Source organism: Amphiura filiformis, chromosome 14 (genome assembly GCF_039555335.1).
Source record: "Amphiura filiformis chromosome 14, Afil_fr2py, whole genome shotgun sequence".
Taxonomy (NCBI): Eukaryota; Metazoa; Echinodermata; class Ophiuroidea; order Amphilepidida; family Amphiuridae; genus Amphiura; species Amphiura filiformis.
In genome coordinates, this window is record NC_092641.1 from 22,397,618 (window position 1) to 22,458,565 (window position 60,948).

Genomic DNA, 60,948 nt, shown 5'->3' on the forward strand with positions numbered 1-60,948 from the left:
TTTCTGTCCCTCCTATCTCCAGGTGAATTTTGAATTACCCCCCCCCCCCCCATTGCGGGTTTGCATTTTCATTACACCCTTCAGACTTGCGTTCGGGTTTGTGTAGGCCTATTTGTCATAATTTAGCGCTATAGGACCTACTTTCTAAATGTATAGCCGTGCTATATATTATATTATAAGGTACCGGTATGTAATATTATGTAGGCCTATGGGGGTGGGGTGGGTACTCAACACATTTTAACCATGACTTACAATGCAAGGCTCATTGTTGCCATAAATGATTTTTCCTTTAGGTCATTATAATAGGTTGTTATAAACTGCCATGTTTAACCTTGTATTGTTTTGGCTGCTTCATTATGACTTTCGGTGGGTTCAAGCAATTTCAAACAAACACAAACAATAGGCACTATACCCAGTCACCTTCATGACAATTGAAACACTAGGTAATTTCTTTGCTATATTGAAGTTCTGTCAACACTGTATCCAGGCCGGGCACCCAGAGATATCGATCTACAATGCTAGTATTAGCCTAAGATTTCACGCGTGGATTTGAAATTTTTTCAGCTGGTAGTCAAAAATTATAGAATCAAAACGGAAATTCTGACAAAACTATGATATATCGCTCATGGTGATGTGCGCTAGAAAGTTGGGGAAAATCCTTCTTTAGCGAATTATATTACTTTGAAAAGCTAAAAGGTTGATCCAAAAAAAGGCTCGCGGGCAGAGTTGAAGCCTATCAAAATCAAAAATCTTACACTAAATGACTGAATTTCACGACTAAGTTTAACACTAAGATTTGAAAAAAAAATACAGCATTACAGTTTTTCCTGACATTTACTGAAAAAATGAAAATTATTGCTTTTCATTTGGCCGAGAAAAAAAAATTTTACACTGAAAAGGTGTAACTCAAAATTTTGTTCATTTGAATACCAAATTCGATCGTTTGTATGGATGACTGAGTGAGCCTTGCAGAACAATAACAATCGGTTGTTCAGCGTCCAAACTGAAAAAGCATGTACTACATGTATCTTTGTCAAGCATGATACTTGGAACATGAAAAAAATATAAGAGGGCCTACCGCTCACTAATTAGTTAAAAACAAAATAGAGCAAAATCATAAAAATGTGAAATGTGCATGATGTACACAAAAATAAAGAAATACTTGATGAGCGAATTAAATAAAAGGCATAATATGAGCTATCTTATTTTGTCAAGAATTATATTGCGTATTAAATGGTACATGTAATGTTTATTAAGAATATGTAAATATTAAGAATGTGTACTTGGGCGAACTGGTTGTCAGTGGTATTGCGAAATGTCCTGGCAGTTTCCATCAGGACATGCACTTAACGGGAATATGGCACTTGGCACAGAGTGATGTTTCGGGATGCCAGACTAGAATGCTGTTCATGCGTACTAACGTATTGGCTTGCCAAATTATTCACATTTATGTTGAAAATTTCCCATTTTCTCACACAGATGCATAAAGGGGACGATATTGGACATTGTATGGAAGTTTGATTACAATCCATATCCTATACATAGTTGTGATTTTAAAGAAAAATACCTGAATTTAAAAGTTGCAGTTTACAGCGATCAATGGTTAATATTGCGCACTGGCACGTTAAAACCCTCCCATTATCTTCGTGCTGACTTCAAATCAATACAAATTGCTGCAACTTTTAAATTTGCGTATTTTTCTTTAAAAACACTGCTGTGTTGTTAATATTGAACGAAATTGGACACATGGGGTATCAAAATGCCCGTAAATAAATCATCCTTCTTTCCATGTTGAAATATTGTGAACACAATTATTCTGACGCTATAGGCGTTTTTATAACAGCTGCGTTACTTTTTCAATGCATTTAATTTTGAGAATTACAATTATATAAAAGCTCTTATAAAGGAACACGTTTAGCCCATTCATCTAAGATCCAGGTGCTTGTATAGAATATTCAATCACACATCTAACACAATACATATGTAAACTTTCTTTATCTGTGTCAATAATAGAATATTGATTTCAATAGAATTGAATACATTTTGAGTTTGTACTTTACCACTGAGCGATCTAGCGATCAAGTTCTAGCCAATCAGATAGGAATGCTTTTCTTGCGTTCTGTGAAATACCAATCGCCTGTCGCTCACCAACGGAGTATGGAGCTGTATGGAAAAAATATTTATAATATAGGGTGTTGACACTGTGCGACGGGCGATTGGTATTTCACCGAACGCAAGGAAAGGAGTCCTACCGTATTGTTTATAATAAACGCCCCGGGGGCGTTGCATTTTTCCAAAAGGGGGCGTTTATTGGAAGTGAATTGTCAGTGAAAAAAGCTTAAAAATCGGGTTCAATTTCCCGATGGTGCTCCTATTAAAAGGAGGGATTCACGACTATACATGATGGCGGCGCCCACGGAAAATGATATTTTCGTGGGAAATACAACAAAATTACTCCTGTAAGTGCATGGAATTAGTGAAATTCTACCATAATTAGGCAATGAAATGGATGGGAGTTAAGTCATAATATGTTTTGTCCATTCAATATAGCGATCGTAACTGACATGACTGATGCAAGTTTTAAGCTTACCTACACGATATGGCATGGAAATGTTTGCATTTTTGTCAATTTTTCACAGCAAAATTGGAGGGGGGCGTTTATTAGAGGGGGAGCGTTTATTACAAACAATACGGTATCTGATTGGCTAGAGTAGAAATCGATCGCTAGATCGCTCAGTGGTGGGAGTACAAACTCAAAATGGAGAGATGTATTCAATTCGATTGAAATCAAGATTCTATTATTGACGCAGATAAAGAAAGTTGCACAGTGTGTCGATAATGTACATTGTATTATAGATACAGCACCTGGATCTTACACATGTTCCTTTATATAATTGTAATTCTCACACAGTTGAATATATCACAATTTTGATGAACGATTTCAAAATCGTTACAGATAAAATGCAGTAAAATAAATCCACAGCAAACAGCAATCCCCGCTAATTAGTGTATTGTATTTCGAGTTAGTGTATTGGAAACAAAACTTGGGTTTTACCTGCCAACAAATCGAATTTTCTTGTAATGGCAACACCATATGGGCTACTGATCATGCGCAAATCGTAGAATAGAAACTCTGCGGCAGGCTCTGTAGTATCTCATATCGTGTAAATGGCATGCTTAGCCTGAGTCGCTCGGCCTATCTCGAACAAAATCGCCATGCGTAGTTGTTGAAAAACGCGAGGATTCGCCATACTATCACGGCAATTTTTGACACAATGATATATGATGACGCTGTGTGACGTGGCCCCGACTGAGAGAATATGCCAAATTTTTTCGCTCGCTTTGCGCGAATTTGTACCATAAAACTTGTCGCCAAAAGGTGCTGGTTCACTATACTTTAAGACAATTTTTCCAACCTCATCCCTGCCATGTCAAAAAGAAATCTACACCACTGTCCCGGGGACACATTCCAAGGAGATCCCAAGACTTGGTAGGGATGTTCATAAAATTTTGAAGTTTAATATTTTTAGCTGAAAGTTCTTTCATTTGAAAGAGAATCAAATTACCTAAACAATAAGGGGTCAATCATGTTTCTAGTGCATATACTTTTGAAGTTACAGACAAAAATAATGTCACCAAATTGCCCAAAATTTGTGTGTGAAATTGTGACAGTAGCAGTAGGCACATGCACAACTGTATGTGACCCCAGATGACCTCCTATTCTTTACTGTAAGAAAGCTGTTTTGGATGGTCTTGATTTACACACAAATTGCTTTTGCGCTTTAATGAGTGTCGAGTTGGTGGATCGTAGATTGCACTATGTGATAGTTTATGAATCCAGTATTATGCCAGTACCAACGTAAGTCAACATCATTTAGGTTTTGGTTGTCAAAATTGATTTTTAGTGATTTTTTCCATTCATGTGAGCCTGCCTACGGCCAAGATGCCTCAGACCCCCCCTCCCCTGTGTCGCCTAGTGTGACAAGGGTGTTGACGCGCTTACAAACTCAAACAGCACGAACGATGCCTGCCCCATCATTTATTATATTTGCCCCCTCAAATGAAAATGTCTAGTTACGCCACAGGGATTAGCCAAAGAAAACAAAGACTATCAGAGATATTTTTAAGCTTAATTATATCCTCTTCAACAATATAGGATTATTGATTGGCTTTTAGGTGTTTGACTAGGGCTATCAAAATGAGATACATGTAGCACTAACTTGAGGTACATGAATACAACCTTCGTGCATATTTTATACCGGGATTTTATACTGTAACTCAGAATACAATTTTTACGGCTCACTCGTGGTGTACATTCACAAATAAGATAAGGCCTTTCTAAGATTTCCTGCAGTTAAGGGGGTACTACACCCCTCGATAATTTTGTGTCAATTTTTTAATTTTTCTCAAAAACTAATAACACAGTGGTAACAAAAGTTACGTATATAATAGGGGCAAGGAATCCAATTACTACACTTGAATTTCCGTGACCCAAGATATGCGGTTCGTTATTTATGATAAGAAAAGAGGTACCGCTACAATGTACCTCATTTCCTATCATATATACTGAACCGCTTGTCTCGAGTCACTGAAATTTTAGTGTAGTAATTGGATTTCTTGCGGCCCAATAATATACATAAATTTTGTTACCAGTGTGTTATTATTTTATGAGAAAAATGCAAAAATAGTCACAAATTTACCACAGGGGTGTAGTACCCCCTTAAGAGCAGGGTCTTAGCTAGAAATTGAGGGTTGCCCGTCATATGAATAGAATTGCCTGTCCTAATTTGACCTTTAAAACATTTACCAGACCGTCTATAGCCCATTGGGGGTTCAAAGAGTTCAAATATGTGCTGATATGGCCTTGTTCTACAAATTGGGTCTACTAAAAAGGTCAATTAGCTTCTCAAAACATACAATTTATAATATAGCATCTGTCAAAGGCATTAACTTTGCCTGTCCCAGGAGCAAACTGGCCGTCTAAAATAATGGCCAGACGGGCGGCTAGCTAAGACCCTGATTCAGAGGTCACAGACCACACAGATGCTGCCCAGTACCAACCCAAAGGTGCTGAATATCCCCGGGGGGATCACTCACATAAATGGTCTGTACGCATGCGTGACCAAAAAAAACAAGTAAAAGGGGTGTTTTTTTTTAGGCAAGGCAAGTTACGCAAGCGTGACGCGTTTAGGGTCTAAAAACAGTGATTTTCAAGAATAAGGGTAGTTTTCTGAAACTGGACAACTTGTTTAGGGTACCTTTTCAAATTTTTGGTAAATTATGAGTCCAAAAAGGGTACATTTGTTGCATTTTCACCAGCCAAAAACTCATTAGGGGGTAAATTCTACACTAAATTACCTTATTAAGGGGCTAAATTTGCTGGTAGGGCAAAACTCGTTCAGGGGTGTTTGAATAAAATTTGGTCACGCATGCGTACACTGTCATATTTGAGTGGCCCCCCCGGGTGAATATCCCAATATTTTCATAATTCACAACATACAATAACTATAATACAAATACAAATAACTCAGTCATCATATATTATTTGGCTTATTTAAATTTAAAATATTTGTAAATAGCGCCCTCAATTTGCACCAAAATTAACATATAAGAATTAACACAACAAGGCGAAAAAATAATTTGATACGGTACATAACAAAAATCTATATGTTAAAAATAGCTAAAAAATATATGTGGATATGATATCTGCATGTTGGTATAGGTCTAGAATTGAACTTATATTTTGTTAGAAAAAATAAATGATCACATCAAACAACTGTGATGGGGAAAGGGGCATGTGCTCTATGCCCCATCTTAGGGGCACTGACTAGACCAATGCAGCGGCCCCAGATTGTTTCTGCGCCCCTCCAAGCGGTGAAAGTAAAAACTTGCACACATTCACGCATTTCAACATAAGTAGTCATTTGATCAAGACCATTTTAAGACTGAAATTCAACTTGATTTTAACAAGATTGGCAGTATTTGTGCAAATTTGTGTGTGTTTTGCATGTAATTGTTTGAGGAATGGTAGCACTATTCTGTATTTTGGTCCCAGCTAGGATGCCACAACCTCTAGCGATGCCACTGCCTGTACGTCACTGCTTATCAAAGGTGCCGTGCATTCATTATACCCCCTGGGCCCATAATGGCTCTCAGCTGCCCTGTGGAAGATATAAAAAGTAAAGTTGTAGACTATAATAACAAATATTAATTAATATTGTAACCTTTCAGATAATTCGGTCCACTGGGAACCTAGTAAAAAGTAGAACCAGGACTTAGACGGAAGCCAGTGAGGGTTGTGGACTTGTATTGCTTGCTGCTTCCCCGGGCTGCTTCAGTCAAGGACATCTTTACAAGTCTAGCATTCCATGGTATGTTTCAGGTGCACAGCGTAATTTGATCAACATCTTTTAACATTGCTGAGTGCTTCTTAAGATGGCATCAAAACTTTTAAAACCGTTTTCTTGTGCGTTTTGCAAACTCAAGCATTATTCTTTGGACAAATACAAAACCCATGTTAACAGACATCTGATTAAATATGTGCGGGCTCGCAGATGCAAAAGGATGTTTTGTCAGCAAAGTTTGTCAAAAAATGGTGAGCTGGAAAGACATTTGAATACCTACAGGCAATGGTACCAATGTAATAACTTCTTGAATATTCAAGAGAAACCCTATCAGTGTGAGTACTGTCAGAAATGTTTTGCCCTAAGAACTAGCCTAGTGAACCATATCAGGATACACACTAGGAATTCATATCGATGTGAATATTGTCAGAAATGTTTTGCACAGAATACCTATTTGACAAAACACATCAGAACTCATACCAAAGAAAAACCCTATCAGTAAGTGCGAGTATTGTCAGAAATGTTTTGCACAGAATACTGATTTGACAAAACACATCAGAACTCATACCAAAGAGAAACCCTATCAGTGCGAGTATTGCCAGAAATATTTTGCACAGAAGAGTAATCTGACAACACACATTAGAACTCATACCAAAGAGAAACCCTATCAGTGTGAGGATTGCCAGAAATGTTTTGCACAGAAAAGTAGTCTGACAACACACATTAGAACTCATATCAAAGGGAAATTCTATCAGTGCGAGTATTGTCAGAAATGTTTCACACAGAATAGTAGTCTGACAACACACATTAGAACTCATACCAAAGAGAAACCCTATCAGTGCGAGGATTGCCAGAAATGTTTTAACCACAAAAGTAGTCTGACAACACACATTAGAACTCATATCAAAGGGAAATTCTATCAGTGCGAGTATTGTCAGAAATGTTTCACACACAAAAGTAGTCTGACAACACACATTAGAACTCATATCAAAGGGAAACTCTATCAGTGTGCGTATTGCCAGAAATGTTTTACAGTAAATTGCCTTCTGACAGCACACATCAGAACTCATATCAAAGAGAATCCACACATCATAACTCATACCAAAGAGACACCATATCAGTGCATGTACTGCCAGAAATTTTTTACAATGAAACAACATCTGATAAAACACATCAGAACTCATACCAAAGAGAAACCCTATCAGTGTGGTTATTGCCAGAAAACGTTTTCACAGAATGGTAATCTAACAGAACACATCCGAATTCATACCAAAGAGAAACCCTATCAGTGTAAGTATTGCCAGAGATATTTTACACATAGTAGTACTCTGTCAAAACACATTGCCAGAACTCATACCAAAGAGAAACGTTAGGCTTGACAAAATGTGTGTTTGTGAATATATTTTGAGTGCTGGAGCAAAATATAGACCTGACTCAAAACATTGAACCTCTAAAAAAGGTTACTACTTGCTAGTACTGCAGGAGAATTTTTGTAGTTCCAACATTTAATAATGTATTTAGCATTTTGAGTCACCAGCCCTTAATAATTCTATAACCCCCTATTTTGGGTGTTAAAAAATTATAACCCCCTATTTTTGGTCTGAAAATTCTATGACCCCCCAGTATTTTTTGTGACCCCCACTTCCAAAGAAAATGCCAGCCCCCTTATATTTTGTTAGAAAAAATAAATGATCACATCAAACAACTGTGATGGGGAAAGGGGCATGTGCTCTATGCCCCATCTTAGGGGCACTGACTAGACCAATGCAGCTGCCCCAGATTGTTTCTGCGCCCCTCCAAGCGGTGAAAGTAAAAACTTGCACGCATTCACGCATTTCAACATAAATAGTCATTTGATCAAGACCATTTTAAGACTGAAATTCAACTTGATTTTAACAAGATTGGTAGTATTTGTGCAAATTTGTGTGTGTTTTGCATGTAATTGTTTGAGGAATGGTAGCACTATTCTGTATTTTGGTTCCAGGGTGCCACAACCTCTAGCTAGCAATGCCACTGCCTGCACATCATTGCTGATCAAAGGTGCCGTGCATTCATTATACCCCCTGGGCCCATAATGGCTCTCAGCTGCCCTGTGGAAGATATAAAAAGTAAAGTTGTAGACTATAATAACAAATATTAATTAATATTGTAACCTTTCAGATAATTCGGTCCACTGGGAACTAGTAAAAAGTAGAACCAGGACTTAGACGGAAGCCAGTGAGGGTTGTGGACTTGTATTGCTTGCTGCTTCCCCGGGCTGCTTCAGTCAAGGACATCTTTACAAGTCGAGTATTCCATGGTATGTTTCAGGTGCACAGCGTAATTTGATCAACATCTTTTAACATTGTTGAGTTCTTCTTAAGATGGCATCAAAACTTTTAAAACCGTTTTCTTGTGCGTTTTGCAAACTCAAGTATTATTCTTTGGACAAATACAAAACCCATGTTAACAGACATCTGATTAAATATGTGCGGGCTCGCAGATGCAAAAGGATGTTTTGTCAGCAAAGTTTGTCAAAAAATGGTGAGCTGGAAAGACATTTGAATACCTACAGGCAATGGTACCAATGTAATAACTTCTTGAATATTCAAGAGAAACCCTATCAGTGTGAGTACTGTCAGAAATGTTTTGCCCTAAGAACTAGCCTAGTGAACCATATCAGGATACACACTAGGAATTCATATCGATGTGAATATTGTCAGAAATGTTTTGCACAGAATACCTATTTGACAAAACACATCAGAACTCATACCAAAGAAAAACCCTATCAGTGCGAGTATTGTCAGAAATGTTTTGCACAGAATACTGATTTGACAAAACACATCAGAACTCATACCAAAGAGAAACCCTATCAGTGCGAGTATTGCCAGAAATATTTTGCACAGAAGAGTAATCTGACAACACACATTAGAACTCATACCAAAGAGAAACCCTATCAGTGTGAGGATTGCCAGAAATGTTTTGCACAGAAAAGTAGTCTGACAACACACATTAGAACTCATATCAAAGGGAAATTCTATCAGTGCGAGTATTGTCAGAAATGTTTCACACAGAATAGTAGTCTGACAACACACATTAGAACTCATACCAAAGAGAAACCCTATCAGTGCGAGGATTGCCAGAAATGTTTTAACCACAAAAGTAGTCTGACAACACACATTAGAACTCATATCAAAGGGAAATTCTATCAGTGCGAGTATTGTCAGAAATGTTTCACACACAAAAGTAGTCTGACAACACACATTAGAACTCATATCAAAGGGAAACTCTATCAGTGTGCGTATTGCAGAAATGTTTTACAGTAAATTGCCTTCTGACAGCACACATCAGAACTCATATCAAAGAGAATCCACACATCATAACTCATACCAAAGAGACACCATATCAGTGCATGTACTGCCAGAAATTTTTTACAATGAAACAACATCTGATAAAACACATCAGAACTCATACCAAAGAGAAACCCTATCAGTGTGGTTATTGCCAGAAAACGTTTTCACAGAATGGTAATCTAACAGAACACATCCGAATTCATACCAAAGAGAAACCCTATCAGTGTAAGTATTGCCAGAGATATTTTACACATAGTAGTACTCTGTCAAAACACATTGCCAGAACTCATACCAAAGAGAAACGTTAGGCTTGACAAAATGTGTGTTTGTGAATATATTTTGAGTGCTGGAGCAAAATATAGACCTGACTCAAAACATTGAACCTCTAAAAAAGGTTACTACTTGCTAGTACTGCAGGAGAATTTTTGTAGTTCCAACATTTAATAATGTATTTAGCATTTTGTAACTTCATTTTCCTTCATAAATATTTTGAATGCATTGTGATCGCTACACCAGAGTATAATTGCACCTAAAAGTGTTACATGTATTAATTGTATTTTGGGGAAGGGGGGAAGGGCAAAGTGAATTTCAGAGAGGGCAAAATCTCTACACTAGAGCATATAAAATTCAGAGAGGGCAACATCTCAGAGAGTGCAAAATCTCAGAGGGCAAAATTTCAGAGAAGGCAAAATTTCTGAGAGGGCAGTTTCTCTACACCAGAGCATAATTGCACCTAAAAGTGTTATTAATTGTACAACTCCAAAACAGTGGTGGCACTTGGGGACAGGGGTAGGGGGAAAAGTGAATTCAGAGAGGGCAAAATCAACCAATTTTCCGTAAAATTGCAGCAAAAATGTTTGTAATTTTGGGTTTTTAAGGCTGGCAAGGCCTTAAAAAGGAGGGGGGCACCCATAAGTGGCCACCTAAAAGTGGTGTCACTCCGAAATAAGAATGGGCCTTTCTAAGATTTCTTGCAGTTCAGAGGTCACAGACCACACAGATGCTGCCCAGTACCAACCCAAAGGTGCTTAATATCCCAATATTTTCATAAATATGCTGATTCATTACAATCCATGGGAAAAGTAGAGGCAGCTACAAACTATTTGATGTAGAATATAATTACTGGAAATGAATTAGATAATGTAGATATGTTACATTAAATATTCTACATCCACTCTAACGTCATTTAATTGAATAGTGTCTGTCTGATCCTAAGTGTTTGTAAACACTGTTATAATGAAAGACAGATAAAAAGACTAGTTCCCGTCTGACGTCAGGGCAAATGCACGCTGTGATTGGTTTTCTGTCTTGTTGTTAGAATGTCAGACGGGAAGTGCGCGAACTAGTCTTTTTATCTGTCTTTCATTATAATAATTTCTCTGTAACCCACATTTGCACAGTATTTTTTGTAGGGCCCGAGAGCACATATGCAGGTCCATCCCTAAAGGCATACTACTCCTTTTTATTACCTAAATCCCCAGGCCTAAATCATGCAGGGGTCGAGTTTTGAAAATAATGCAGACGTAGACGTGCTACAAATCACACTTCTGTTATGTTAAGTTGGTATGCAGGGGTGAAAATAAGGAATGATGGAGCAGGAGCTATTTTTACATAAAAATGGCACCTTGTTCAACAAATTTAAGGTTGGTCTGAACCCTGGAATAATGGAAACTTTCGGGCCTCATAACTTCTAAATTGTTGGTCTAAGTATATAAAAGTATACATATTTAGAATGGCAAAGACTTGATAAGTTCATCTGTGAGGTCAAATTTGGGCCAAAATGGCACTTTTGGCCCAAAATCCCCAAAATAACGTTTTTGGCCCACTTCTTTTTTGTGCACCGTAACAAAAAAATTCTTGGGCCAAAATTTTGTTCTTATTAATTTTTAAAAACTAGATCAAAAATTTTTTTTGAATTTTGACCAATTTCACTAAAAATATTTGAAATTTGTGCCAAAATCTGGCTTTTTCATGATTTTTTTGAAAAATCAGCATTTTTTGCCCATTTTTGGCGCAAATTTCTGTAAGTTAGTCGAAATTTGAAAAAATGGGTCCTAGATATTTTGATCTAGTTTTTGAAAATTAATACAAAAAATTTGGCTCAAGAATTTTTTGTTACGGTGCACAAAAAGAAGTGGGCCAAAACTGTTATTTTTGATTTTAAATAAAAGTGCCATTTTGGCCCAAATTTGACCTCACAGATGAACTTATCAAGTCTTTGCCATTCTAAATATGTATACTTTTATATACTTTAGACCAACAATTTAGAAGTTATGAGGTCCAAAGTTTCCATAATTCCAGGGTTCAGACCAGGAACCAGGGTCATTTCCAATCATCAAATGGCCAATAAAAATAAAGATGTGCTGGATGAGTTTTAAGTAACATGAATAAGTACTAGTTGAATTATATTTTTGGTTCAGTATCCAGGGGGCCAGTTTTGGTGAGAAAAGTATCCCCTGGTCCACTAAAATTGGGTTGGAACCAGGGGCCATTTCAGAGTTTCTGGGTGCCAAACGGCTCCCATCTTATTTTGACCCGTGGTGATATGTCAGACGTGCTGTTAAAGGGGCATTTCGTGATCCGCAGTCTTATAGCCCCACTTTTCCCAGAAAAAGTTGAGCTTTTTCCACCACTGGATACCTCTGGCTACATAATGTTTATGTACCAAATATTTCTTGCAGATTAATTCGCTTACCAAAAATATCGCTAAATTTGAATTTCGTTCTGGTATACCAGAACGAAATTACAACACATTGTCTATGGAGCAGTGTAATACACATAATCATGCATAACTCACAAACGCAAAATCGGAATCAACTGAAATTTTGGAAATAAGCTTTTTTCGTGGATATCTACTGAAAAATGTCATCAAAAGAGGATGCTAGGATCACGAAATACTCCTTTAAATTGCATACGGTATATATCACAGAGACATCACTTTTCAGGACATTTCCTGATTTCAGGAAATTTTGAAGAAAATTGACCAATTTCAGTAAATTTTTGCTTACCCTTCCTGTGCAAAAGGATAGGGGGAAAGTGCATTTTCAGGATTGTCCATGTTTTTCTGGAAATTTTGACAAGAAGTAGCATCTCTGATATTATATTTTTCTCATTACCATAGTGAAATTTGACACTTCAAATTGATGCATTTCCAAAGAAAAAACCCAATTTGAGTGAAATTGGAATGAATTTGAGACATTTCACCCTGATACCGCAAAAAAGAAAAGAAAAAGAAATACAAAAGGGGCAAAATAAATAAAACAGTTAGGACGCTGGACAACCAATTCTTTAGAAATGCATAGTCGCGCTAAAAGTCGATCGATACATGTTAAAATCAGCACAATTCAGAGATACACCTTTTTGCTATGAAATTTATTTTCTCGGTCAAATATAAAGCAATTTTTTTTTTCTTCAGTAATGTCAGTTAAAGACATACATTGTAGTGCTTGGATATACATTTTTTTTTAAATCCTGGTGTTAAAATTCAAGCATCATATTTTGTCTTTTAGTGTGATATTTTTTATTTTATAGGCCTTTAGTTCGCCTCGAGCTTTTTACGGAATTAATTTTTTAGCGTCTCAAACTAATATAGTTTGCTAAAGAAAGATATTTCCCACCTCTGTAAAGCACATCGTGTGGGTCTATATATTGTAGTTTTGTCAGAATTTCCGCTTTTATTTTACCCTTTTTCCCTTCATGTCTCGAAAATGTGAAACTAAGTACTTTATCTCGAGAGCAACCAGCAGAAATAATCGATATTTCAATTGTGGTCAACCAGATCACTTTTCCATTGAAAACCAGGCCGACCAGCGATTTGGTAGCCCAAATCCCCAATTCTGGTAAATGAGGTGAATTTTGGAAATTTGCTCCTGTGATAGCCTGCAATTTCAATTTATAGGGGCTATGGATTCCATGATTATGAAACCATTTTGTCTGTTTGTTTATTTACCTAGGATGAGGTCCATGGGAAAATCCACTGTCCAAACCTAGAAAAATTTGCGTGTTATTAGAGGGGATTTTAATTTTCTGTCCCTCCTATCTCCAGGTGAATTTTGAATTACCCCCCCCCCCCCCCTTGGGGGTTTGCATTTTCAACACCCTTCAGACTTGCGTTCGGGTTTGTGTAGGCCTATTTGTCATAATTTAGCGCTATAGGACCTACTTTCTAAATGTATAGCTGGGCAATTCCAAGCAAAAGTGGACATGACTCAAAAAAATGAAATTGCCAATATATATTTCTTTTAACTTTTATATTATTCCAAACAGATGTAAGGTTCAAGTTATAAACTTTTTTCAGCATTTTTCTAACATTTTGGTGGTTTTTTAAAGTTTCTTTGGAGAGTGTATTTTAAGTGAAAAACTCCTGTTCAACTTAGATATTTTCCAAGTGGGCCTATTTTATTAAACATGGGCACTTTTCTTTTAAATTTGATACATTTTATATCTCTGAAATATGGTCTTCAAGAAACATCCAACACATTTTAAATAATCCCCACTAATTTTTTTTTTTCTTTCATTGCATTTTCATAGCACTAAATATGGCGTAGCACGAGTTACCGAAAGATGCATTTTTTTATATATTTTCAAAATGTTGGCAATTTAATTGATGCCACTTATTATTTTCCTTCTACTAGTAGTGCCTTGAGTAAAAATAAGAAATTAATATACAAAACACTATCCATCACATAATAATGACCCATTTAAAACTGTAGCACGAGAGTTACCAGTAGCACGAGTTACCGATGTAGTCTGAGTTACCATAGCCCACTTCCCCTGTACCAGCAAAGGTCATGCAAAATCTACCACTTGGCAGCAATAGAGGATCTCCCAACTTCATGAATATGCATTTATATGTGACCATGATATTGGTAACAGCTTTCTAGCAGCAGTGTAGCCAGTGTGGGGGAAGGGGCAGCCTGCCCCATGACAAACTAGAATTATGCAGTTCAGTAATTAAGGTGCCCATACACACACACACAAAAGTGTGTAAATAACAAAGGTATGAAAATAAAAAATAATATGCAATATGGAAATAAGCTCATTAATATTCATAAATATGCAAATAACATGACAAAAAATTATACAGCACATCAGGCCACCATATCCAACCAAACCAAGTTTGAAGTTGATTGGTTATTGTGTTTATAATGCTGCAAAGTGGATTAATGAAAATGTAGGCAAAATTTGTAAATAAGCTCATTAATATTCATAAATATGCAAATAACATAACACAAAACTACACAGCACATCAAGCCACCATTATTCTATCACCATACGGTACCAAGTTTGTAGTTATTGTGTTGGAGCTGTACAGTGGATTAATGAATTTGCTTCCGCCGACAGCCAAACAAAGAAAGAAACAAACAAACAACCAGGCAACCACACGTGTGGGGGCCAAAAATTAAAGAGAAAAGTGACCTCCTGTCGCAGGAAAATTAAAGTAAAAATATGGAAGGCAAAGATAGAGATAAGATTCAAGGAGCCAGTTTCCACCCGATCATGTGCCAAAATAGTGTAAATTTATTTATACCAAATGTTTGCACACACCAATAAAGTCCTTTTTTTTTTTTGAAAAGCTCAAAGACTTTACATTGTACAGTCTCTCTAAAAAAACATGCTGTTTAGCATATATCCCACTATCAATACCTGGTCAAAATGATGCAACCAAAATTTTTAGCCCTCCACCCCCTAGGATCTAGCCTAAGAACCAATCAATTAATATGGGCCTCATGGAAGAACAGAGGATACCTTAAAACATCCACTGAATGAGTAACCGAGGCAAAAGAAGAAATAAAACAAACAAAATAGATACTGGAAATCCTGAGATTAACAGCCACAGTGACATTGTTGATACTGAGATTTGTATAGTTCTGAGATTTGTTTTGGAAATTGGTTTGTTGTTGAGTGTAATGAGGCTCATTTTCCAGCTTAGTGAAGTGATTGAAATCGGGCAAACTAGAGTATTTGCACCAAGCAGGAAATGGTCTCAACCAAAAGATGACCAAACATTCTGTAACTCAGAAAGCAATTTTTAAAAAACTTACAGAGCAAATAACCATGAACATTACAAGTTTTGTGAGGGAATTTAGAGTCAAATAACATGGAAGTAAAAGTTTTATCAATTGTTGACTGTTCAATTTAACTGTTTAAATTTAAGCCCTAGAATAAAATATCCAAACAGGATCAAGCAAGGCGTATGTAAGGCTGGGATGTTTGTATGTAATGTGTGTGGTACATTGTATGCTGGTACATACACTGAATAGTGTTATTTGTACATAGATGGGTTATTTGGGGGTTATTTGTACATAGATTGAGTTATTTGATCATTACACCAGTTGTTGAGGAATTGTTATCAAAAAAAATTGACATTTAGATGAACAATACCATTTTATATATGGCGGACAAACTGTAGCACGAGTTACCGTAGTACGAGTTACCATGTTTTTTGCCAGTCAATGTAAAACTATGAGGGGCACAACTTTTTAAGGTATACCAAAACAAACCTTATTATAGCAATTACTTATCATATAATCAATAAGGCTTTAGTGTTTTTTGTTTTAGCACACCATCAAAATAAAAATGAGTGATTTTTAAGCATGTCCTCTGCTCGTAGCACGAGTTACCGATTTTTACAGCTGTCCCATACATACAAAAGTTGATATCCTGAATTAGCAATACTATGAGGATCTAGCCTTGAATGTTGGGTATTAAAATACAAAAAATACAGATTCCAATCGAATCAATTTAAAAGCTGGAGCACAAAGTATGTAAAAGGACGCCATAAAGTGTAGCACGAGTTACCGTGGAATTGCCCAGCTATATAGCCGTGCTATATAAATATTATAAGGTACCGGTATGTAATATTATGTAGGCCTATATGGGGGTGGGGTGGGTACTCAACACATTTTAACCATGACTTACAATGCAAGGCTCATTGTTGCCATAAATGATTTTTCCTTTAGGTCATTATAATAGGTTGTTATAAACTTCCATGTTTAACCTTGTATTGTTTTGGCTGCTTCATTATGACTTTCGGTGGGTTCAAGCAATTTCAAACAAACACAAACAAAAGGCACTATACCCAGTCACCTTCATGACAATTGAAACACTAGGTAATTTCTTTGCTATATTGAAGTTCTGTCAACACTGTATCCAGGCCGGGCACCCAGAGATATCGATCTACAATGCTAGTATTAGCCTAAGATTTCACGCGTGGATTTGAAATTTTTTCAGCTGGTAGTCAAAAATTATAGAATCAAAACGGAAATTCTGACAAAACTATGATATATCGCTCACGGTGATGTGCGCTAGAAAGTTGGGGAAAATCCTTCTTTTAGCGAACTATATTACTTTGAAAAGCTAAAAGGTTGATCAAAAAAAAGGCTCGCGGGCAGAGTTGAATGCCAAGCCTATCAAAATCAAAAATCTTACACTAAATGACTGAATTTCACGACTAAGTTTAACACTAATGCACTTATCAAATGCAACCCCGGCCCCTGGGGACCCGGGGATGGGCGGGTCGTGAGCCGTGGATTTTGGGTTTAAAAGTTAAAGTCCCGGGTAAACACCTGGCCAGTCCCGGACCCACCCGGGCAAAACTCTCAGCCACTCCCCGGCCCCCCGGGGCGAATATCCGATGCAAACCGATACAAACCCCGGGTATTCCTCGGCCCAAGTTCCCGGCCCTGAGCATCGGATATAGGCCTGGATCTTAATATGGTTTTAATATCGCGGCAATCTTGTCATGCGGGCTCAAAATTCGGCAGGTATGTCTTCAATGGACTGCCAAGCTCTGGACATGCTGGGTGGATTCAAACGCTTCACATATAGGCCGACATGTGTGTTCCATTGCAAATACGTCAGAGGGGGATCCCTGTGTGCCATCACTATATTTAATATGCATGCTTGTTTTAAATATTAGGAGGCATGAAAGGCGGGCCGGAAAATGCCGGGAATAAACCAGGAATGTTGTATTGATGTAGGGCCTACATGTAGGTCTATGATTAAAACATTAAAGATATGAAAGAAACAGATCACAACATTTACATCTGTCCAGGATACGAGAGTGGCGAATGTTCGATCTTCGCATTAACATTTTATGCACATAATATTTATGATTTTTTGATGTCAATACAAAAACTTCAATTATAATGCGGCTATTCTGTAAAGGCCCATAACCCCATTCAAATAGGCCTGTCTTGTATCTTGTTTAAAATCAAATGACCATCTATCAAACTTTTGGAGCACAAGTTATTAATATTTTGTTTCACCAGGTTGTCATTTTGGATAATATAAAAAAAATCCTTTCAACATCCTTCCAACATGAAAATATAATATAGGTTTGAAAATCTGTATAATAACACAAGACATTGGATTCAATTTTTATATCATACACCTATAATTATTTTTTTAAAGAAGAAAAAATACAGCTCTTTACTCTGGGCGGGTGGTTTAAAACTTGTCCATGATACGGGAGTGGCGAATGTTCGATCTTCGATCTTTGCATAAACATTTTAAGCACATAATATTATAATAAATAAAATACATTTGGCATAAAAAAGCATACATAGGCCTATAGCAGGCTCTCGTTTGGACGTGCATGTCATGAAGCCAGTGTGGTCTGGTTAAACATGTTAACTTTAGAGGCCCGCTAAATAAAAATTTGGAAACAACAGCCAAGATTTTGTTTTTGAAATGGATTTATAATATGAACAGTAACATTAATGTGGCGACTCAGTTGATTATTAATATACACCCACGGCTCAAGTACGGCAAAAGTGATAGGATTACCCGGCCCATAAATGCGGGCATCCTTACAAAAAAACATGTACTAGCAAACCACGGCCATGTTCACGGCCCATTTTACTGGTTGGAAAACCCCGGGTAAGGTACGACATAATCCCGGCCCTCGCCCTGGTAAAGTCCCGGCCCAATTTCCCGGGGTTTTGGCCGACGTCAATTCTTCTACCAGTCCCGGCCAACACCCGGCTCCCCCCGGGACACATTTTGAGTCAATCCCGGGTCACATGATGTCAAGTCCCGGACCATCCCCGGGTCCCCAGGGGCCGGGGTTGCATTTGATATGTGCATAAGATTTGAAAAAAAAAATACAGCATTACAGTTTTTCCTGACATTTACTGAAAAATGAAAATTATTGCTTTTCATTTGGCCGAGAAAAAAAATTTACACTGAAAAGGTGTAACTCAAAATTTTGTTCATTTGAATACCAAATTCGATCGTTTGTATTGCCTTATTAAATGACTGAGTGAGCCTTGCAGAACAATAACAATCGGTTGTCCAGCGTCCTAACTGAAAAAGCATGTACTACATGTATCTTTGTCAAGCATGATACTTGGAACATGAAAAAAATATAAGAGGGCCTACCGCTCACTAATTAGTTAAAAACAAAATAGAGCAAAATCATAAAAATGTGAAATGTGCATGATGTACAGTTTTTTTTTGTACACAAAAATAAAGAAATACTTGACGAGCGAATTAAATAAAAGGCATAATATGAGCTATCTTATTTTGTCAAGAATTATATTGCGTATTAATGGTATGTAATGTTTATTAAGAATATGTAAATATTAAGAATGTGTACTTGGGCGAACTGGTTGTCAGTGGTATTGCGAAATGTCCTGGCAGTTTCCTTCAGGACATGCACTTAACGGGAATATGGCACTTGGCACAGAGTGATGTTTCGGGATGCCAGACTAGAATATTAATGCTGTTCATGCGTACTAACGTATTGGGGGCTTGCCAAATTATTCACATTTATGTTGAAAATTTCCCATTTTCTCACCTAGATGCATAAAGGGGACGATATTGGACATTGTATGCGAGTTTGATTACAATCCATATCCTATACACAGTTGTGATTTTAAAGAAAAATACCTGAATTTAAAAGTTGCAGTTTACAGCGATCAATAGTTAATATTGCGCATGTATTGTGGCACCGTCGTTAAAACCCTCCCATTATCTTCGTGCTGACTTCAAATCAATACAAATAGCTGCAACTTTTAAATTTGCGTATTTTTCTTTAAAAACACTGCTGTGTTGTTAATATTGAATGCAATTGGACACATGGGGTATCAAAATGCCCGTAAAGAAATATTGTGAACACAATTATTCTGACGCTATAGGCGTTTTTATAACAGCTGCGTTACTTTTTAAATGCATTTAATTTTGAGAATTACAATTATATAAAAGCTCTTATAAAGGAACACGTTTAGCCCATTCATCTAAGATCCAGGTGCTTGTATAGAATATTCAATCACACATCTAACACAATACATATGTAAACTTTCTTTATCTGTGTCAATAATAGAATATTGATTTCAATAGAATTGAATACATTTTGAGTTTGTTCTTTACCACTGAGCGATCTAGCGATCGATTTCTAGCCAATCAGATAGGAATGCTTTTCTGGGTGTCTATAAAACTAAGACCTAAGACCTGAAAACTAAGACCTGAAAACTAAGACCTGAAAACTAAGATCTGAAAACTAAGATCTAAGACCTATAAAACTAAGACCTAAAAACTAAGACCTGAAAACTAAGACCTGAAAACTAAGACCTGAAAACTAAGACCTAAAAACTAAGACCTAAAAACTAAGACCTAAAAACTAAGACCTGAAAACTAAGACCTAAAAACTAAGACCTAAAAACTAAGACCTAAATACTAAGACCTGAAAACTAAGACCTAAGAAAGACCCATATATATAAAACTAAGACCAACACAGTCAGCATACTCTTTTTATCAGTTTTAATATCAAAATATCATTCCTCCTATTTTATTTTACCTTACTTTCTTCCTCTTATGATATACACACACATGTATGGAGGATATACTGATTCATGCATGGAGGTCAGCGATCTCTGAGCAGCACCATATGCTTAGGGACGCACCATTAATAGATTCTCAGGGTGGGGGTAGGAAGTTTTTCAAAAAAAAAAAACTTCACCCACTACATGAGCAAAAAAAAAAAAACTTTTCCCACCAACACACTAAAAAAAAAAAAAAACCTTTCCCCACCTAACTGTGTATAATGCATGAAATTAAAAAAAAAACCATGCCGCCTTTGGCGGCGAAGTTTTTTTCTTCCCCCGACCCCAACTTCCTACCCCCCCCCCTGAGTATCAAATGGTGCGTCCCTTACATTTGAAACTTGGGTATACATGACACATTCAGGAAAGGGTCAGGGACATTGGTGGTGCATGTTTACATAATGTATGGTCAGCAGTTATGGTCAGAATGGGGAATATGTGGGTAAGGGGAGACACAATCCCTATGAAGTCAGGATAAATCAATATTTTTGGACAAACTGCTTTGTCAGGATGTTCACAATTTGTCACTATTTAGTGAAAGCAGTGCAGTGGGGCAGTGGGACGCTATAGGCCTTTAGCACAGTAGGCACTATCATTGCAGCGGGGAGGGGGATGAGCCCGGGGGGATGAGGCAAAAAAAATCAGAAGACAATATTAAAGGAGGGCAGAAAAAAATGGGGTAAAGGGGTAAGAGGAAAAAAATATGAGGAAGGAAAAATCTTCTCATACCTGTTTCTTATGCACAAAAATACATGTATCCCAATAAAGGTTTTACAAAGCACAAAGTGTTTTTCATTTTAAATGTTGGGTTTTATAGAACATTAAAAAAACGTGTTTTTTAATTGAACGATCGTTTAGATGACCTTTATATAACCTGACATTTAAATGTTATTAAAACGTTTTGAATAACACATTTATAACATTGTATTAGAGCATTATTGTGTTAGTTGGTCATTTAACCCACAAATGATGCATGCCAGGGAAATGTCCAGCTATGTCACCAGAACTGTTAGGCCAAGTAAAAAAAAAATGATCAACATGTTTCACGTTCGGGTTTTCGAAAAAAAGGACTGTGATTCTACTGGAATGTTTAATTTTGTCAATACATAGTGAAAGCATAGACAGTACTCAGTAGTGTGTGTTTATTATACCATTTCCCAGATATGTTTAAGAGGTATAGGCCTCGGGATAGGCCTATCCCCAGTTTCAGTAAAAATCTCAATATCGGGTATAAGGTCTTAGTTTTTGGGTCTTAGTTTTTGGGTCTTAGTTTTTAGGTCTTAGTTTTGGGGTCTTAGTTTTTAGGTCTTAGTTTTTGGGTCTTAGTTTTTGGGTCTTAGTTTTGGGGTCTTATGTCTTAGTTTTTGGGTCTTTAGTTTTGGGGTCTTAGGTCTTAGTTTTGGGGTCTTAGTTTTCAGCACATATAATTTGTACATAATCAAGTGGGTCTTAGGTCCTAGGTCTTAGTTTTATAGACACCCTGCTTTTCTTGCATTCTGTGAAATACCAATCGCCTGTCGCTCACCAACGGAGTATGGAGCTGTATGGAAAAAATATTTATAATATAGGGTGTTGACACTGTGCGACGGGCGATTGGTATTTCACCGAACGCAAGGAAAGGAGTCCTACCGTATTGTTTGTAATAAACGCCCCGGGGGCGTTGCATTTTTCCAAAAGGGGGCGTTTATTGGAAGTGAATTCTCGCGATTCCAAATACAGCGCGCCACCAACGACGGCAGTGTAAATTGGCTTGGGGTCGACAGTTTTCATCAACCATAGCTGACCGTTGTGATTATTACTCTAAAAACACAATGTTTTATAGTACTTTTTGAAATTTTTTAAGATTTTCTGTGTTGAAGTGAAATATTGCAGTTTGATATTCACAGATGTCCTTTTCTAAATCCCGCAAACTTGACGTTGATACTATGTATTTCCTTTTTGTTATCATTTTCTAAAACCGCCCTTTTTGTTTTTAAACTTTGCGATGCTTTTCAGCCCGATACGCGCGAGCCTAGTCAATGCGAAGTAGGCCTAGGCCTGTCCTTTTTTTTAATGGAAAACGCATATGTTTTATTTTGGTTATTAGAATAAATTGTTTTAATTCTTTCTGAATTTATTGTTTGTTCAATACGATAATCATATAACACCAACATCCATACTATCGGTGTTGCATTTTTGTAATCGGCCTACATTTTCTAAAAATGGGTTTTTTTGCACGAAGCCGCTTATAGCGGCCCGCCGCGCGGGATAGGCCTACCGCAAAGAAATTCAAGTAAATTTTTAAAAGATTCTTAATGTCTCATTACTTATAAGCATGCATCACATTGGTTTGCCGTTTTTGTTATTATTGTAATTGCTTGATTTGTCCTTATTATATTTTTAGCCTAAATTTGTATTTTTAATTGTATTACTATCAAACATTAAAAAAATTACGATCACAATAAAAACACTTTGTAGGCATAGCCTACCGCATAGGCCCTAAAAATAACATTTATTTTTTGTTAATATTTCAATTTTAGACTTTAATGCATAAGTTCAACAATACCTCATAGAGTTCTAGCATTATAATAAAGATGAAGAAAGTTTCAAACTGCATGCAAAAGAGTAGGCCTACATGAATTTAAAAGATCATTATTTTACGGCATAGGCCCATCAAGAAAATATGCATGAAAAACTCCATAGAACCAAGTATGCTAGACCTTTGGTGTTTTCACAGTAACACAATTTTCAAAAATGCCTCTTTTGCCCCCCATGAACCAGATCGTGTCACAATTAAGGTTTAAATTTGACAATTGTCATGCCCGATTTTAATATTAATTCATGTTTCTTTTTATATTTTATTTTACTTCCGCTTTCTTGCATGTCATACCATCTTTATTTCATATTTCCCTTTTCATAACCCAAGGAAATTTACTCTTAATGTAGGCCTAGGCCTACTCCCAATTAAAATAGCACACGTTGGTTGGAATGAGTTTCTTTTTAGTCATATAATATCGGTCGGCACAACATTGAAAAATCAAAAACTGTTTCGACTAAATATTCAAGTGGGCGATTTTAAACGCCTAGGCCTATACATGTTTTTAAAAGAAAAAAAAATGGGAAAGATTAAAATCTTTCCCATTTTCTTTTTTCTTTCTCATGAAATTATAAGTCAACACTGTGAAAAGAACTGAACTGTAGTGTAGCCCAACCTTTACGGCATTGTGGACTTTGGCCAAATTGGAAAGGTTTAAATTCGGAGGGTCGACATTTCTTGCATATTTAAAATAATGGATCAGGCCCATGGATCAAGGACTCAACCTACAAAGTAAAGAGGTCAAATCTGGGGATGGACTTTATTGGAGGGGTGAACGCATTGTTTAGGCCTGCTTCATTTGAGACTGAAGGGGCGAAACCGGGACACCCCCCACATACACACCAATTTACGGTGAAGAATATACTGTACAATAAGGGACAAAACAAGATAACCAATGTAGCTTAACAATGTAGTTTGGAGGTCATTATAGGCCTAAATGAAAATGAAAACATGCCTATTCATACAGAAGGGTAGGCCTATTCGAGCCCCCGCACCAAATTTATTGAGGGGGCTGAGCCCCCAGCCCCCGGTTCATAAGCCTATGTAATTTTGTTGACAGAATTGCACCACAAGAGTTTATTTAAAAAATTAACAGGTTTATTTGTTTAGTGCAAGTATATCTGATATATTTTCTCCCGACATTATACATTGGGGCCAAAGTGTTTTGTTTATGGCTATAGGCTATAGAAGGAAATGGCTTCTAAATTTACCACCTTTCGTGATCATACAGTAGGCCTACATCATGCTACAAAGAGCGTTTCAAAACGTCACACGAAAAATGCTTTAAAACAATTAATTCATATCTATTCAAGTTTGTAAAAGGTTATAAATGTAAAACATCTATAGGCCTAGGTTAGGAAAAAAAATAATAAAAATAAAAATAAGACAAGCGTTCAAAACATTTATGAAAACCAAAAGCTTTTGTCTTAATCATGTATCACGCATGGTATAATTATGGGAAAAGTTATCCAAACAAGAAATAAAAAAGATTTAGATTAAATTTCATGTTTGAAATTGTCTTGCATCAAAAGCATTTTCTATTATAGACCTACCCAAACTCGAAAATTGACATTTTGACATCGGGTTTATAGGCCTAGATGGTCGATCAGAGACCTCAACATTTTTGACATCGAGTTTTAACCGTAGATGGTTGAATCCCAGCAAACACATAACGTTTTCGACATCATTCGCAAAAGGTTATAAAAGGTTGTCAGAAAACGTTTAAATGTCGGGTTATATAAAGGGTATAATAAGAGTATAAAACGTTTTCATAACCTTAAAAACATTTTTGATAATCTACTGCTCAGCAAACAAAAATGTTTTACAGAAAACGTTTAAATGTCGGGTTATATAAAGGGTATAAAAACGTTTTAATAACATTCCAAAAACATTCTTGAAAACTTGATACAAAACATTCTAAACAGAATGTTATTTTGGGGTTGAAAAAATATTTTGCGAAAAATGTTTGCCCAAAATATTTTCAATAACGTTTTAAAAACGTTTTCATGACCTTTGTACAACCCGACATTTAAATGTTATTAAAAGGTTTTGAAAAAAACATTTTAAGAACATTTCTGTGTTTGCTGAATTCAAACATTTTAACATAATGTTTTTAAGTATTGACACAATATTTGGCATGAATGTTTGTAAAAATAGTTTACAATAACATTTTTTGAAAACATTTAAAAATATTGTTGTAGTGTGTTTTCATACAAAACATTTTAAAACGTTATCATGACCTTTATATAACCCGACATTTTAATGTTATTAAAACGTTTTTACCTAAACCAAATGCCAAAATATAACTTATTTAAAACGTTTTTTAAAACGTTTTTGTGTTTGCTGGGATAGGAATAGAGTACATTTGAAATTCGAAAACGTTTTAATCGTATTAAAAAAAATGCTTTACGCTGTCCATGCTGTTAAAATATGTACCGGTATTTTGAATATTTCGTTATTCTAAAAATTGAGAATTAGGCCTCCTTTACTTAAAACAAAGAAGGTTTAAAAATGGTTTTCTTTAAGGATATATTCATGAGGGTCTAAGTAGGCCTATCCCCAATCACTGATTTTTCAGTGTTTTCTTTTCTTGTAAACGAGAGCCTAAAGTATTTTCCCAAGCGCCTCGGATCGGGTTCGGAAAAGTTTGAAAATAAGGGTTTAATTGATGCCCATTATTTTTTTGGGGAATAGGCCTAACACTCTGAACATTCACAGATGTAGGCCTAAACCATGACTGTCGAAATTAACTTTAAAATGGAGGCAGAAAAAAAACATTAAAAAATATATACTTTACGCTGTCCATGCTGTTAAAATATGTATTGAATATTTCGTTATTCTAAATAGGGCCTATTGAGAATATTAGGCCTACTTTACTTAAAATAAACCAGGTTTAAAAATTGTTTTTTTTAAGGATATGCATGAGGGTCTAAAGTAGGCCTATCCCCAATCATATTTTTTTAATCAAGTCTATTATTGGCCTTCTTACCATGCTTACAACAAAGCTTAAAGACCTGAAAGTGTTTTCTTTTCTTGTAAACGAGAGCCTAAAGTATTTTCCCAACACCTCGGAAAGTTCGGAAAAGTTTGAAAATAAGGGTTTAATTGATGCCCATTATCTTGTGTGGGAATAGGCCTAACACTCTGAACATTCACAGAGGTAGGCCTATACCGGTAGGCCTAAACCATGACTGTCGAAATTAACTTTAAAAAGGAGGCAGAATTGGGAAAAAAAATCGTCGGAGGGTTGAATTAACAGCTGATCATCATCGACGTAAATAAACAAATTTGAGTAATCGATAGCAACACTCGTTACGTTTCCAGGGTCGATGGTTCATCGTCGACGAGTCATGGATGTCGACTTTTACCCATGATGCTCTGCGCGAAGTTGATCAGCCAGGCGTGATCGTAGGTGGCGCGCTGTATTTGGAATCGCGTCAATTGTCAGTGAAAAAAGCTTAAAAATCGGGTTCAATTTCCCGATGGTGCTCCTATTAAAAGGAGGGATTCACGACTATACATGATGGCGGCGCCCACGGAATGATATTTTCGTGGGAAATACAACAAAATTACTCCTGTAAGTGCATGGAATTAGTGAAATTCTACCATTATTAGGCCATGAAATGGATGGGAGTTGAGTCATAATATGTTTGGTCCATTCAATATAGCGATCGTGACTGACATGACTGATGCAAGTTTTAAGCTTACCTACACGATATGGCATGGAAATGTTTGCATTTTTGTCAATTTTTCACAGAAAAATTGGAGGGGGGCGTTTATTAGAGGGGGAGCGTTTATTACAAACAATACGGTATCTGATTGGCTAGAGTAGAAATCGATCGCTAGATCGCTCAGTGGTGGAGTACAAACTCAAAATGGAGAGATGTATTCAATTCGATTGAAATCAAGATTCTATTATTGACGCAGATAAAGAAAGTTGCACAGTGTGTCGATAATGTACATTGTATTATAGATACAGCACCTGGATCTTACACATGTTCCTTTATATAATTGTAATTCTCAAACAGTTGAATATATCACAATTTTGATGAACGATTTCAAAATCGTTACAGATAAAATGCAGTAAAATATCCACAGCAAACAGCAATCCCCGCTAATTAGTGTATTGTATTTCGAGTTAGTGTATTGGAAACAAAACTTGGGTTTTACCTGACAACAAATCGAATTTTCTTGTAATATGGCAACACCATATGGGCTACTGATCATGCGCAAATCGTAGAATAGAAACTCTGCGGCAGGCTCTGTAGTATCTCATATCGTGTAAATGGTATGCTTAACCTGAGTCGCTCGGCCTATCTCGAACAAAATCGCCATGCGTAGTTGTTGAAAAACGAGAGGATTCGCCATACTATCCACGGCAATTTTTGACACAATGATATATGATGACGCTGTGTGACGTGGCCCCGACTGAGAGAATATGCCAAATTTTTTCGCTCGCTTTGCACAAATTTGTACCATAAAACTTGTCACCAAAAGGTGCTGGTTCACTATACTTCAAGACAATTTTTCCAACCTCATCCCTGCCATGTCAAAAAGAAATCTACACCACTGTCCCGGGGACACATTCCAAGGAAATCCCAAGACTTGGTAGGGATGTTCATAAAATTTTGAAGTTCAATATTTTTAGCTGAAAGTTCTTTCATTTGAAAGAGAATCAAATTACCTAAACAATAAGGGGTCAATCATGTTTCTAGTGCATATACTTTTGAAGTTACAGACAAAAATAATGTCACCAAATTGCCCAAAATTTGTGTGTGAAATTGTGACAGTAGCAGTAGGCACATGTACAACTGTATGTGACCCCAGATGACCTCCTATTCTTTACTGTAAGAAAGCTGTTTTGGATGGTCTTGATTTACACACAAATTGCTTTTGCGCTTTAATGAGTGTCGAGTTGGTGGATCGTAGATTGCACTATGTGATAGTTTATGAATCCAGTATTATGCCAGTACCAACGTAAGTCAACATCATTTAGGTTTTGGTTGTCAAAATTGATTTTTAGTGATTTCTCCATTCATGTGAGCCTGCCTACGGCCAAGATGCCTCGGACCCCCCTCCCCTGTGTCGCCTAGTGTGACAAGGGTGTTGACGCGCTTACAAACTCAAACAGCACGAACGATGCCTGCCCCATCATTTATTATATTTGCCCCCTCAAATGAAAATGTCTAGTTACGCCACAGGGATTTAGCCAAAGAAAACAAAGACTATCAGAGACATTTTTAAGCTTAATTATATCCTCTTCAACAATATAGGATTATTGATTGGCTTTTAGGTGTTTGACTAGGGCTATCAAAATGAGATACATGTAGCACTAACTTGAGGTACATGAATACAACCTTCGTGCATATTTTATACCGGGATTTTATACTGTAACTCAGAATACAATTTTTACGGCTCACTCGTGGTGTACATTCACAAATAAGATCAGGCCTTTCTAAGATTTCCTGCAGTTAAGAGCAGGGTCTTAGCTAGAAATTGAGGGTTGCCCGTCATGTGAATAAAATTGCCTGTCCTAATTTGACCTTTAAAACATTTACCAGACCGTCTACAGCCCATTGGGGGTTCAAAGAGTTCAAATATGTGCTGATATGGCCTTGTTCTACAAATTGGGTCTACTAAAAAGGTCAATTAGCTTCTCAAAACATACAATTTATAATATAGCATCTGTCAAAGGCATTAACTTTGCCTGTCCCAGGAGCAAACTGGCCGTCTAAAATAACGGCCAGACGGGCGGCTAGCTAAGACCCTGATTCAGAGGTCACAGACCACACAGATGCTGCCCAGTACCAACCCAAAGGTGCTGAATATCCCAATATTTTCATAATTCACAACATACAATAACTATAATACAAATACAATATGAATAACTCAGTCATCATATATTATTTGGCTTATTTAAATTTAAAATATTTGTAAATAGCGCCCTCAATTTGCACCAAAATGAACATATAAGAATTAACACAAGGCGAAAAAATAATTTGATACGGTACATAACAAAAATCTATATGTTAAAAATAGCTAAAAAATATATGTGGATATGATATCTGCATGTTGGTATAGGTCTAGAATTGAACTTATATTTTGTTAGAAAAAATAAATGATCACATCAAACAACTGTGATGGGGAAAGGGGCATGTGCTCTATGCCCCATCTTAGGGGCACTGACTAGACCAATGCAGCGGCCCCAGATTGTTTCTGCGCCCTCCAAGCGGTGAAAGTAAAAACTTGCACGCATTCACGCATTTCAACATAAGTAGTCATTTGATCAAGACCATTTTAAGACTGAAATTCAACTTGATTTTAACAAGATTGGCAGTATTTGTGCAAATTTGTGTGTGTTTTGCATGTAATTGTTTGAGGAATGGTAGCACTATTCTGTATTTTGGTTCCAGGGTGCCACAACCTCGAGCTAGCTATGCCACTGACTGCACATCATTGCTTATCAAAGGTGCTGTGCATTCATTATACCCCCTGGGCCCATAATGGCTCTCAGCTGCCCTGTGGAAGATATAAAAAGTAAAGTTGTAGACTATAATAACAAATATTAATTAATATTGTAACCTTTCAGATAATTCGGTCCACTGGGAACCTAGTAAAAAGTAGAACCAGGACTTAGACGGAAGCCAGTGAGGGTTGTGGACTTGTATTGCTTGCTGCTTCCCCGGGCTGCTTCAGTCAAGGACATCTTTACAAGTCTAGCATTCCATGGTATGTTTCAGGTGCACAGCGTAATTTGATCAACATCTTTTAACATTGTTGAGTTCTTCTTAAGATGGCATCAAAACTTCTAAAACCGTTTTCTTGTGCGTTTTGCAAACTCAAGCATTATTCTTTGGACAAATACAAAACCCATGTTAACAGACATCTGATTAAATATGTGCGGGCTCGCAGATGCAAAAGGATGTTTTGTCAGCAAAGTTTGTCAAAAAATGGTGAGCTGGAAAGACATTTGAATACCTACAGGCAATGGTACCAATGTAATAACTTCTTGAATATTCAAGAGAAACCCTATCAGTGTGAGTACTGTCAGAAATGTTTTGCCCTAAGAACTAGCCTAGTGAACCACATCAGGATACACACTGAGAACTCATATCGATGTGAATATTGTCAGAAATGTTTTGCACAGAATACTGATTTGACAAAACACATCAGAACTCATACCAAAGAGAAACCCTATCAGTGCGAGTATTGTCAGAAATGTTTTGCACAGAGTAGTCATCTGACACAACACATCAGAACTCATACCAAAGAGAAACCCTATCCGTGCGAGTATTGCCAGAAAAGTTTCACACAGAATACGGATTTGACAAAACACATCAGAACTCATACCAAAGAGAAACCCTATCAGTGCGAGTATTGCCAGAAATATTTTGCACAGAAAAGTAATCTGACAACACACATTAGAACTCATACCAAAGAGAAACCCTATCAGTGTGAGGATTGCCAGAAATGTTTTGCACAGAAAAGTAGTCTGACAACACACATTAGAACTCATATCAAAGGGAAACTCTATCAGTGCGAGGATTGCCAGAAATGTTTTACACAGAAAAGTAGTCTGACAACACACATTAGAACTCATACCAAAGAGAAACCCTATCAGTGCGAGGATTGCCAGAAATGTTTTAGACACAAAAGTAGTCTGACAACACACATTAGAACTCATATCAAAGGGAAATTCAATCAGTGCGAGTATTGTCAGAAATGTTTCGCACAGAATAGTAGTCTGACAACACACATTAGAACTCATATCAAAGGGAAACTCTATCAGTGTGCGTATTGCCAGAAATGTTTTACAGTAAATTGCCTTCTGACAGCACACATCAGAACTCATATCAAAGAGAATCCACACATCATAACTCATACCAAAGAGACACCATATCAGTGCATGTACTGCCAGAAAATTTTTACAATGAAACAACATCTGATAAAACACATCAGAACTCATACCAAAGAGAAACCCTATCAGTGTGGTTATTGCCAGAAAACGTTTTCACAGAATGGTAATCTAACAGAACACATCCGAATTCATACCAAAGAGAAACCCTATCAGTGTAAGTATTGCCAGAGATATTTTACACATAGTAGTACTCTGTCAAAACACATTGCCAGAACTCATACCAAAGAGAAACGTTAGGATTGACAAAATGCGTGTACGCGATCAAGCAAAATCAGTCGGAACTCGGAAATATTTAATTTTCAGATTCTTATAGGATAGTAAAAGGCATTTACAAAGCTGGATTTTGCAGAAAACCCCATTGAAATTGAACAACCAATTCCAAAGATATGAGCAATTACAGAGTTTCCAAAACAATAGGAAACAAAAGGAAATATTTCCTTTCTTTGGCTATATCTCAAAATCAATATTTCCGAGTTCCGACTGATTTTGCTTGATCGCATCACATATTTTGAGTGGTGGAGCAAAATATAGGATTCAGTCATCTTCTCCAACCGACTAAATTAGACCTGACTCAAAACATTGAACCTCTAAAAAAGGTTAATAGTTGCTGCAGGAGAATTTTTGTTGTAGTTCCAACATTTAATTGTATTTAGCATTTTCCTTCATAAATATTTTGAATGCATTGTGATCGCTACACCAGAGCATAATTGCACCTAAAAGTGTTACATGACATTCTCACATCACTTGACAATGGCCAAATCACAGCTTTGATTCTTGTCGATTTAAGTGCTGCATTTGACACTGTTGACCATATTCTTCTTTCCCGTCTTCACTATTATCTTGGCATTCAAGATCTTGCCCTGGACTCACCCTGGACTGGTGTAAATCATATCTTACAAATAGACTGCAATATGTTCGCATTGGCAATGCTACTTCTCATTCTACCATTCTTGATTATTCTGTGCCTCAAGGCTCTGTACTTGGACCTCAGTGGTTTACCATTTACACCTACCCTGTACGGGTTATCATTCTTCGCCATCAATTGAATTATCATGTTTATGCGGACGACCGCAACTTTATTTATCATTTGAATCTTCTCAACATAGTGCTAATTCTGCAATTGCTTCTCTTGAAATTTGTATCAGTGAAATCCGTAATTGGATGAAATCAAACTTCTTGAAGTTAAATGATGATAAAACAGAATTTCTTCTGTTCGGATCCCACCAACAGCTCTCTAAAATCAACATTGAAAATGTTTGCATCGGTGCATGACTCTGCAATTGCCTTATCTTCCAAAGCACGCAATTTAGGTGCATTTTTTGACACTCACATGACCATGCAACCATATCTCTAATGTCATTCGTTGTTCAGCGCTTCAACTACGTAACATCAGCCGGATCCGCAAATACCTAAGTCGCGATGCTACTGGACAAATTATTCACTCATTCATCTCTTCTCGTTTGGATAACAACAATGCACTTCTTTATGGATTACCAGCAAACCAACTCTTATCGCCTTCAGAAAATTCAAAACACTGCCGCTCAATTCTTACTTTCACCAGAAAATATTGCCATATCACGCCAATCCTAAAGGAACTGCATTGGCTTCCTGTCACACAAAGAATTGTTTTAAACTTATGTTGATTGTATATAAATGTATTAATGATATTGCTCCGTTATATTTATCTGAACTCCTTTTACATTATGTTCCCACCTGTACGCTTCGATCTGGAAACATGCAACTTCTTCAAGAAAGAAAATCCAACCGCACATGGGGTGACAGATCATTTGCAATCGCAGCTCCACGTCTACGTATGGAATGAACTGCCTATTTATATTAGAACTGCTAAAAATGTAACTGTGTTTAAAAAGTTGTTAAAAACTCATCTTATGTCAGAGACATTCTGTAATTCTTAAGTTATGTTTCTTAATTTAGTTCCAGTTTTCTTTGTCTTGTTAGTTTTTTTGTTTGTTTTGTTTTGTTTTGTTTTAGTGCCCTGAGCGCTCTTAATTGAGTGGATATGTGCCTTGTCGCTATTATTATTATTATTATTATGTATTAATTGTATTTTGGGGGAGGGGGAGGGGAAAAGTGAATTTCAGAGAGGGCAAAATCTCTACACTAAAACATATAAAATTCAGAGAGGGCAAAAACTCCAAAACAGTGGTGGCACTTGGGGGAGCTAGTCTTTTATCTCTGTCTTTCATTATAATTATTTCTCTGTAACCCACATTTCAGCCTGTGAGGGTTGTTGATTTTTTTAATTTTTTTTTTTATCAAAAAAATACAGATTTTTTTTTATTTAAATCGGATTTTTTTTAAATAGATTTTTTTGATTCCAAGAACTGCTATACCCCATGATAAAGTCAAAAGAGTACCAGTGGAATGCTAGTCACAACCTTACCAGGTATTTACAAAAAATCAAAACATGTTTTTACATGTGAAAATTTCAAAGAAAAATTTGGTAAAATCATGGGGAACAAACGTGTTGAATTCTGCACCTTGAAGATGAATTTTTAGCAATAGATAAAGTGACATCATAGAGGTATTTTAATTGTATCCAAAAGTTGTAGAAGCATTTTAATGAAGTAAAATAGTCAGTTTAAGCAAGAAATTAACTTACATTTGTGATGCGATCAAGCAAAATCAGTCAGAACGCGGAAATATTCAATTTTCAGTTTCTTAAAGGATTGTAAGAGCATTTAATAACAAAGCTGCATTTTGCAGAAACTCCATTGAAATTGAACGATCAGTTCCAAAGATATGAGCAATTAAAGAGTTTCCGAAACAAAAGGAAACAAAAGGAAATATTTTATTTGTTTGGCTATATCTCAAAATCAATATTTCTGAGTTGCGACTGATTTTGCTTGATCGCATCACATTTTATCAATGTTGACAAAGTTTATTTAAATCAGTGATTTAAAAAAAAATCAAGTGATTTAAATCAATGATTTAAATCGGCATGATTTAAATCAAACAACCCTGCCACATTTGCACAGTATTTTTTGTGGGGCCTGAGAGCACATATGCAGGTCCATCCCAGGAGAAAAACTACCACTTTTTATTACCTAAATCCCTGGGTCTAAATCATTCTTGGCATGTAGGGGTCAAGTTTTGAAAATAATGCAGACGTGCTACAAATCACACTTCTAAAAATGTTAAGGTGGTATATGTCAGGCGTGCTGTTAAATTGCATTCGGTACCGGGGTATCACAGAGACATCACTTTTCAGGACATTTCCTGATTTCAGGAAATTTTGAAGAAAATTGACCAATTTCAGTAATTTTTTGCTTACCCTTCCTGTGCAAAAGGATGGGGGGAAAGTGCATTTTCAGGATTTTCCATGTTTTTCAGGAAATCTGACAATACCAATTGCACATCTCTGATATTATTGTTTTCTCATTACCATCCTGAAATTTGACACTTCAAATCGATGCATTTCCAAAGAAATCTTGAAAAAAGACAGTTGATTTGTGGTTACCAATTTTAGTGAAATTTCAAATGCCCAGGGTAACCAAGGAATGAAATTGGAATGAATTTGAGACATTTCACCCTGATACCGCAAAAAAAAAAAAGAAAAAGAAATACACAAAGGGCAAAATAAATAAAAATCATGTACTATCTTTGTCAAGCATGATACTTGGATCATGTAAAAAATATAAGAGAGCCTACCGCTCACTATAGTTAAAAACAAAATGAAGAATAACCATAAAAATGTGAAATGTGCATGATGTACACAAAAATAAAGAAATACTTAAGGAGCGAATTAAATAAAAGGCATAATATGAGCTATCTCATCTTGTCAAGAATTAAATTGCGTAAATGTTAATTAAGAATATGTAAATATTAAGAATGTGTACTTGGGTAAACTGGTTATCATTGGTATGGCGAAATGCCCCGGCAGTTTCCATCGGGACATGCACGAACGGGAATATGGCATTTGGCACAAAGTGTTGTTTCGGGATGCCACACCAGAATGCTGTTCATGCGTACTAACGTATTGGCTTGCCAAATTATTCACATTTATGTTGAAAATTTCCCATTTTCTCACATAGGTGCATATTAAGGGTGGTCTTAACCCTGGAATTATGGAAACTTTCGGGCTTCATAACTGCTAAATTATTAGTCTAAAGAATATAGAAGTATACATTTTTAGACTGGAAATGACTTGCTGAATTCATCTGTGAGGTCCAATTTGGGCCAAAATGCTCATTTTGGAGAAAATCCCAAAAACGAGTTTTTGACCCAAATTTTTCGTCGCAACGTAACAAAAATATTGTTTGGCCAAAATTTTTTTTTCATTAATTTTAAAACTAGATAAAAATTTGCACCAAAAATGGTAAAAAATGCAAAATTTTCAAAAAACCATAAAAAAGCCTGATTTTCTCCCAAATTTCAAAAATTTTGGTGAAGTTGGTCAAAATTCAAAAAAATGAAAAAACGGTCCCTAGATATTTTTATCTAGTTTTTAAAAATTAATAAAAAAAAATTTTGGCCAATTTTTTGTTACGTTACACGAAAAAATTTGGGCCAAAAAACCTGTTTTTTTGGATTTTCTCCAAAAATGAGCATTTTGGCCCAAATTGGACTTCACAGATGAATTCAGCAAGTCATTTCCAGTGTATACTTTTATATTCTTTAGACTAATAATTTAGCAGTTATGAGGCCCGAAAGTTTTCATAATTCCAGGGTTCAGACCAACCTTAAAGGGGACGATATTGGACATTGTATGCAAGTTTGATTGAAACAATCCATATCCTATACACAGTTGTGATTTTAAAGAAAAATACCTGGATTTAAAAGTTGCAGTTTACACTACAGCGATCAATGGTTAATATTGCGCATGTATTGTGGCACCGTCGTTAAAAACCCTCTCATTATCTTCGTGCTGACTTCAAATCAATACAAATAGCTGCAAGTTTTAAATTTGCGTATTTTTCTTTAAAAACACTGCTGTGTTGTTAATATTGAACGAAATTGGACACATGGGGTATCAAAATGCCCGTAAATAAATCATCCTTCTTTCTATGTTGAAATATTGTGAACACAATTATTTTGACGCTATAGGCGTTTCTATAGACCACTTGACATCAATGTTTATCAACAAAGGGAGGGATTGGTCTTTCGATATGCTCGAAACGAACCGCTTCACTGTTCGATGGCTTTCTTGTACTATATGAAATGTGGTGGGAGATTTAAAATACACATGCCCTGAGCAAACTACGATAACGATGTGCACACACACTGCAGGGCAAAGAACAATTGAAAGTGCCATAATGCGTGCGCATACTGCCGGGCAATGACGTCGCATGTCAAGTGGTCTATAACAGCTGCGTTACTTTTTGTCAGGGCTGTCAACTCTCACGCATTGGCCGTGAGTCTCACGCATTGGGTCACTTTCTCACGCCAAGGTAGTATAATCTCACGCCAAGGTAGTAAAGCTCACGCAAAAAGGTGGAAAATGAGTATAATCTCACGCATCGTCATGAATAATTTGTTGCTCCTACCCCCATCCCAAACACCCCCCCCCCCGCTTTTCACATTCACGAGCGCCGTGGCTCAAATAATCATGGTACAAAATTATTAACTGGAGTCGGCAAATCCCGGTACATCTCTGTCTCACGCCAAGCAATTCCAAAAAGTTGACAGCCCTGCTTTTTGTGCAGTCTTTATATATTTTAAATCTATAATCTTAGGACAATGTTATCTCAGTTACCCAATCAAAATGATGATATTCAATATTTGTGACACGATCTGATCCATGGGGCCAAAGGCGGCAAATTTGAAATTGAGATAAAGGTGAAAATATGGAGTAAAAAACAATAAAATACATAAGAAAATAGACATATCACAAAACTTCATAACTTTAGAACCATGACCTTTAGTGTCATTATGATAGCCTAATGTTTGTATAAGGTAATAGTTAAAAATGCCTCCTTTGGCCCCCCCATGGACCAGATCGTGTCACATTTCATATTGTATCAAAAAATATTAGAATTTAAACTCAAGTGTTTGATCTACATGTACTACAAACTTCAGAATACAAGAGGTTGACACTTGTTTGTACGAATGATTTGTATGGAAATATTTAATTGTGGAAACCCTTAATTATTAATTCATAAGCTTTTGTAACAGCTGAGCCAACATATTGAATAACTTATGAATCACCAGCTGAGCTGTATATACATCAATGAAAATATACATTTGATTTTTACTGGTACTAATACTACGGTATATTCGTTCCATTAACTGCCCATGCCCCTATAAGCGCCCACCCAGCGACTGTACAACAAGCAAACTGATATTAGTTTATTAACTGCCAGTGCCCATGCAAACCTGAATCATGGTCTTAAACATATGACACACCGATGATGATAGGTGAATATTTTGGGCCTTTTTTACGTTGTTGGCCTAAACAATGCAAAAAATAAGCACCCACCCAAAATGGTTTTATTAAGCACCCTGGTGGTTATTTGAACGAATATGGTACTTCGAGTGAGGGAACATAATGATCACTTGTGTAGCTTTTTCAAACTGCTATAATACAAATAAACACATAGCTTACAAAATACGGAAGTTTGTCCTCTTTGTTTCTTATACGTTTATTGCAAATATGAAGTAACAAATTATTTACATTCACATACATAATAAATACAAACTCTGTACACTTTGTCATTTCAGGTGGGGGAGGGGGTTCTTGAGAAAATTGTATGCAGGATGTGCCACACAGACTTTGCGTTGCCGACTTTCTCTGTACCAGTACCTAGTTTTTGCAACCCATCCGTATACAGGGGTGTGAGAAGCCACAGACCAAAAAAGACCTGAAAACAGCATAAAATCAGGGTAAAAATGCCAAATATGGCCTGAAAATAAAATAAAACTTAAATTTTGCAAAAATCAGCTGAATCACACCCCTGGTATACCAATTTTTTCATAAAAAACACCCTAATTTCCCCGAACTGGGTGCATTTGTCTCCACTGAAAACCCACCCATGAATATTGCTGAATAGGTACCCAAAACCGTGGCAATCCCCATACACTTTCAAACAGGGCGAACTCCCTCCAGGCTAGCAACCGAGTAAAGCATTTAGGTCAAAGAAATAACAATCCAAAGAAAAAATATAATACCACAAACAAAAAATATTTTCAATATCCCCTTTCTTTTAGTCGGGAAAAAATATTTAAAAATTTAAGATACACCCTGTAGAGTCAGGTTTTAGATTTTAAAATTCACTAACGTCTCCTTTATCACTAAGCCCTGTAGGCTGTATCAAAATGATTTTTTACAGTTTGGGGGACACTTTGTCCTCTGACCTTTTGGGAAAATTATTTTTGTGTGTAACAAATATTATTCAAAAAAGTTTACTAGAATAAAAGAATATAAAAAACATGGTTACAGTATTCATAGATTACCGGTATGTATTTAAAATAGTTTTGATGATTACATTGTTACAGTAATAATGGATCAGATGCAGCGCTCAAATTGGGCCGGTCGGGGGTGTAGATTTCAATGGGGTCATCCGTTCAGGTAATCAATAGAAATTCACACTCTCTTGTGGAGGACTAGGGTCATGTCTTCCACAGGGGGAGTGTGGATTTCAACTGGCATAACCCAAAGCATAGTTCTCTATTAATGGTACACTCAAAGAACCACTCAGCCAATCAAAAATGACTTTGAAATAGGTTCATCATGTTTGGTAAAATGTTCCTGGCCCGTTTCGCCAACTCTCAAAACATGCCGGATACAAATGCTCAGTTATGGAAAACTTCATGAAAAAAATTGATTCAAATAGATTCAAATTTCTCTTTTTATGAAATCCAGAAAAAGGGTACGTTCCTGAAAACTAAAATGTAAACGGATATTTTTATCCAGGGGTCCATTTCACTACAAAGCTTTGTAAGTCTTGAAAACGTTCGCAACTAACAATGAAATGAACCGCAACTTCCAAATGAACGGTACCCTTCGTAATAGGGATTTACTTCAGGAACCTTTCGTAAAGTTATGTCTAGTATTGGGTATTTGTAACTTTACGAACAGTTACTTGAGTTACGAAGGGTTAAAAGTTTAGTGAAATGTTTATTATAATAGTGCTCTCACAAAAAAGAGGTGTTTTTAATTCCTTTAAATGAGCATATGTGTAACCAATAGTGTATTCAATAATACGTTACTCATGACAGTCATCCTCATTTAAATAAATTTCTGTCCTCCATAAGGTAACACGGGACAATTCGCATGACGATACAATAAAACAGGTTATAGGTATGAATGGTTGTGGAATCTATCTAGAGACCTGCCCCTCTGTTATCTTAAGCTACAATGTATCTTAGAACTGTCCTCCAACATGGTTGTCATTTCAAATGTTATACCGTTCCGGTTGGTTTATTGCATACACTCTATAGTAAGTTTGTTGAGTGACCAGTGACCACACTGACGGGACCAGGAAAAAGTTTAATTTAACAAAACCAAGTGATTGTGCTTTTGCTGACAGCTGATTTTCACAAAGTTGGATCATCACAACAACACCAGTCACCAGCTTTTACTGATGAAACTGTTAGCAAAACGTTATGTTAGAATATATTATAATACTCGTGTATCTGTATGGTTTTTGAATGTTATGCAGGGCCCTGTGTAAGAACAGCATATTAGCTGATCAGGCTATCCTGGGTAAATATGATGTAAATAAATAAATAAATAGAAAATGTGTTTACTGTCAGTGATTTATGATAAGTAACAGTCATCAAAGTCAGTCATGCTTGAGCGGAGATATATAGTACATGTAGTTGCGAGGACTTATTGACCAACCCTCGTATAAACAACATATTACGTACTTTAGGCTTCATGAATATAAGAGACTTTACTCAACTAGATGTATGATGTATGTCCCCCTGATGAAGAGGAAAATCAGCAGGAAGTTAACCTTGTTGTGGAAGTTACCCCAGTTACTCCTACTATGCCAACAGAAATGGTAAATCAACACAGTTGCACAGTTAGTCTTGCTGATGTAAAAGGTCCCCCTGATGAAGAGGAAAATCAACAGGAAGTTAACCCTGATGTGGAAGTTACCCGTACTATGCCAACAGAAGCGGTAAATCAACATCATGTATTATTCAGGGATCTAAAATGGGTAACATCCATTTAAGAAAATCCATCTGGTCCTTGGACAGGTGGCTGAGAGCTTGCGTGCAGTATCACATTTAGAGGGCTTTGTCCGGGGAATAGGCTGCAGGTATCACTCCGTCCTAAAAACTTTTTTTTTTTTTTTTTTTTTGGCTCTTTTTATGAATTATCATCATCCAATTCGAAATGCATAAAAAAGATTTTTTTTAAATTAAAAACTAGCAAACTGGTCTGTAGCAAAATTGGCAAAAAAAAATTCCAGAATAAACCAATTTTACCTCAATTTTGAACAGAAATAATTTCAGAAAATTACTATACAGTCTTAGTGAGCCTTTTTTTCTCACATTTGGTATATTTTCGAGGTCAGTTTTCATTTTTCAGAGACCCAGCCGCACATACCAGCCCAATGATCCAAAATCAGTACCCCTCCAACCTAGCCTCAACCTGGCACAAAGCACACTTTTCCAAGCTCCATACTGACATTGCATACTTTTAATAATCCTTGCTTCCATGTCCATGTCTATGTTTCCTCCGTATACTAGACAACGACTCATCCTCCTCATCACTACCAGACTTCCTCCTGGTCTTATGTTTCTTACTATGATGATGATGTGTCTTATGGTTGCTATGTTGGTCACCATGGTTACTATGCATATGGTCAACATGGTTACTCTCATCTTTGTATCTTCTACGAGAACTAGACTTCATTTTGTCTTTTGATGAGTGATGATGATGGTGATGTTTTCTAGATGAGTCTCGGATTTCACCATCTTCACTACCTCTGTACTTTCTTTCAGTTCTTTCTTCATCTGATGATGATGATGATGATGATGATGATGATGAAGATGAATGTCTAGTTCTGTTTTTGTGTCTCTTTCGTTTTTCTCTTGAGGAATGTTTTCTTGACTTGCTACTGGTTCTTTTGTGGTCTGTGTCACTGCTGTCTGAATCTCGCTTTCTGTGCCTGGAAAGAACAACATTAGAAAGAATGAAGATCAACATGAATAAAGAATAAAATAATTACTGTATTTGTTCCATTAACCGCCGCCCAGGGTGCTTAACAAAGTGATTTTGGGTGGGCACTTATTTTTTACATTGTTTAAGCCGACAATACGTAAACAAAGCACAAGATCATCATCAGTGTGTCATATTTTTCAGACCATGGTTCAGATTTGCATGGGTAGTTAATAGACTAATATCACAGTTTACTTGAACTGTAGAGTCACTGGTTGGGCGCTTATAGGGACATGGGCGGTTAATGGAACGAATACGGTAGTATTATTATTTATATCAGCCTTTTGGGTGATACAATAAATCCACATATTTAGTTAGGGGAAAAAGTTCAATTTGGTGACCACTCTCTGGCTAGTAAGGTTTGATGATTGATTCGACTTCTATGGACCATTTAGAAAAAAATAGCCACCATGTCCCTCGCGAAAATCCGGCATTTTTAAGCTAGAGGCCAAAATCCAAAATGGCCGCCGCCAGCATTTTGAAAATTTAAGTTTTGAACCAGAGCACCTATAATCATGCACAAAGACACTTTTTCGGATATGTCGAGTACAAGGATTCCGATTCTGACATTAGTTTGACATTACGGCATCATTTTCACCCAGAAATCCAAGATGGTGGCGGCACCATCTTGAAAAATTTAGTTTTGAACAAGAGGACCTAAAATCGTGTACAAAGACACTTTTTGGATAAGTCGACCACAAGGATTTCAAATTTGACATTACTTTGACATTACAAACTCATATTTACCCAGAAATCCAAGATGGTGGCGCCGGCACCATCTTTAAAAAATAAGTTTTGAACCAGATTACCTAAAATCGTGCACAAAGACACTTTTTTCCGGTAAGTCGACCCCAAAAAATCCGAATCTGACATTAATTTGACGTTATAACATAATTTTTGCCGAGATGCAAGATGGCCCCTATTTGGTAGAGCGTAAATGTGATTTTTGAATGAGAGCAGAAGCATAAGTGTGTCATTTCCGCCTTATATGGGGTTTAAACTGCCTTATCTTGGGTTTACATCCCTTATCTAGGGATAAGGCGCCTTACCTGTGGTTTAGACGGCCTTATCCTGGGTTTACGTTCCTTACCTGTGGCTAAGATGCCTTAACCTTAGCATATCGCAGTCTAAACCCAGAAAAGGCATCTAAACCCCAGATAATGCGCCGTAACCCCCAGATAAGGGACGTATAAAGCAGTCCAAACCCCAAATAAGGCGCTTTAACCCTAAATGAGGAACATAAACCTAAGATAAGGCATCTAAACCCCACATAAGGTGCCTTAACTCTAGATAAGGGTCGTTAACCCCAGATAAGCGTCGTCAACCTCAGATAAGACATCTAAACCCAAGATAAGGCGCCTTAACCCCAGATAAGAGACGTAAACTCAGATATGGCAGTCTAAACCCCCGATAAGGCGCCGTAACCCCAGATAAGGGACGTACACCTCAGATAAACCAGTCCCAACCCCAAATAAGGCGCCTTAACCCTAAATAAGGAACATAAACCTAAGATAAGAGAAGTAAACCCCAGACGTCGCCTTATCTGGGGTTTAGACGGCCATATCTGAGTTTACGTCTCTTATCTGGGGTTAAGGCGCCTTATCTCGGGTTTAGATGCCTTATCTGAAGTTTACGACCTTTATCTGGGGTTAACAACCCTTATCTAGAGTTAAGGCACCTTATGTGGGGTTTAGATGCCTTTTCTGGGGTTTATGTTCCTTATTTAGGGTTAAGGCGCCTTATTTTGGGTTTAGACTGCTTTATCTGGGGTGTACGTCGCTTATCTGGGGTTACGGCGCATTATCTGGGGTTTATATGCCTTATCTGGTTTTAGACTGCGATATGCTAAGGTTAAGGCATCTTAGCCACAGGTAAGGAACGTAAACCCAGGATAAGGCCGCCTAAACCACAGATAAGGCGCCTTATCCCTAGATAAGGGATGTAAACCCAAGATAAGGCAGTTTAAACCCCATATAAGAGACATGAACCCCAGATAAGGCGGAAATGACACACTTATGCTTCTGCTCTCATTCAAAAATCACATTTACGCCTACCAAATGGGAGCCATCTTGGATTTCAGGGCAAAAATTATTTTGTAACGCCAAATTAATGTCAGATTCGGATTTCTTGAGGTAAAAAAAAAAAAAAAAGTGTCTTTGTACATGATTTTAGGTAATCTGGTTTAAAACTTATTTTTTCAAGATGGCGCCGCAGCCACCATCTTGGATTTCTGGGTAAATATGAGTTCAGTAATGTCAAAGTAATGTCAAATTTGAAATCCTTGTGGTCGACTTATCCAAAAAATGTCTTTGTACACGATTTTAGGTCCTCTTGTTCAAAACTAAATTGTTCAAGATGGTACCAGCCACCATCTTGGATTTCTGGGTGAAAATGATGCCGTAATGTCAAACTAATGTCAGAATCGAATCCTTGTACTCGACATATCCGAAAAAGTGTCTTTGTGCATGATTATAGGTGCTCTGGTTCAAAACTTAAATTTTCAAAATGGTGGCGGCGCGCCATTTTGGATTTTGGCCTCTAGCTAAAAAAATGCCGGATTTTCGGAGGGACATGGTGGCTACTTTTTTTCTAAATTGTCCATAGAAGTCGAATCAATCGTCAAACCTTACTAGCCAGAGAGTGGTCACCAAATTGAGCTTTTTCACCTAACTAATTGCATAGTGTCTTCAAAGTATCCAGATTGACTATTAAAAAATATTGTAGGTGAAGATGATGTGTGCGCAGCATACATTTCACTGATTGGAATCACACTCACACTGGGTTAGGTCAAATCAGTTTTAATTTATTTCTACCAAGTCGGTGTGATATCACACTCAATGCCATTCAATATAATTATTTTAGTAAAATATGAAATAAAATATGAAATAACTGCAAGTTGGAGCAAGAACTGAAAATGCCTCCAAATGTTTACTGTCCATTTTCAGGAAAGTACAATCTGGTACAAATATATTTTGGGTGCATCACCGTAAATATTTTTATATGTTGTTTTATTTGTCTGAATCCATTCACTAGTATTCCATAACATGTTCTGCAAACTATTTTCTTCACTATTATTCTTTTTTCTTTTTTTTAAAATACACCCCAACAGTCTTCGAACAGTCCAACTCGTATTGGTCCGAGTATAGTCCCACCCGTTTTTTATGTGAAAAATTTTCAAGTTAATTTTTTTTTTTCCGGTGTTGGAGTGTCCCTGGACCTAGACCTAGATGCTAGGATCATTCATGGTTGACCTAAAAAAAAATATAAAAAATTCAAGATATTTTGTATTTTAATATGAAAATTGATACTTTGTTTTCATGTCATACTCTATTAATGATTTCAAAATGCATTCAAATTCAATGCATTTTGAAATCATTAATAAGTATGACATGAATACAAATTATCAATTTTCACATTAAAAATACAAAATATCTTGAATTTTTTTTTTTTTTTTTTAGAACAACCATGAATGATCCTAGCATCTAGGTCTAGGTCCTAGGTTTTTTACAATTTCTGAAATTTTTCAAAAATGGGGGTGGGATTATACTCGAGCGTGGGACTATACTCGGACGAATACGGTAATATTTTTACCTTTGGGTGCACTTTTGCACTCCATTTTGAAAGTTGTAATTTGAAGTGCAGTCTCAGACAATCAACACATAAAGTCAGTGAAATGTGGTATCACAATTTTGCACCACACTTTTAAAGTTGTGTCGCAACAAGCAAATAATGGGGTGTAAATTGCACTGCGATAGCAGACGATGGTGGACTACATTATTCAATGTGGCAACAGCCAAAAGCGTAAACAAAACAGACAATATGACGGCAACACTGCCTGCACGATGGACGCAATTATTTTTTCCCGGAGCCAAGATCCGTTCTTAGCTCTATTGGCCGGGTGGCCCCATTACAGAAAAAAAATGCATAATAAAAAAAATTTAAATTCAAAGAAAAAAGAAGAAGAAAATTTTTAATCATCGCCGGGATGGGAATCGATCTCGGGACCCTTTATGTGGTGGCGAGATCCGTAACCACTACACCACGTAAACTCATTGATACACGTGGGGGAAATTTTCAGTATATATCGTAACATATCGTGCGTTATTCATACAAAAAAATTTAAAAAAACAGTACTTACAATGAGGTTCACTGGCGAACCTCAACGGATTTAGACTGATAAAATAGTGCTTAATAACATACATACAGTTTTGGAATAATTTGAGACATTTTTGTGTTTACGTGTAAAACCAATGACAACGTCAAAATTGAGCCAATCTTGGCCGCCCCCCCCCCCCTGTGCGATAGGGTATTTCCAATGCTGCACCCCAAATGGAAGACATGCCCTTAATATTTCCCACATGGATCCAGATTTCAAATGGAATTCGAAATGCATAATCCCTGTGTAAAAGCCATGTCTTCCATAGAGTGTATACTGTGTATATATCAGCCTTAGGCCCAAAAAAATAATTGTTTGTTTGTCCTCCACAGGCTCCACAGCTTCGAAAGAGGAGGTGCGGGTGGGCGGATTTTTTTAATTGTTTTATTTGGATCATTTGGCGTATTCCTGGACCTAGCTAGAACTAAAAGCTACAATCGTTTTGTTTCTTTAATATGCAAAGTTATAGTTTGTGTTCATGTCATAGTTTTTTATGATTTCAAAATGGATATAAATCCAATGTATTTTGAAGTCATTAAAGACACAAAATGTTTTTTGGGGGGCTTTTTATTTTCAAGGCTTGAAAGATCCTAGCATTTAACTCTAGCTAGGTCCAGAGATACTCCAAATCTGAAAAAAAAATTGAATTTTTTATTTATTTAAAAAAAAAATAGAAAAAAAAATAAATAAAAAAATGGTCAGGCCTTAAACTGAGGAGCGGGCGGTGGAGGACAAACAAACAACTTTTTTTTTTTTTCTTTATACACTCACTTTCCATCACATATTCCGAAAACCAACCATTTCCTCACCTTTTTCTTTTTTTTCCTCTTCTTGCCTTTTCTCCTCGCATCCTCCTCATCACTACTTGTCTCTTCCGTAGATGATTTATCAATGAATTCATCCGGGTAGAGCTCCTTGAAACCATTATGACCCCATCTACAGAGAATAAATCGTTGGAATTTCAATTGATGATCAGCTGCACAACAACTCTTCCTACATTGTATCTCAAATCAACCAATTTCCAGAAAAGGTTGGATGGTCACAATCTGAGATTTTGCTTTAAATCACTCATATCATAGTCCTATGGGCTAAATGAACACATTTCAAACAGTGGGTCTCAACTCCTTGTCATTTGAACTAGCCAATTGAGAATTCAGAATTGGGTCAGACCCCCATTTTTGCTCACAGGCGTCGCAACGTTATTTTTTTCCAGGTTTAGACATCTTCCCATAGGAGTAAGCTACACTCGAATTGAGGGTGTATTTGACCCAAATATTCAGATTCTGGACTCAAAAACAATGTGTCTCACCCCAATTTGCTGACATAGACATCTAAACATGCATGGCAATGCTAACGCACATGACAAATTCCATTTCTGACCCCCTCCTCCTCATACGCGATGTCAAAGCAGGATAGACCACTCATTGGCTTAATAAAAAATTTCACACGGGCTCATAGATGGCTTCTGAGCCAAAAATCCCCCGTTCCCTGACGACATTTAACCATGTGGAAAATAATCCATCATAACAAAATTCACACATGTTCAAAATACTTATATCATGGTTGTTCCTCTGTACCAAAAATCTAAATGGTGTCAAGTCATCTTCATGGTTAAAATCTGTCATTGAAATAAACAGTAAATTGATGTACTTTGCATTCTGGTTATTAGAACATTACTGTGTATTACAATACAATCTCCAAACAGTCATTTGACCATGAAGATGGTTCGCATCTGGCACATCTGTGTGGTATAAGATGTAAGATAAAGTAAACCACTGGTTTACTTTATCTTTAATCCATATGCACACTATCCATACTGCAGTTGTCTCCGATATTAATGCCTACATGCTTCTAAACTAATTCAACTTACTTTTCTGGGTTCTTGTTGGAGTAGACATGTTTGACAATTTTATTAGTCAGCCTATCTACTTCATCATCCATGGTGTCACTCCTCATTTTTCCTCTTCCACCCGAGTCGCTGTACCTGGACCTGCACCAAAAAGTGTAAGTGTAATTCAAAATGTCAAAACAAATCCCAACAAAAGTGAATTCATATGCGTCCTTAAGACACATCAATAGGGGTAGTTACTTGGATAATCCCAGTCACACATCAATATACCCAATACATGGATTCTGGGTTTTTCTACCGGAAGTCGGTTTCACTGAAATTTCTAGTACACCCACAAGAGAATAAAGGCGAACATTGCATACATGTATAACAATACAATGTAGATACAGCCAGGGGTAGCATTAAGGCCCGAAATTTGGGGGTTGTTTTCCCATGTTTTTCACTCCCGAGCTTGCAGAAAATCCAAATTGCATGGGGTGAAAATTAAATCTCGGGGGTGGCAAATATTTTGCAGTGTAGTCAGGGGTAGGACTAGGAGTAAGGTCCAAAAGTAGAGGGTCAGAGTTCACCCCCGAGCTTGCACATTCCCAATATATGGAGGGTGAAAATTAATATTTTTTAAATTTGGGGAGTCATTCACCCCCAATCGGGGGTTAACGCTACCCCTGGATACAGCTTGGAAGTTAATCATCCTCCTGGTAGTGGCAATGTAGCCCCAGTTTACGGTACTAACTTTTTTGTCACTATCAACCCATGTTGCCTTAATAGATAGTGAATCTGATTTAAAATCAATACAGAAAATTGAAATGGGAGAAATGCATTGTGGGAAGTGTAAGATATCTCCTCTGGTCAGATGGTATCTGACAAAAGAATACATGTATGTATATCACATAAATTTGTTTGTAAATGGGGTGTTTGAAGTTTCATATGTGACCTGCTACCACAAAATGATTACAAGTTGCTAGTTTCAAGTGTCATGGTTCCTGCGTTGGAGTTCTTTGTTTCACACACACCTGTTCAAGCCAATAGTATCTGTGTGTCCTTTGGGGGCACAATGGGCCATTCACAAGGGACATGTATTCTGCTGGCTTGTGCAAGTGCGGGGCAAACAAAGAACATCAACTCAGAAGCTAGAATGTCTCAAAACTACCAACTTGTGACTTTATGCTCATTTCGTGGTAACAGCTAGGTCACATATTGCTCTATATTATAACAAACCTGTTTCTGCTATCCCTGGGATCTCTGGGATCCCTCCTCTGTTTCCACATGTCCTTTTCCTCTCTGAGTCTGTTGTGTACCTCGGTGTGTCGCAAAACATTTCTCAGCAATTTACGGTCTAAATAGCGCACGGATGAAGCCATGGTAGCGAGCTGCTTGAATTTCGCCAACAGTATGTCCTAGTCATCAATCTTACTTGGTACTTGTCTTTTATGAACTGGAGAATGGAGATCATAGAGAAGCATGAGAGATCAGATCAAGTGAATACTTATGAATAGTGACTAAGATTCTGAATCATTCACCTGGGTCATTTCATCTCAACTCAACCAATTTTCAGAAAAGGTTAGTCGGTTGGTCATCCTCTCAGATTTTGTTTAAAATCACAAATAATATCATAGCCCTGGGTCAAATGAACACATTTCAAATGGTAGGTCTCAATTCCTTGTTGGCCTATATTGAGTATTGACAATTGGGCAGACCCCCTTTTTGCTCCCATGTATCGCGACATTATTTTTTCCGGGTTTAGACATCCATATCTTCCCATAGGTCTGAATAGGAGTAGGTCTGGCTACAAATTGGGGTGTCTTTGACAATCAAATACATGTATTAAGATTCTGGACTCAAAAACAATTCTCACCCCCATTTGTTGATATAGACATGTTCGTGCTGACGAGCATGAATATTCCAAATTTTTATGCCGCCCTCTTCATACTTAGTCCAGATATGACTTCTCAGACATTTTTTATTTTGCCTTTAGTGGGAAATATACAATGTAGGTTGAGATGTGACCCCTAAAGCATTTTATTAGCATTGCACCCACGACATTCTCAATGAGAATAATTAGAAATTAAACTGCTGGCTGCCCAAAAGCAAAAGCAATTTAAATATATACACATTTCAACTCATTGTACAGGGTGACCTTGAAGTTATACAGGGTGGAATAAAAAAATTCCAAATAAAAAATGGGTCACTTAATGCATTGCTTATTACTAACTTGCAGTTATAAACTGAAAGTAAACAACATTGATTTGGTTATCTAGAGGTTAGGGGGAGCCTACTGACTTTGGAAGAAAAAAAATGTATTTATTTATTTATTTATTATGCTTCATCACTCGCTCATATACAATTACAATGATAAATATATATTATTATATAAATATTGCATACTAATAATCAAGACTTAACCATGTCTGCAGCCCATATGGATGCAAAGATATGATCAGTTGATTCAACGCGCACACACAAAATCTTTATTTCCCATAGACTTTGCACATACCGCCACCGCCTCATCCGCCACCGCCTCATCCCCCACCTCAGTCATTCTGAACTCAAACAACTCTAACTCCACTATCTTAGCTGATAAACAATTCTCCTTTGGAGGTCTGTTAGGGCACTCATTTAGCTACAAAATGACACCAAACACACTTCAATACCTTTTGTTTAAACAGAGATATAACAATTTGAACGAGTCTCGATTTGTAAAAGCGTACCAAAACCACCATTTTTGGGTGGCGAGTTCAAAACGCTTGGCCAGTGTCAGAAGGATGGTCCACAACAATAGCCTGAATAAGATTCAGGAGAGGTCAAACAGGTTGACAATATTAATATTTTGCAACATTTAAAATGAAAACAATAACACTGAAGGCACCCTATGGCACCTGCTACAACTTGAGAAAAAGTCCTCAAACGTTAGAAATTTACTACAACTGCTGTTGAACATAAGACATTTTTTATGCGTAGCATTATCAGCTTGCACTACTTGATTATTGTTACATTTGCACACTTCACTGTATAAGTCTATGGCATAAAATTGTGGGTTGAGTAGCAAACAAAAATGTGATCAAAATTGAGTACACCCCGGCCCGGTAGCATTTTGCTGCGCGATATCAGCTATCCACACTGAATAGGGGATTTAAAAGCTGTGAAGAGGGATCATGTGCTCCTTTTGTCCATTTGCCATAGACTCTGAATGGAAACAGTTAACACTAACAGTCAGTTCAACCCCAGAACCACAGAATTAAAATCAGAGAACCAGGACTCGACCGCCATCTTGATACAGGCATGGAGCAAAAATTGGGGGTATTCGGTTCCCCTCGGAATGCGCTCGAGGCATTCGTTGTCATGCAAGCGCAACATGGATAATGGGCACATTTGAGAGACGCACTTGATGCAACCTGCACACGCGTACGCGAGTATCAAGACGCTTTAGATGAGACGCAGAATTGTTTTCGTTCGTCTCCGCGCACCGTCGGCAAGGACCCGAATACCCCCAATATTCTCCCCATAGTTGCCGGCGCGATTGTATGTAGCGGTATAGGGAGTCCCGGTTCTCCTTCTCTAATTCTGTGCCCAGAACACAATCATTAGGTACAATGTATCCTAGGTGAATTCAAATTTGCCATCAAACTGCATCATTTTATATCAAATTAAAGCCCTTGAGTAAACAAAGCCAAAACTGAAAACCTTTTGTTCATAGCACTTTCCGTAGCAAAGTTACATCTTGTCAAACTAAGCCTGACTTTCATCAAAAAGATTCATCTAGCAAAATTCCTCAAAACGGCATTTCGAGGGTGTTTCTAGATCTTAGACTTAGTCTCATGGCGATAGCAGCTTTTTTTAATGGAACTGCTATCAAAATCCCTCTGAAATTCCATGTGCGGGTGACTTATCACCATAAAAAATTATATATTTGGGTCAAGTGAAGTATAGAAAACATATTTATGTAGGTTTCTTTCTTCGGGCACAAGTTTTAAATTTCTATGTAAAAATGCATTGACATTGTCGGCGAATTTGGCTGACCAGCAAATGTGTTAACTAAGGTTTGCCTGGGTTACCTAGTACAATCATTCTGGGACGGCTTATTCGGACTAATTCGTTCGACATTTCAATAATTGTTATTGTTATTATTGTAGCTTGTGTCTGACCATCCCAGAATATTCTTGGGGTGAAAATAAGTCAGTCTGTAATGGATACACCTGTAGTTTCAGACAAATACCTCGGGCTAAAAAGGCCCCAATAACTTGCCTATCAAAATTCGACAACCATGTTACATGTAAGCTTAAAAAATTCACAACAATTTTACGTCAACGTGACGATGCCGATTACACAATGCAATTTTGCCATTCAGAAGCTTATGACTCGAAACATGTAATGTTTGAAGCAATCATGAACAGTACTGCAATTTATACACAGCAAAAACAATTGGTTAAATACAGAAAATTAGAATAAAGAAACATACCTTTTTTCCGTGCAACAAATAAAACTTTGAAACTTCTGAAGCTGTCGCTAAATGAATATTAATCAGATGACATCACTGATCCGCGCGTGGATTTGGCCTGAAAAAAAGTAGTTCTGTTACCCTTTTTCAAAAGTCGTTTATTAAAGATTTCCACTTTCCAATGTTATTTTGTTGGGATGGGGGGAAATAGCGAAAACTATTGTTTTGGTTTATTATTTATCATAACTGAATAACTGCAAAGGCAAAATGTTTAGATTTTTCACAATGCCCTTCAAATAACCGATGCGCAGTTATTAAACCTCTAAACATTATTTATACCTGCAGAACTGTGGGACATGTGTAATTATAGAAACCCAAAAATCATCATGTTTTATTTTTATTATTAGACACATTTTATGTACATGTACTTTTTATAATACATTAATTCTTTTAAAAGTTATGCAAATTGGATAAAAAAAAGCTTTAAAACCGCATGTCTCTATTATTGTCTTTGCTCAGTTTTCTTTATTTTCAAATGCGTTTTTTACAATTTATTTTTCACCAAATTTGGACCTAAGAAAAAATGTTATAGGCCTCGAACTTTGCATATAGTAGACTATTTCCTAGTGCACGACCTACAATCAAATTGATCTGGGACACTTAAAAATATTTTGTCAAATTAACAAGATTTGGTACACACATTATTACAAAAACCCAGGTGATATAGGCCTACCCTCCCCCCGGGCCTACCCTATACAGCCCTGATGTTAGCAGAAATAGGTCCATGACTGATGTACTAGATCTTTGCAAGAGCTTTAATTTGACACCTCAAGTGTCCTGATTGTATAGTGGAGCTATACATTTTTTAGTTCTAATTTGCACTAATTAGATATGCAAATTTTAATTAGCTGATTAATATGCATAAAATCTGAGTTGGAGCAATTTTTGTGTATTTTCATGATATACCTGTTACTTTGGTCCAAGTTGGATATTTCTATGATCTTCCCATGTACAAAAAAATGTCTATTACACCCGTCTCAAATCTGGAAATATATGGCCTGAAGGCTCCAACACAGTTTTTAAACCTTTAAAAATGTTAAACAGTAGGTGGAGGTGCCCTATTAAGCATTAGCTTTGGATATTTAAAAATAATATGATTTAAAAAAAAAAAAGCTTCAAGTTTAAAAAACATGAATGTTTTGAGCTGCCCTTTCAGTTCAGTTACTAACTAAAATGTCAGATTTTTTTTCTGTATTTATTTTAGATGTTGTGAACAAAATTGAAAAAGTTTGCCACAAAAACAAAGTGGGCAAATATCCAATTAACAGAAATACAGTGTAGTGCATACTGCAATAGCCTCAACTTAAAAACCCATGACAGCTAGGACAGTTTTCACCATTTTGTTTTATCGTTTGATTTTTAAAATAATGCATGAATAAGCAGTAAATAAAGTGAAGCCTTCTTGCTTAAATCTTGACATAACCTCATTAAAAACATTTTCACATTTACAGACTTGACATTTAATATGGAATATTTTTCGCAAAATTCCAAGACTGGTCTGGACGGAGTCTGCATAGACCGCGCGGGCTAAATATTAATTAGGGTGTGTCAAGAGATGATGTAAAATAATTGTTTGATAGAAAATGTGCTTTCCATATGTTTACATTATCGTACTCATAATGTAGCGAATTTGCCTAAAATGGCGGATTTAGGGAATCTGAATTTCAGCTTTGCGGGGGACACAATTTCGGACTTTATGCAACATGGTTCTGTTATTATCAAATTTACAGGGGTTTTAGGCGGTATTTCTTAAACTTTGTCAGCAACTGGCATTCATCACAGCTGAAATACACTTACAATGTATCAAGTTTTTGAACAGGGGAGGAGCTTAAAATAGGGCTCTTAAAAGCTGTACGTACTCGGAAAGTTTGAATGGCCCCTGTAGTCAAATGTTATAGAATTACGATACAAAAATAACTGTGCGGATTCCTGGTTGTCCAATGAACTCACAATGTTTCTTTGTTTGCAGTAAGTTTATAACATGTGGCCCCAGGGGATGATTCAAACTTTCTGAGTGCGTACCACTTTTAAGAGCCATATTTTTCAAAGCTCCTCCCACTTTCAAAACTGGTAAATCACAGGTGCATTTCAGTTCTGATGAACACTTATTGGTATTTAGGTTCAGTAAAATCGCCTCAGACCTCAATAAATTTGATAATATCAGAATAATGTTGCTCAAATTCAGAAATTTTACTCCAACAAAAATCAAATTCAGTCACCTTAAATCCGCCATTTTATGCTAATTCACTACATTATGAGCGCCATAATGTAAACTAATGGAAAGCACATTTTCTGTCAAGCAATTATTTTACACCATCTCCCGACACACCCCAATTAATATTTAGCCCGTGCCGTTTATGCAGAGCTCTACCAGACCAGTCTTGGAAATTTGCGAAAAAGTATTCCATATTAAATGTCAAGTCTGTACTATGTGGTAATAAACAAAATCATAAGAATGATATTAAACATTGAGTGCAATCTCGCAATTTATACAATCTTTTTTTTTTTTTTGCCTGAGGGTAACACAAAATTATTTTCCTTGGCCTCTTTGTTGCAGCTTTGATGACGTCACGTAATGCATATTTGATTAATGTAACACTATGAGTGAACATAAGCACACACAGGCCGGTCAAAGGTAAAAAGGTCAGCACTGCTGGCGTCCGTAGTTTCAGTTGGCAACCTAGTAAAAAATTTATTTCTGTGGTACATTGTGTAAGTTTTTATTTTTGTTTCATTTGATTGTGTATATAGGATTGACAGGAAACATTTCTTGCGTTTTCCTGCTCTGGCTTTATGAGATTCTATAGGTTTTTCATTTTTGTTCAACTGCGAATCCGATCATGCCCAGTGACAGTGTCAGTGACAGTCATCATGATCCAAGTTGTTGTTGACTCTGATATTGTCATTCATGCATGATATACTGTTATTCAGACTTCCTTTTACAAATTAAGCATACTGCTAGCCGTCCAACTCGTAATATTTTACACAAGGTCCAATCACGCACACGTTTGATGATGCGCGATGCAATGGTGGTAACGCTGAAAAGCAATGAAAGGAACCTTGGACCAAGGCTTGGAAAATATGAATAGTAACATTCATATAATTCCATGACTAGTCTAATGCTGGTATTATAACTATTATACTTTCCTGCCGCTTTTCCGCTCTGAAGATGATTTTGCACCACTGCGCAGTCGCACCAGACACCAGTGGCATGGCGTAGATTTCTTTACAACATTGGGGGGATGGGGTTGGAAAAAATTTAAGTATAAATAATAAAGTGAATCAAGCACCTTTTGGCGACAGAATAAGTTAATGGTATAAATGCGCGCGAAAAAAAAAGCCATTTTCAAGCTAAATTAATGAAATATGGTGCAAAAGTTGAATAAATCCATGTGAAGCGCACACAAATTTGCACTTTGGGGGCTAAAATGGCCAAATATGAGTTTAATTTGGTCAGAAACCCACTAACAGGCGTCAACATTGGGGGATGATTGATTGTATGTTGTATGGACCATCCGCCCTGGCAATGCCCTGACATTATACGCCCCCGATTACGCTGAAGTCGCAGTGGGTGACCAGGGTTCGATTTAAAAAATAAAATTTACATGCATAACTCTGGTTTTTTCCTCAAAATGGGCTGAATAACACACAATTTTGCATGCACAGGCAAAATTCTACATGCACAGAGCCAAAGTTACATGTAAAACCCCTCTAAATCGAACCCTGCGGGTGACGCACCTCTTCAGTCAAGCGTCAGCCGTCAACGCGGTGATCTTAGCAACAAGGCACTCGATCCGACTCCGTACCCACAAGATGGCGGCATGGACGTCGCAACACAGAGGTCGGTATAAAACATCTTTGCGTCGCAATGACTACCTCTATTGAGTGCAAAACAGTAAGCTTGATCCTCTTCCCCATCCTCTTCAGAGAGAGTGTGAAATGGAACGGCCAATTTCCACAGCAAAAACAAACTTAATATGCAAATTATGCAATGCCAATGAATCTGTTCTTTTTGCAGCACCACTGAAGTAACCATGGCAGCATCATCATCACCAGAACCAGGCGATATGCACAAGCAAGCACAGCACCTCTGGGCCATGTTAGATGAACTAGCTGACTCAGACCCAGAAGCTTATAAGAAATTTATTGAGAAAAACATGAAGGAGGGTAAGGAGGTGATGGTGCCCGCCAAGACATACATGTGTGTGAAAACAAAGATATTGGTGAGTCTTTGGGGAAATATCTATAATCGGTTCAAAGAAAAAAAATCATCTGTTCCAAAGCCGTAGCCATGGGGTACAGGCTGCAGTGGTGTGACGCACCCCAAAAAATGTCAATCCGATAAAAGGTCCAGACTGTTTTCTGGGAAAAGGTCTTTTTTTTGAGGGGGAATGTTAAAATTTAATAGCCATTTTTTTAAGGAAAAATCACATCAAGGTCCACTTTTTCACTCCCTCCACAAAACAAATTCTGGTTACGGAGTACGGACATGATCTGGCTAATATGGTGACCTCATTTCATTTGAGTGTCATCAGTTTTCTTGTTTATTTATTTTTTTTTTTGTCTAGTGTATTGTTGCTTATGTAACTTGTATTTGTTTTGTTTTGAAGTTTGACTTTTTAGTATATATGTTATAATTATTGTCAGCTCCTGCAAATATTACCTTTATGGTCTTCCTTTCAGTCTTACAGTTCTTTTATCCGAGTATGACAAGGATCTTATTATTACCAAAATGTGATGACTTTGTAATTTTTAGATTTTCTGATTTAGCTACTAATCACTGAAAGTACTTTCAATAAGTTTCTTTATACTTGTCTGTTTTTCTATAGAGACCCAAGTCTTATGATCTTTACATCAACATGTGTAGTTGGACACGTGTACCCAAGCCTGATACAGATGAAGATCCCATCTCAGTGACAGGAGGACCACTGGAGGAAAATGTCGATGGAAAAGGTGTGTTTTCTATGTTTCAATGTGCACAAATTGTTCTTGAACACCCTGAGCACTACCTGTCGATCTAACATTGCCACTGATTGGTTAATTACATGATATCTTTACTTTAACCAATCAGAATGGAGCTTTGCAAATAATTCATCCCATTTTTTTATGTGGTGAAATTATTCTAACAATGTTGCTGATTGGTTCAATTGTTAATGAAAACTTAGTTCTCAATTTCACAATTCTGGACAAAATGGTCCACTTTTGGTGACAAATCTGGTTGGTGTGTTTTTTGGCATGAAAAACGTATCATCTGCTTTTCTTCTGAATTCACAGTAATCATTAGTATACGGACTTGACCGCACTTCCGCACACCACCACCACTTTACTTTAGGGCTGTCAACTAAGTTACGGGTAATTTTGTACTCGGGTACCGTACCTGATTTAATTTTCAGACAGGAATCAAATTTATTTATTTTTTACAAAAATTGAAAAAAAGAAGTTATATAGGCCCTAAATTACTTGTTATTCAAGGTTGGAAACTGGAGAAATTTTGCTGCAAAAAAAAAATTGCAATTTTTTGTATTCAAAGTTGGATAAAGTTGTAGATTTTAATTACCGGTACTTTTGCTTCTATTGAGAAGGCAGGGACACATTGAATTAGTATGCATTGATAGCTATTTTGTTTACTAGTAATTTTTTTTTGTTTTTTTGCGTTTTTCGGGTACTTTGACACATGATTTTTAACCCGGGTACTAGACCAAGAACGGACGGGAACTCAGCCTTACTTTTCTGTAGGCCTGTTTAGAGTAGTTCACTGTATTGTGCGCAAAATTTAAGAATGACAGAAGTTTGCACAAATTGTGCCCCTCTGTCCGGATAGCCTGGTCTACTTCTCTGACCAGGTCACTGTGAGTGGTGCCCACCCGCTTTGTTGAAGATTTGCTTTGTCGAAAATAAGGTTCGCTAGATGTTAAATATGAAATAAGGATCACTATGTCAGATATGAAGTAAGATTGGCTAGTATTATGGCTAGTGTTATGGTTAGGTTGGGGTAAGGGTTAAAATAGCGCAGTCACACAGGCACAACACCAATAGATCAGCACACTTTACAGGTTGTCGCTGACCACTGTGGCCCCATGTCATTCCAAAAACCATTAGACAACAACACAGGGACTTGCAGCAACAAAGCGCACACCCTAGACATTCCACAATTGACCGTGGCAGCCAGGATCAGCTTCCCAAGTTTTGTATGGGTTTATACAACAAGACAATTTAGCAGTATAACTTCTGTGTCAAGAGGAATTTCAAGCCAACTCAATTTTTAACACAAGAGCGTACTAACCACCACCAGGGTTCAGAACCTGCAACCTCTTGCGCCATAGTCAAACACCTTATTGATTGAGCTAACGTCACTGCTTAGCACCAGGGCTAGCTTCAACATAGTGAGTCTTCATTTCAAATTCGACACTGTTACATAAAGCGAACCTTTATATTCAACAGAGTGAACCTTTATATACACCGGGCTGTAACCTGAGTGTGCGATAATGAGAAATGAGTCTATTCACTTACAAATTCATTTTGATATCTATTTATGTTTTCATACTTCATATAGAATGCTACAAAATAGTACGACTAGCAATAAATCCCTACGTCCTGGACGAATGCTGCAAACACGCCGAAGAAAAAGACATGCTCATCCAACTTGGACTCAAATATCTTGAACATCAGCACAACATTGGTATATCAAGACGTTATAAAATACTAGAGGACACACAATACAAAGGAGATCCTTCACTGCTTATGAAAAACTTCTTTCTGAAGAAAGATGACACGGAGAGGAAAAATGTCGATGATTTCTTGAGTAATGTTACCAATATGAGTCCTGACTCATTGTTGACTCAATTAGGGAGAGTATCAATGGACGATACAGCCAATAATAACTCACATGGAGAGAGTCATATTTCTATTACTAGTTTGGAGGATAAACATTTAAAATCGGGACTAATAGAAGAGATCTCAAGTAATGATGTCCAACTTGAGGTACCGGATTATGAAATGTGTGTGAGAGATGCTGATGGCAGAAAGCCAAGAAGAGTTGTTGTGGAAGTCTCTCTTCCACAGGTCTTGTCAGTGAAAGGTTGTGAACTGGATATAACTGAGGTAAGTGATGAGATGGCATCTGCAACAGAGACTTGAATTACATACAAAATAACTGATCATGTGATTAGATAAAATAATGACAAAGGTAAAACTGTAGCCAAGAGGGTGGGATACACCATTCCCCAGGGGTGTAGGCAGGGGTAGTTGGAAGGGGGGGGGCAAACTACCCCACCTACAGAAAATTGTCAGGGATAAAATGGGGACGGCAAAGAGTAAAGTGTCCTTAAAAATAACTAAAAATGGGACAAAAAAATGACAAATGGGGACAAAATTTGGCTTTGCCCCCTCACACTAAAATCCTGGCTACGCTACTATACTGCATTCCCCAAATACCAATCTGAAAAAATTTTACAATTGTCTGCAAAAATGTTGAAAATCAGCTTCTTTTTTTTTCATTTCTATTAAGGAAACAATTCAGAAAAGGTCCACTTTTTTTCAGAAAAAAACATTGAAATCAGCCCTTTTTGAAGGATATTTACATATTTACATAACCAGAACTCTCAAAAGAAACTTACTTTGCTGGTTTTTTTTAATTACAATTTGTTGCAATTTTGTCAAGTGTTTTGCTTATAAGTGCTATTGTCACTTAAGTTGTTTGCTTCTTTTTGTTTTCATTTTAGGATGAGATTTCACTGACGGCAGACGATACCTATCAACTCAATATCTCACTTCCTGAACTCATCAATGAGAATGCAACTAGTGCCAAATTCAGCACCAAGAATTCTTCATTGACAATCACACTTCCAACATTGAACCAAACATAACACTGTACATGTACTGATAAGGCTAATGAAAGTCGATTCCTTGTTTCCGGTTACCCTACTCCGCTCAAAACCAATTGCTGGCCATATATTTCAATATTTTGAATAAATGTTGATTTCTAACAAACTTTAACATACCAACAAATAATTGTGGTATTGAATATATCATAAATCTCTTTCTGTTGATTTTCAGGTATTTACTTTGCAGTAGGAGCATGGTATATGGTTAATAATGAATTAATAATGAATACCTACTCAATTCTCTGTCCCGCACTTTTGTGAAACTTTTGATAATAGTTGTACAATCACCTTCATGTGGTTGTAAACTACATAAACTGTGATTTATCACATGTACACAACCGTTTTAAGCCAAGCGTTTGTCAAACAATTCCCGAGCACAAGCGTTTGTCAAACATTTTCGTAACGCATACTGTAAGCGTTTGGCAAACGTTTTGATCGCTAAATGTTTGTCAAACGTTTGGCGAAAGCGGCTATGTATACATGGGTAGTTATTGGTTTACACCTGTAACAGATGCAATAATGAAATGGTATGAAATAAAGACAATGAATGGTCACCTACACAGTCATGAAAAATTGTGTAACAGGAAACTAGGAATTGACTTTCATTGGCCTAATAGCTATAACAATTTTGAGCTGACTGTCAATTTCAAAGAGTTGAGTCCGCTGGAATCAATCAAAACTTGCCATTAAAGCCCACTTCAACATTTAATTTGCATCATTTCTTGGCAAGCCAAAGAGGAGGAAAGCCGTTTTTGTGGCAAGATGAAGTGGGATGCAGGCACTATTGGTCAATTCCTGACCCAAAATAAAAATTAGACCAAATTGGGAAACATGCTTCAATTGGCACACCCATTTCCCAGTGCACTGATACTATTTAACTTTGTGGCTTCTTCTGACTGCTTACAATTTCTCACAATTATATTTCTACCAAACAATGCAAAATGTATGTGAATAATCAAATAAAGTGAATATTAAATTAATGCAAACTGAAAATTGGTATCTCTGGTATCTTTTTTCCATGTATTTTGCTAATTAAAGGAGTATTTCGTGATCCTAGCATCCTCTTTTTATGACATTTTTCAGTACATATCCACGAAAAAAGCATATTCCCAAAATTTCAGTTGATTCCGATATTATGCGTTTGCGAGTTATGCATGATTATGTGTATTACACTGCTCCATAGAAAATACGTTGTAATTTCGTTCTGGTGCACCAGAACGAAATTCAAATTTCACGATATCTTTGCTAAACGAATTAATCTGCAAGAAATATTTTGTACATAAACATTATGTAGCCAGAGGTTTCCAGTGATATAAAAATCTCAACTTTTTTGAGAAAAGTGGGGGATGAGGCTGTGGATCACGAAATGCCCTTTTAATGACAACTTATTACAATTCATTTCAAATGAATGAAACCCAGGTCAGTGGAATTCAAAATA

General features: G+C 36.9%; 2 protein-coding genes across 3 annotated transcripts; one reads left to right on the plus strand and one right to left on the minus strand.

Annotated features, from left to right (window-relative positions):
* The first annotated feature begins 27,683 nt into the window (after positions 1-27,683).
* Positions 27,684-59,761, plus strand: LOC140169842 (PIH1 domain-containing protein 2-like). 2 transcript variants are annotated; one of them, XM_072193153.1, is made up of 6 exons: positions 27,684-28,054; positions 29,667-29,806; positions 55,646-55,850; positions 56,457-56,580; positions 58,181-58,728; positions 59,349-59,761. In XM_072193153.1, the coding sequence occupies exons 3-6, from the start codon at positions 55,662-55,664 to the stop codon at positions 59,490-59,492; spliced, it is 1,005 nt and encodes a 334-aa protein (XP_072049254.1). In that variant the 5' UTR covers positions 27,684-28,054; positions 29,667-29,806; positions 55,646-55,661; the 3' UTR covers positions 59,493-59,761. The 2 variants fall into 2 exon arrangements, with proteins under 2 accessions (XP_072049254.1, XP_072049253.1); XM_072193152.1 differs by lacking the exons at positions 27,684-28,054; positions 29,667-29,806 and adding an exon at positions 54,244-54,339.
* On the minus strand, positions 40,271-51,649 carry LOC140169840 (uncharacterized protein NKAPD1-like). The gene is made up of 5 exons (XM_072193150.1): positions 51,589-51,649; positions 48,351-48,567; positions 47,154-47,273; positions 46,093-46,219; positions 40,271-41,077 (listed from the first exon to the last, which is right to left on the minus strand). Exons 2-5 carry the CDS (start codon positions 48,491-48,493, stop codon positions 41,048-41,050), a joined length of 420 nt encoding a protein of 139 aa, XP_072049251.1. The 5' UTR covers positions 48,494-48,567; positions 51,589-51,649; the 3' UTR covers positions 40,271-41,047.
* Positions 59,762-60,948: the final 1,187 nt, after the last annotated feature.

Bases quoted from the DNA above. Each gene is read 5' to 3' on its own strand.
- LOC140169840 (XM_072193150.1), bottom strand. From the start codon at position 48,493: ATGGCTTCATCCGTGCGCTATTTAGACCGTAAATTGCTGAGAAATGTT. The intron at 47,274-48,350 runs GTTTGTTATAAT...TTTTTGGTGCAG, and splicing joins CCCAGGGATAGCAGAAACAG to GTCCAGGTACAGCGACTCGG. The intron at 41,078-46,092 runs GTGAGGAAATGG...TGTTCTTTCCAG, and splicing joins AGAGGAAAAAAAAGAAAAAG to GCACAGAAAGCGAGATTCAG.
- LOC140169842 (XM_072193153.1), top strand. From the start codon at position 55,662: ATGGCAGCATCATCATCACCAGAACCAGGCGATATGCACAAGCAAGCA. The intron at 55,851-56,456 runs GTGAGTCTTTGG...GTTTTTCTATAG, and splicing joins GTGTGAAAACAAAGATATTG to AGACCCAAGTCTTATGATCT. The intron at 56,581-58,180 runs GTGTGTTTTCTA...TACTTCATATAG, and splicing joins GGAAAATGTCGATGGAAAAG to AATGCTACAAAATAGTACGA.